Consider the following 72,089-nt stretch of genomic DNA (forward strand, 5'->3'; position numbering starts at 1 on the left):
ACTCACACATATACAAGAGAGTTGAAGTTCAAAGAATTAGTTGAGTGAGTCTTGCATAAAGACGTAAAACTTGTGTATGTAGTCTTTGCATATGAGACATTAAACAATATGCTGATTGTGAGGTGCTGCCTACAATCTTGAGTGCTAGGAGTTCTAGTTGGGTGCTGCCCTTCCGGAATGGGTTTGTACAAGTAGTTGTATAAATCAAAGTCTTCTAGTGGATCCTTCCCAAGGGGAAGAAGGGGTGACGTAGGAGTGTTGAAATCTCCGAACATCCATAAACAAATTCGTGTCTATTTGTTTATTGCATTTACTTATCATCTCCACTGTTTTTAAATATGCATTGTTGAAGCATTTTTTTTTTTGTGTTCTTCAATTACCAAAATATTGTATACCAAGTGTTTGATAAAATGCTTCAACTGAAATACTTTTACTCATTCAACTTGCATATATTTTAAATGCTTTACAAAATATTTAATCGATTTCTACGAAGGATTATTTCGAGTATCTTCCGCTTGGTTTTTTAACCAAACTTGATTTAATTCATCGGTGTTAAATATTTCAAGAACCGAGCTATTGTAGCTCAACGATTACCCCCCTAGCCGATCCTATCACTTCGACATCATTATCAACTCCTTGGTGGAAGATGTTCGCCCACTCTCAAAGGAAGACTGAAGCTCCTGGATCTTAGTCCAGGTGGAAAGTGTCTTTTCCAGCACTTTGTCTTCGATCACTTGTTTCCGTGCAGCGATTGCCTCCTTCATGAACTCCTCGGCCAGATCAGAACTTTTTTCTTTTGACATTTTGTTTTGTGACTATTTGGCTTAACCCGTTGCTCTTATTTATAGATGTCAAAAAGCACCAAAAATCGAGATAATCATACCTGTCGTAAAGGATACTGAAACGTCATATGTCTGGCTATTGACAGTTCATTTATCAAAATTATCATTAATTTAGAAAAAACATTTTTCTGATTATATGAGATTTCTGTCAGATGCAGAAAGTAATTTGTTTCATTAACAAAACAGGGCTTTTCTTATCTTCCAGTAGAAGCTATCAAGACGACCTCTCTTCTTCTGAGTTTAATTCATTATTCATCAGTTATTTATCTTATTTAGCCAACAGTAAGTTATTTGCAGGAAAGCAGAAGGGAATATCAAGTACTTAAACTGAAACTTTATTAGAAACCATTTCAGTACATTAAACGATGCAGAAGTAAAAGCAGTAGATCAACAAATGCTTTTTTAACCAGAAGCTTTACATTAAACTTTTTGCATTCAGTAATATTAGCAGATCGTAGTATCTTCAGCAGGAAAAGGATGGTCTTCTTCAAAGTGATTCCAGCAAGCTTGGGTCTAGTAAGAATCTAGCAAGCTTGGGTCTTGTTAGCACTAATGTATAATCAGATACTTTACATGGCATCATCATCATCGATCAACCAGCACTCTCTTATTGCATTAGAAAGCCTCTGGAAAAGATCGATGCTACATCTCAGACTAAATAGAAGCAACAGATCTTTTTGATTGTTGACATTACAACTCCATGAGTTTGATCCAAGGATCATTACGTAAAGAATGACATCTTCAAACTTCCTTCTGAACATTTTTGCTTCGGATCCTGGATCAGACTCTAACTCTTCTTTAACTTGAGCTTTCATTTTAGATTATAAATGTTTAACTTCGCTTAAGTTGTGCAGGCATTTATAGTAATCCTCGGAAGAAACAAAGACTCTTGCGACTGTTCATTTTCAACGGTTCAGATTGAGAGATTGCCAAGAGTCGCTTGGTGTTTAATATCCACTTATTAGTTGCATTTACCGAGGGGGAACAGTATCTTAGTCAGACTAAGATTTTTATACCTTTTTCAGAAAACAGATAGAGTATTTGTCTTTTCGATAAAACAACAAGTCTGCTGGTTTTGTCAAAGTGCTCAAATACTTCAGCACTCTGAAACTTCCAGCAGACGTTATCATAAAAAGACAAATCTTCTTCTGATTATTCTTAGTAACCGTCTGGATAGCCCGCCTATTTCAAATTTTTAAAATCTTTCGCGTCTCTGACAAACTCTGCAAGTCTTTTCAAACATTCAACCATAAACATACTGACACGTGTCCTTATGTTTACTTGACGGCTGTACATTCATTTTAAAATATCACCTTCTCACTTTTCACTTTTACCGTTTCAAAACTGTTGTTACTCAGCTACTGCTTTCTCTTAATCATTTTCTATCTACTGCAAATTTTATTTGATCCTTTCATCGTACAGAAATGGCCGGAGCATACACTCTTAATGCATATCAAGTCAACTTTGCTTCAGTTCTCAATGTCAAAGATGAGAACCTTGTTAAAATGTTTCAAGTCCTTGAGAAATCAAGACTTCGAAAATTCTTGGAAGCACCAGCTGTGATATACAAAAATGTTCTTCTGGATTTCTACGCTAAGGCAACTGTGCATGAAGGAAATATCGTTCACTCTCAAGGAGATGCATCCATCTCCATTGATGCCGCACTATTGGGAGCAACCTTCCTCCTCCCACTTTCAGGTACTTCTGAACTATCTGATATTTCCAAGCTAGAAATGTCTATTGCTCTCAGCACTTTCTCAGCCACTGGAGAAGAATTGTCTCCTTTTTGCCACAAAAAGTTACTCAAAATGGAATATCAAATTCTGGCTGATATTGTGGCGAAAGCTATATTAGTCAAAGCTGGCACGTTCGACAAGTTAACAAAGGAGAAAGTTCAAGTGATGGCTGCTATCACTAAGGCAACTAAAGTGGATTGGAGTCATTTCATATTCAGAATCATGAAAGACATGGTCATCAAGAAAAGTTCTGGATTTGCTGTTCAGATCAGCACAATGCTAAAGGATGCTGGTTTCGCTTTTACAAGTGAACATGATGATGTTTCGGTAACAATGATTGATGCTGAGAATGTACTCGCTTTGAGGCCCAAGCCAACCGTGGCTGAATTTGTTGCCTTGAAAAAAGGAGATTGGAGAGACTCTTTCTGAGGCTCAGAAACCTCAACGAAAGATTAAAAGGAAAAGAGTGATCGTCTCTACTGATTCTGATAAAACAGTATCAGAAGAGTCTGCTGCTGATGTTCAACCATCCCTACCAACTCCAATCAAAAAGAAAGCACAGACTGTTCTTAAAATCAAGAAGACAGCAGCAATTTCTGAAATTGAGAAAGTGCCAATCAGACAGGTGTTTCCAGAAGTGGTTCCATCTGCACGATCCACTGCTCCTACTTCAGTGCAAGCTGCTGCATCTGTTCCAGCAACATCTACCGCTTCTACTTTCAGATCGACGTCTGGAATAGTGATTCGAGAACCAACAAGGGGGTCTTCTGCATTTCGACCCATTTTGCCTATTTCATCAACCGATAAAGGCAAAGAAAAGATGATTGAAGAACCACAACTTTTTGGACTCAGAACAACTGTGACCACAGGTGTTGATCTTCATTTGGCAGAAATAGAAAGATCTGCCAATGATGACATGAATTTCTTTGACGAGTGGCACAAGGTCCGAATTTTTCATTCTTTTGCTTACTTCAAGAAGAAAGGATCATATGGGAAAATAATGAACGCTGAGAGGATGGTCTTTCAGCTTGCCAAAACAGAAAATGTAATCGAGGCCTTGCGTAGAAGAAGCTACATCCTCGAACAGCTGAAATGTCAGAAGTTGGAATCAGTTCTGAAAATTCTTAAATCAAATTTTGATCCTACAAATCTTACTGCTGTTCAGGATCAAAATTTCATTCTGATTCTAAATGACAAATTGAAACAGATGAGTGAGCAACTTCTTGATCAAGAAAAGGGCTTTGGCGAGCCAATTGAATATCAAGTCGGCCTTGTTCCAGACTTTCAACAGATCCAGACAGTTGAGGAACGGACTACAGATTTACCAAAAGGTTCTGTTCTCAGTACTCCTGCATCACCAACAAGGCCTATTCAATCATCATCTCTTTTATCTGTGCATGAACTGGCTTCAGTTGAAGAAGTCATTGAGTCAATTGTTCCCAAGTCCCCTACTACTCAGGAAGCAGTTCCAGCTACTTCATTGCCACCATCACCTTCTCCAACCGCAGAACAACATATGGCAGAATCAAATGCTATATCTCTTTTGCCAAATCTAGAGAACTTTTCTGCTGCTCATCAAGCAGAAATGAAAGTTCTTTTGGATCAGCAATCTGAACCTATAACTGCAGAACAATCAGCATCACCTACTGCCATTGTTCCACCAGAAGAGAACTTGGTCTCCAACTTGGTTGCTCCTGATGAAGAGATTGTTCCTACAATAATTGCTGTCGAACCAACTGTCTCTGTTATTCCAGATGAAAGCTCTGCTGACCCTGGCCCTTCTACTACTGTGATGGATACCATTTCCCTCAACACCAATCAAGTCTCTACTGCGATGATTGTCACTGATCCTGTTCAAACTCACACGAACACTCGCGTTGCTGAAATGAGGCAACGCTTGCTTGAGCGAACCCCCTCACCTGAATCAGAAACATTCAATTTGGAGTTTCAGATTGACGTTCTGCATAGGGAACTCAATAACCTGTCTGATTTAGTCAAGCGGATGTCCTGTGAGAGCATATCAGAATTTAGTGGTGCTCAGTTCTTCAGAGAACGAATGAGCAAAGAAATATATAAAACGGCGGAATCCATGGAGAGAATGCATGCTGAAACCATTGTTTTCAGACAAGCTGTATCAAGGAATTATAGTCACATCGTGCTTGCTCAAACTGATATACTAAATCGACTCACTGAGCATGATGATCTCATTCGATCATTTTCCACCTCCATGGAAGTAACGGATGCCAATGATTGATTCTCAAACTCAATCTCTCACTACTCTCAATGATCGTATCTCTACTCAAGCTCCGTATCTGGAGATATTAACCAATGACATTCAAAACTTGTCTGGAAGAATTAATGATCTTATGGCCCATGTGATTGCCGCTGATGCCAAAAAGGGGGAAGAAAAATGAAGAGATTCATCTGAAGCAGAACTAAGGCAATCAGAAGCTGAACCTTCAGATAGAAGATTTCAGGATCCTCAAGATGAAGAAGTCATTTACAGGGACATTGGAACTGATTGACAATTTACTGTGTTAATTTAATTGATATTATCTTTTGCTAACTGATTATCTGTTATTTAACGATTTCCTACTGTTTAGGGTTTGGCATCACCACAAAGGGGGAAATTGATAGACATGAATTAATTGTGGCGATGAAAATAAAAACCAGCAGACCAACAACACTCTTTAAGAAAACAGTAGACAAAAAGAAAATCAGGAGATACTGGTCTAGTAAAACAAAAGCAGTAGAAAGGATAGAAAAACACAATCAGTAGAAGATGTTGCCTAACGTGACTACTTTAAATGTTATCGTTAAAGTTACCAAGTACTAGTATTAATTGCATCATTAAATACTATACGGAGTCATTTAATTCACTTTACCGAGTTTAGTATAAAACATGACTGATTGTTTTATAGCTTTTCTGCAGGAACCTTTTTTTGGTAATAAAGCTGACTCTATCAGAAATCTGAAGACATCTTCTGATCATAAACGTTGAACTCAGGTCGCTTATACATACATGGAACAAACCCTGACAAAAAGATAACTCTACGCATAATATCTTTTCAAGGATCAATGCCATTTTCACTCAACGATACAACCTCGAAATTCCTTGATAACTTTGAGTTCAACACAAAGAAAAGTAGCACACGCTTCATAGCAAATATCTGATCTTTTGAAGATCATCTAGTGCTACTGATTCTTACACTCTTCACAATTTTTTACAACACTTATACTTTATCAGGAAGAGCTTGTAATCTGAAAAGAGTCTTTTCAGAACTTTTTGTATCACGTTCTTTTTGAGTCAAGTAACTAAGATTTTCAGTAGGCAAAGGTGTAAGTCCTTCTGAAGTGGGTGTGTACAAGAGTTGTACTATAATATCCAAAGTCTTTTAGTTATACCTTCTGGAAACAGGAGAAGGGGAGACGTAGAAGATTTCATCTTCGAACTTCCATAAACAACTACTGCCTACTGTTATTATTGTCTTTCACTTACTTCATCAGATTGTTTCCGCACCTATAATTGTAATCTAGGTGAAGGTATACGCAACAAGATAAACTACTATCTGTAACAGGATTTTAGTACCTCATCAAAAGAAAGGAAAAACGAGTAGAGTTTATTCACCCTCCCTTCTAAACTCAACTTCGATCCTCAACATAAACTAATAAGAGAAAATATTAAAATTTATTTTCGAAAGAAAATAAAGAGGTTGAATGATGCCTTCATCTTTTTTTTTTTGCCTTGGTATTTATAGAAGTCTCGTTGGATTTGAAATCCTGACTTCAAATCTTGTGAATTATTCTGTCAGTTGTGGACGACATCATCTTGTGAGTGGTGGTCCCTTCAACCACTAGTTGGTGGCTTTTCTTTAATGGGTGATTGAGTGGTCTATCTTTCCTACTAGTTAGTGGAATCGTCTTTTAGTGGTGGTTCATCATCCACCAATAGACTGCTTGGATCACATGTCTACTTTTTTTTGTCGAGGAATCTTTTGTTTTTGTACTGTCCCTGAAGAAATTGTTTTTTGTGTTGTCCTTCACCACTTGGTCTTGTTTCTGCAAGATGCTTTCGATCCGATCTGGATCTAAAGCTGTGAGACCCCGAGACTAAAATAGCTTTGATGACATTTTGGTAAATAAGTTGAAAAATATTCAATTTATTTTGATGGCATTTTCGTAAATAAGTTGAAAAATAATGAATTAATTTTAAGGGCAAAATGGTAAATAGTGACATATCTTTTTCATATGAAGTCCAAATGATTTGAGATTTGGATATGCCATAGAAAACTCAAAGATAGAGAAGTTTCATGTTTTGAGTTTTGTAAAAATTTGATCGCTTGACTGGTCCAAAGCGATATACCGATGTTAAAATGTTAAATATTATATATTATATTATTTTATTAATATAATATAATATAATATTAAAAATAAAAAAAGTTAAATTAAGAAAAAGAAGATAAAGTTTAAACTCACTTCACGTGAGTTTCATCCTTCATTTCGACGGTAGCGAGGAGAGGAGAGGAGAGGAGAGTGAAAATATTTTTGATTTTTATTTTCGACCGTACGACTTATCGGTTTATCCAATCGACGAATCGACTTCAGTTCTAGAATCGTTGACACGAGGTCTTCGATCTGAGGTATAAATTTTATATTTTTGGTGATGTTTGAAATTCGTCGATTTTTGGAATAAATCCGATAAATTGTTAAATCATACTGGAATTGAAGATTGTTGAATAATGTATGATTTTAACAAAGAAGAGATGATTATAGTGATGTTATTTTGAATTATTCTCAATTTATTATAATTAGAGAATTTTTATCGATGGATTGATATTGAAAAATTATGTGTCGGTTATATATGTAGTAGAATAACCGACAAGAAACTAAGTTTTGAAGTCGGAATTGAATTATGATATGATTTGGATTTGATATAAATTTTTGAAGTTTCAAATGATATTTGAAACTCATATTAATGATTTTGGAGTATGTTATTGATTGAAATGAATATGTTATTGATGTAGATAAAGTGTAATATCAATATCTTCAAGCTACATCAATTGGAAACGAAGAAATTGAGGTATGTTGCGATCGGATAACATACGACAGGTAACTGTATTATATGATATATGTCGGTTTGATTGGATTGATTGGAATGAAATTATGTGTCTATATGCCCTATGTGTTGATTTATGTGGCATACATGACATTGAGATTTGAATATCGATGTATGAAATGAACGTTTTGTTAACACACATCATTTTATGCATACATCGATACATGACATGCACGTTGAGCTATGATTCTTGGATACCTTGATATGATTGGATTGGATTCCGGGGTTTGTGAACACAATTGCTATGTTGGTATTATATGACCCGTAAAACATAGACATTTGTGGCCCCATATGATTGGATATGAGATGTGGGATTTGATGGCGCTTTGCCGACGCTATCATACGTGTATTCCCATATTGGCCGGTGTGCCAGCTCGAGCATTGATTTGATAGCGATTCGTTTGATTCTGACATGTGCTCAGTGGATGGGCATTTGATCAGATACCTCCACGACATACATACATTGCATACCATATATCATTGTTTAGATATCTGTGGTATATATGATTGGTTGTTCCATACGGAGCTTTGCTCACCCCCAAGGGGGGCTGTTGTTGTCTTTGTGTGTGGACAATGGCAGGTACTACCAGGATATCAGGAGACCGGAGATGGTACTTCTGGAGGGAGCCACAGCTTGGGCTGAGGTTTTATGTTTATGTCTTGTTCCCAGTATATATGTATATGTATCTATATATCGGGGCATGTCCCGATGATATGAGTTGTTTGTATGTGATTTGTTTTGATTACGTGTGGGCGTGTTTATGACGTGAGATTAAATACTATTTTTAGTATTCAAATGAAATGATTCGGGCTCACCTGTAAAGAAATTTTAAACTCGTTTTCCGCTGTGATTAATTAACCCTAATCAGATTGCATTGTAATAACGATTAGGAGCTAAGGGCCCCACAAAAGCCCTCGCCAAACTCTGCTCCTTTTGGTTCAGGCTCTGGGCAGATGTTTTCTGATCATCTTTCCACGTGAGCCATGTTACAAAATTTCGACAAGTTTCTTTTCTCCCCGGCTGTTTGCTATTCCACATAAGATTTCTTTTCATTTCAAATAAGTCTTCTGCAAAACTTGTTGTTTTTATTGTCATAGTATTTAACATGAACGATCTGTTTACAGAATTATGATAAACTTAAATGGAGACTTGACTATGTACATCTCGGTTAGACAAACATATAGACCTCATGTTCTTCTGGTAGAGATGTCATCTTCAGTTATTGAAGCAACAAGGGTGTTTCTTCTGTTGGAGGATCATTGATAAATTTTTGAAAATTTGTGTTTGGCCTCCTTAGCTTGATAAAATAAAGGCTTTGTGATAGCCTTTTCCTACTGGTTCTGGTGCTGTACTGAAAAAGCATAACTCCAAAATTTCTTCTATGGACAAATAGTCGTTGTTAGCCATGTTTCACGAACAAATTCTTGGATCCATTTAGGTAAACCTGAGATTTCTGGGAAGCTGGGTGATGTAGTATAAATCGATGCAAGAGCCCGGGAATTCATACCATGCTTTTACCTCCTTTGGATATGAATTTGGTTTCATCCATACTCTGAAATATTTTTCTGATACATCAACCCTGATTGTGGCTGGGTTAATGCCTTCATTTTTGGGTTCAGAAGTTTTCCTTCATGACCACGCTTGCTACGAAACTGGATTGACAATTTTCTGTAAAATGCTTCTCTTAGTCTCTGGACTATGACTTTGTGATCACATGGTGTTGTCAACATTAATCTTCTAGTCTCATTTTCTTGTGTATATGACTTAAACAATTTTAGTAAATTGTTTCTTAATAGAATGTCAGCTCCTGTATAACGAAAATAAATCAGTTGTGTCTTTACCTTATACCAAGATGTTTGTCTAGCACCTCCGATTAATTTTTATGTCATCTTTATCCCTTTACATAATATTAAAATCCTCTTAGAGAAATCTCGTCCAACAATCTGAGGCAATTCTTCTTCCAATTCTTTTGGAAAAACTCCTCTGTTTGCTATATAGATTTCTGCTCCTGAATCAATATAAGCAACAAAATATTCTGCTTTATATTGTTCATATAACATCTCAACTGTGATGCATATCGAGAATGAGCTTATGTACATTCGATTTTCTACATCCTTTCCTCAGCCATAAACTTCATTCTATTTTCTACTCGTTTCCAAGGTTTATGTTTATCGAGAAACTCTAGCCCAAAACCCAATTGATCTGGCTCTTTTCCTAGGATTCCTTTGATATGAACTTCCAATTCTCCGATATTAATCATTCCTTGGTAAGTTCCTATAATAGATTGTTCTAAATAGTATATTATATTACAAGGAAATTGATTCATTTGTTTTGTAATATCAAATACTTTTTCAACTTCTTTCTAACCTTCTGGACATCTAAGTTTTCCTATTGTCGAAAAGAGTTTTAGTACCTATTGGATTTCTTGGACATGTGTTTTTCCTCACCTGTAGCTCGTAATTCTATCTCCTGTGAAAAGATAGTCTTCTTGGTTCCGGTTTAAGACTTTGATTCATTTGTAGAATCAGTTTGTCTTGGATCTGAATATATGTTTCCTGTATTAATGGAAACTAAACTCTTTCTGGATAAATTGCCTGAGCAAATTTTCTAAATATCTCAGGTATTTCAATAAACTCATTTTTAAGAAATAATTCTAAATGAAATGTATTAGATAAACCATATGAAATTTGATAGCTAATAGAATATGGTCTTTTACCTTCTTTCATCAGCCTTTTTTCTTCGAAGTTCTGATGCAACGTCAAAGCTCGGCTAAAATCTCGATCTGTTAGGTCGTAGGAAATTCTTGGATAAATTACTCCTACAATTTTCCCCGCACAGAGATTTCCTGAGATAGTTCCCAGTACTGAATCTTGAAGGTTACACATTCTTTTATCGCATATAGTAATATCAATAGGTGAATCTATTCCTTATTTGAAAGTTGCTTTTATCATAATCTGGATTGCTCTGATATGAATCCAGGACATGGTTCGTGCTACTTCTATCTTTAGTTTTGTAATTTCTCCTTAATTTCTTCAGAAGTAATTAAGTATACCTCCACTCTATTTCCCGTAAGTTCAATTTGAATCGTCATTTCCCTGCTGGAAACTTTATAGATTAGATGATTCATTCTGTTTTTTTGGCCAAGATTTCCTAAGAAATTTTTTACCTACCTTACAGAGAATCCTTGATATATCTGAAGACTATGATTTTCTCTTATGATCTTTTGGACCATGTTATGGGATATTGATGTCTGACTAAAGAAACCAAAAAAATCTTCATGTGTTTCGTGACGAAACACCTCGCCTTCAGTCAGACTCTGATTCTGTTCCATCGGATTCTTCTTGACTCAAGACTTATTCTTCTTCATATATACTTTTGTCTGAGACAATATCCTTAAACTAGTACACTTGAATAAGATCTTGATAATAAACTGTTTCTTCAATATCCGGGGTCTGATCGAAACATTTAGTTCCTTTTTTTTCATTAGCTCCATTTGTGGCCTAATAAAATCAATCATTAAAATTAACATATATAAGGGTATTTTTGTCCATTTAATCATTTTAAGGAGTTTAAACAAATTTTTTAGGTGTAGGGAGTTAGGATAAATTCATGTCTGGGTTTGAGAATTTATCTCCAATTTACCCTTTTTACTAAATCATTGTTATATTTACTAATTTAATTAAACTATTTTTTATAAACTTATTTGAATTAATTATTTATTAGATTTAATTAAGTTATATTACCGTTTCTAAGTATAACATTATTTTTTTTGTAAATTTATAAATAATAAATAATTTATGAATATTTTAAGAATTTTTTTTTTTAGAATTGATGTGTTGGAGAAGAGCTTTATATTTTGTGTCATTTGAAGTTAAAACTGCGAAAAAATAGTATAATGAATTGGAGATGACCTAATATACAAACCAAAATTTAATAGAACTATTCTTGGGAAATGAATGATGAACACACACATTCTCTAATTGTTTCATTTTTGAATTATAAGCCATAAAGACATAATCGGATCCTTAGACGTGATTCAATAACAACACCACATTGTATTGGGCCTGTTTGATGTATAGTGTTAGGATGTTTAAAGAGGAAATGAATAAATTATTTTGCTTTAAACATACAACATGTCACTTTATCATATGTAAAATGCTAAAGTTTATTCTTGAGAAGCTAAATGCTGCAAACCACTAAAAATGATATTTTAAAGTGCAGAAAAAGGTTAGCTGAACTCAGTGAACTAAAGAACAGAGATAGATGACAGAGACCAAACTAGAGTTACAACAATAATATAATCTAAACAACTTGAAATGAGGAACACAAAGATTTTTATGGAGTTCCAAAAAAATCTTTCCATGTCTCTCCTTCTTCCTTTATGAAGAAGGATTTCGTTAAAAAAACTTTTATCAATATAACAACTTGTAAGGACACACTTCAACGAGATAATACTAACGGCTGAAACTCTTAGTACAACTCAACTGTTTATATAAGAACATTCAGACAAACAAGTTACATATACTCGTTCAGAATGCTTAATGGATACTCACGAGTGAATGTAATAACATGACTGGTCCTTAATGATTAGAGTACTTTAAATTGTTAAGCGTGCGATAAAATAGCAACTTTATATTTTTCAATGAAGTGTGCTTGAGAACTCAAGAATGCAAGCCAATATTTTGCAGATTCGGAAGGAGAGAGATTCAATGTCGAGGATGAACCTTATATAGTCAAAGTTCCAACGTTAATAACTCTTACAAAACATTTGAATTTGTATGCATCAGCCCAAAAAAGGGTAGGAATGCTAGGTGTCTTTTTCCTTCATATTTCTCATAGTACGCCGCAATTAATGAATCTTTGACTCTATCCAAATAAGGTAAATAACATCTTTATGATCTTGATTCATCAGAGAGAAAGACTGAAATAATATTTGTCTTAGACGAGGCAGAGCTATCAAACTCTAAAGAAGATGTCTGGTTGAACCCTGGCTAGATAAGATCAGCTTGATGTAAGAGCAGTCAGCCAAATCCGAAAAAAAAATGAAGACAACTTGAGAGAGGCATCTTGAGGTAAGATCATCAAACACAATATCGTGTTGAAACAAATAAGAACAGGTTGGATATCCAGATAGCCAGAAACTGTTTGTTATCACCAAATCTAAGGTAATTTTAATTCTTAAATTTTTGTTCCTCATTTTGACGATGACAAAACTTACGAAATAAGCCGAGAGTAAAACACTTTGCGTACAAAAATAATTATTTCATTGATATAATGAAAGTACATTATCACAACAACTTATAAGTAACAAAAATCCACCTCCCATAAGGATTAAACTTTGAATGAGAAGAGTGATGACCACTAATATTATTTTCCGTACAGCCACCATTGGGCTTTTGAGAAGGATCCAACTTCATAAGGATCGACTAATTTCTTTTCTAGCTTATCTCTCCTCTTTTTTACATCACCGCATTGTATGAATTCCATGATTTGAAGCATCTGACCCCCAAGAGTAGTCTGAAAAAGATCAATGCAGGTTATTGAGTTCAGTTTTTTATCTTCGTGACTTGGCCACAAAGGTCAACAACTACGGAGGATTGGCCCTTCTTCTGGCTTTCAAGCAACTTTAACTGTGCTTAGAGATTACTGGATAGGGTGTCCGAATTCTTGATCATATGGTCTTTGAAGTTTTCAATTGTAGAATCCGAAGCCAACTGATGAGCTTGAATATTCTTAACTTCATTGAGAATCGAGGACGACCGAATTTCCAAAGCGTAGAACGAATTATCAGTTGTGTGAGGCTGGAGAAACTTTGTTCGTTGGAGGGGTTGAAGATGGACCAACTTGATCTATTTGTTCAGCAGTTAGTACCTCCGGGCTGAACACAACAAGTTAATTCTGTGGAATAATTTGGATCTACAGAAGGTGATTGTTATGATCGGTGCCTGAATCAAAGGAAGAGATCCCAAAACTTCTGAATTAATGGCATGATGAGCAAAAGGCACAACATCCACCTGGACTCCAAATACTTCCAAAGCTTTGAGAGCTGGATAAGGATGAAGAGAAGGAACTTCAGCTCAACTAGTACATCCAAATTTTTAACAGAGGTATTTTATTTTTTAAACTCGGTCAACTCTTCTTTTGAAAAAATGACTTCCTCAAGTGTATGTATTTGAAATACACTTGAAGAGGTGATTTTTTAAAAGAAAAAGTTGACCGAGGTTATTTAACAATCTCTATTTTTTCAATGATAAGATCATCAGAAGACCTGAATTCTGGAGGAGTATAAGGAGCTTAAAAAAAATAATGAAATTCAGAAAGGGATTTAACCACATCATCCACTATGGTTAATGAAACCTCAGGTACATAATACTCTCGACTGGCTGGATTAATCGGAGAAGGAGGAGCAACAACAATAACTTGAGCAGTATAAGTGGTACTAGAATTGATATGAACTCCATACATGATTTTGGAGATGGGAAAAGAAGGAATGGGAGTCGGAATGGGTGGCTCGTTGAAATACTTGATAATCTTGATTTTCTTGGGTTTGGGAGAAAGAAACAAACATGTGTTGTTCGGTGAAAAGAGCCACATTCATTTAATGGTGTCGGAAGAATACGAATTGAATTTGCCAACAATGTCACAATTGTCAAATTTGATTGCCGGTGGCTAGAAGCTGATTGGCTATTTCATGCACGGGATATAGCTCCCTCCATCACAGTTTATGCATCCCAAAATCTATAGTTTCCAAGCTTAATATAATAGAGAGAGAGTACTTGAGGGTTGAGTGTTCTCTTGTGTGAGTTGGAGAAATTATTTTTTCTCGGTTACACTCAGGTTGGGAGTGTGAGATATTTAGTGTATTATTGTATACACTTGTTGTAACATTTCACCTGTTATAAAAGATTTGCAGTAGCTCTGTAGACATAGCCTATCTTGGGTGAACCACGTAAATTCTTGTGTTCTTACTGATTATTTTATTCCGCATTTTTATCATCACGCTCGTTATCGCTTCGGTATAATTACCTAACAAATGGTATCAGAGCCTTGTTGTAAAATTTTTAAAATTCTGAGTATGCTCTATGGTTGAAGCTTTGTCTGATCTTTTACATCAGAAAATATTTTTTAGATTTTTTGCTAAGGCTATATAAGCGATGGCCGGAGATAATGGATCGGGACCAAAAATCAGCAATTTTGACGGAACATATTTTTTCGTTTTGGCGGTTACAGATTAGAGATTATCTATACAGTAAGAAGCTGCATCAACCTCTATCAGGAAATAAACCGGAAAAGATAGAGGATGATGAGTGGGAGCCACTACAAGTAAGAAGCTGCATCAACCTCTATGTTTTGTGTGAGATTATAATTATCTCGAGTTAGCCATTTATTGATTTAGATAGTATATTTTGGTTGAGAATATATATTACATGCATAATCGGTGTTTTATTATTTATTGTTTGACATGATATAATGATTTAATATTTAACATTATAATCCTACACAAAAAACTCAAGGTTGTGTATACATATTTTGCATCTCTCTAGTTATAATGTGTTTGCTTAGGCCTGATGGAAGATTAGTCCAATCTTTACGCTTTTAACCTCCACAAAAAACTCAAAGTTGTGTATACACATTATAATGCTCGTACTCTTGGAGCTTTTGATGAGGGACTGAAATTTCATGGTTACTTGATTCGAAGTGGGCTATGGAGCTCAACATCGGTACAGAATTCTCAATTGATTTGTTTGTAGGGAACACGCTTGTTGACTTTTATTACAACTGCACAGATGTTGGTTCCGCCATTAGAGTGTTTAGTGAGATGTGCCATAAGAACCTAGTGACATGGAATTCCCTTCTATGTGGATTTGTTCATAATGAGATGCATCCAGATGTTGGTTTTCCTTTTGTTTATTTTGATATTATTTATTATTTGATGTGGCATAATGAGTTGAAGTTTGCTTTTTTGTAAGCTATATTTTGTGAGCTTATAATTATCTCGAGTTAGTCATTTATTGATTTAGATAGTATATTTTGGTTGAGAATATATATTACATGTATATTTGCTGTTATGAGTTAACTAATTTGAATGATGTTTCTTTATGCTTTTTTGTTTTCTGGCTAGCTGGACATACTCATTAGCATAATGGTTGTTGATGATTGTATTTTATAATTGTTTTTATCAAAACCTTCTCTTTTGCTCTTTCACGTAGATTGGATGTTCTGTCTCAATAAAAAGTCTATTTGATTCGACGAAAATTGTGGCAAAAGGAGTAGTTCGTAGCATGGATCCAAATACTGAAGTAGGAAGACAGACGTTGGGACCAAATTGGTGTGAAATACAAGTTCTAGTTGTCCTAGAACGGGAATAGAGTTTGATTAGGCCGTATGATCTTTTACAAAAAGTTGGGGATACACTTGGAGGAATGATAGCTTAGCCTTGTCATTTGGTATGATATTCAACTTTTTAATTAACTAGTATTTATTGTTATGTCCGTCATGTTAGTATCTTTTTAAACCAATATAAATTATATTTGCAGTTGACAGTTAATGAGGAAGATTTCTACTAGGTGCATTTGGAGAAATAATAATTTTTCAGTTTATCATTTGGTATGATATTCACTAGTTTGAATTAGATTTTAATCTCTTTATTTTTTGCTTCTTTAATTTTATTTCATTCATACAAATATATGAATTTTTATTGTAGGTGACAAGAATATTGGATTTTGATTAAGACGAGATGGTTGAAGAATGAAGATGCGTCACAAGTTTGCTTATGTTTTGCTTTAGAAAACTTAATTGTTTGCTAGTTCTTAAACTAAATACATTTGGTACATTTGTTGGGGTATAGATGTTTTTCGAGGTAACAAATTTATCAGTATTATATATTAATGATTGCAAAATTAGTGACAATTATTGATTAGCAATTTAATTTCTATTTAAAAATTTTGTATTTGAATTTATGTTAATTTGTTATATAATTGAATATTATATCATGAAAATATTGAAAATCGATGACATTTCATAAAAAAATGACATTTTTTATATTACAATAGAACATTAAATCATGTACATAAAAAATGTCATTATAAAACTCATATGGAGACAATTCAAAAGTTCATTATAAACAACTATTAATGACAATTTTCCATGTTCTTATATACTAATATAGAAGACATTTGTAAGTGTCATTACAGATTACATAATGAGACATTTTAAATTAACCTTATAACCTATCATTAATGACATTTTTTTGTCACTTTAAATAATATACACGACACTTTTGATGTCATTATAAATGATTTTAACTGACATATAAATTTGTCATTATTGCTATAATAACAAGGCATATATAGATGTCTTTAAAACATGAGTTTTCCTGACATTTAAAATTGTCATTATATGAATAATTAGTAACACTTATGAAGTTGTCATTAACATCTTATAATGACATTAAAAAGTGTCAGGAAGGTTAAGACGACATTGAAATAGAGGACATTTGTTGAAGGTGTCACTAAAACTTAAATGTCACTAAATATTGAATATGATGACATTTATGAATGTCACCATAAGCATTTATTCTTGTAGTGGAGCTCGTTGACCGACATGTGTTAGGTGTGATACGATTGACTCTAACGAAGAATGTAGCACATAACGTGGTGGAGGCATAAACCACAGAAGAGATGATTTCCATTTTATCAGACATGTACGAGAAGCCATCAGCAAACAACAAAGTACATCTCATGAAAAAGTTATTCAACTTGAAAATGAGAGAAGGTGCTTATGTGGCTAAACACATCAATAAGTTCAATACGATTGTTTCTCAGCTAACATCAGTTGAAATTAATTTTGATGATAAGATTTTTGCACTTATTCTTTTGGCATCTTTACCAAATGTTTGGGAACCAATGAGGGAAGCGGTTAGCAATTATGTTGGAAAAAGAAAGCTACAATTCAATGACGTCAGAGATCAAATTCTTGCTGAAGAAGTTCGTAGGATGGATTCAGTTGAAAGAACATCATCGAGATCTGCTCTAAACTCGAAAATAGAGGAATGGGTAGGAGTGGCAAAAAGAGTTCAAAGCGATGGCACGGTAGGTCCAAGCAAGAAATGAAAAAGTCAAAAACAATTTGGAAAAGAATTTGAAATGCTGAAGCTGTGGTGAAACTGGTCACTTAAAAAAGAATTGCAAATCAACAAAGAATAATGCAAATGATGTTACTGAGGAGGCACATGATGCTTTATTACTATCGATGGAAAGCCCAGTTGATTGTTGGGTTATGGACTGAGAAGCTTCATTTCATACAACTGGTAATCGTGATGCATTCGATAATTACATCGCTGGCAATTACGAAATTGTTTTCTTCGCTGATGGAAAGCTTTTGGAAATAGTTGGTATGAGTGATGTCCGTATGAAGATGTCAGATGGATCTATCTGGAAAATCAACAAAGTCAGACATGTACCAAAATTGATACACAATTTGATCTCAGTGGGACAGCTCGATGACGAAGGCCATAATGTGACCTTTGGTGATGGTTCCTGGAAAGTAAACAAAGGGGCCATGATTGTTGTTCGAGGAAATAAAACTGGAGCACTTTATATGACTTCCAGTTGTATAGATACATTAGCAGACATGGATGCTGCAGCAAATTCAAGTCTATGGTATTATAAGCTTGGGCATATGAGTGAGAAGGGAATGAAGATGCTTGTATCAAACGGGAATCTACCGGAATTAAAGACCGTTGAACACAAGCTATGTGAAAGCTGTGTCTTTGGAAAGCAGAAAAATGTGAGCTTTTCAAAAGACCGTGGAGAACCAAAAGCAACAAAGTTGGATATGCTTCGTATTGATGTATGCTCCTGAGAAATCCCTTGGAGGTTCAAGATATTATGTCACATTTATCAACGATTCGACCTGGAAAGTTTGGTTTTATTTTCTGAAAAATAAATATGATGTTTAGGAGACCTTTAAAAGGTGGAAATCCATGGTTGATAATGAGACCAACTTGAAGTGCTTACGGTCTGATAACGGTGGTGAATATGAAGATGAAGAGTTCAAGAATATTGTTCACAAAACGGGATCAAGATGGAGAAAACCATTCCTGGTACACCTCAACAGAATGGTGTAGCCGAAAGGATGAACATGACCTTGAATGAATGTGCTAGGAGCATGAGACTGCATTATGGATTACCAAAATCATTTTGGGATCATATCTGATCAACAGAGGACCTTCGATATCGCTTGACTGCAGAATACCCGAAGAGGTATGGAGTGACAAAGAAGTAAACCTTTCATTCTTGAAAATGTTTGGATGTTTATCATATGTTCATATTGACTCAGCTAGCAGAAAAAAGCTTGATCCGAAATCAAAGAAGTGTCTCTTTATTGGTTATAGAGATAATGAGTTTTGTCATCGTTTCTGGGATGACCAAAACCGGAAAATCATTCGGAGCAGAGATGTAATCTTCAATTAGCAAGTTCTTTACAAGGACAAGTCAGACTTGGAATTGAAGATGAAAGTTTTGAAGTCAAGAATAAAGATGAAGTGCCATTGAAAGATATTCATGTGAATGAATCAAAAAGCAATAACCAGGAAGATGAAGAATCAACTGCACAAGATGATGACCCACAAACTCCGGTGATTGAATTCAGGAGATCTATGAGAACAATTAGATGTCCTGAGAGATACTCACCTGCACTTCACTATATTTTACTGACAGACCAAGGTGAACCGGAGACCTATGAAGAGGCTATGAAAAACGACGATTCAATCAAGTGGGAGTTATCTATGGAAGATGAGATAGATTCACTGCCATCCAACCAGACGTGGGAGTTAACAGAACTTCCACAAGGTAAAAAGGCATTACATAACAAGTGGGTGTATCGGTTAAAAGAAAAACATGATGGTAGCAAGAAGTACAAGGCAAGAATTGTTGTAAAATGTTTTCAACAAAAGGAAGACATTCATTATATTGAGATTTTCTCTCCAGTGGTTAATTTAACCACAATCAGGACTATACTCGAATTAATGGCAAAAGAAAATTTACATATGGAGCAGTTATATGTAAAGACGACATTTCTTCATGGTGACCTAGATGAAGAAATTTATATAAAGCAGTCACAGGGCTTTAAAGTACAGGGAAAAGAGAGAATGGTGTGCAAATTTAAGAAGAGCTTGTATGGTCTCAAACAAGCTCCAATACAGTGGCACAAGAAGTTTGAAGAATTCATGAGTAATAATGGTTTCCTGAGGTGTCAGGCTGATCATCGTTGTTATGTGAAGAAGTTTGATAGTTCTTATATCATTCTACTGTTATATGTAGATAATACGTTGATAGCAGGAGCTTGTCTAGAGGAAATTGATAAAATAAAGAAAGAGTTATCAAAAGAATTTTCTATGAAAAATTTGCGTGCTGAAAAACAAATCCTTAGAATGAGGATCTTTAGAGATCGGGTGAATGAAATCTTGAAGTTGTCTCAAGAAGAGTACATGAAAAAGGTGGTTAGCAGATTTAACATGGATGAAGCTAATATGTGAGTACTCCTTTGGCTAGTCATTTTAAACTAACCAAAGAACAATCACCATCGATGGAGCAGGCTTATATGAACAAAGTTCCTTATGCTTCTGTTGTTGGAAGCCTCATGTATGCAATGGTCTGCACTAGACCAGATACAGCCCATGCAATGGGAGTTGTGAGTAGGTTAATGAGCAATCCAGCAAAACAGCATTGGGAAGCAGTCAAATGAATTCTGAGGTATTTGAAATGTACTGATATTTTATCTTTGTGCTTCAGAAGTTCAAATTTGGGCTTACAAGGTTTTGTCGATGCAAACATGGGTGGTGACCTGGATGGCAGGAAAAGTACTACTGGGTATGTGTTCACATTAGGTGGTACGACAGTAAACTGTGTATCTAAGCTACAAAAGATAGTTGCGCTTTCGACTACTGAAGCTGAGTACTAGCAGTTACAGAAGTTTGCAAGGAGATGATATGGTTGAGATTTTTTTTTGAAAGAATTGGATCAGAAGCTTGAAGGTAGCATGTTACACTGTGACAGTCAGAGTGCTATTCATTTCACAAAAAATCATGTTTATCATGCTAGGACAAAGCATATACATGTTCGGTACCATTTCATCATATCAGTACTAGAAGATGGATTCTTGATACTTGAAAAGATTTCTGGAAGTAAGAGTCCAGCCGATATGCTGACGAAAAATATAACCTTTGACAAACTGAAGTTGTGTTCAACTTCAGTCGGACTGAAAGTATGAAAAGGAAGATATGAGTTGCAGCACTGATGGTGTGAAAACATGATTGAAATCAAGTTTTAAAGTGGGAGAAATGTTAGGTGAAAAGAGCCACATTCATTTAATGGTGTCGGAAGAATACAAATTAAATTTGCCAATAATGTCACAATTGTCAAATTTGATTGGCGGTGGCTAGAAGCTGATTGGCTATTTCATGTATGGGGAGCTTTATAAATAGAGCTCCCGCCATCTCAGTTTATGCAACTCAAAATTAAGAGCTTTAAAAGCTTAATATAATAGAGAGAGCATTTGAGTGTTGAATGTTCTCTAATGTGAGTTGGTAAAATTATTTTTTCTCGGTTATACTCGGGTTGGGAGGGTGAGATATTTATTGTATAAACTTGTTGTAATATTTCTCCTGTTATAAAATATTTGCAGTATCTCCGTAGATGTAGCCTATCTTAAGTGAACCACGTAAATTCTTGTGTTTTTACTGATTATTTTATTTCGCATTTTTATCATCACGGTCGTTATCGCTTCAATGTAATTGCCCAACATGTATTAAGGGAAAAAGGTGGTTAGCAGATTTAACATGGATGAAGCTAAACATGTGAGTACTTCTTTGGCTAGTCATTTTAAAATAACCAAATAACAATCACCATCGACGGAGCATGCTTATATGAACAAAGTTCCTTATGCTTCTGCTGTCGGAAGCCTCATGTATGCAATGGTGTGCACTAGACCAGACACAGCCCGTGCAGTGGGAGTTGTGAGTAGGTTTATGAGCAATCCGGCAAAATAGCATTGGGAAGCAGTCAAATGAACTCTGAGGTATTTGAAAGGTACTGCTAGTTTATCTTTGTGCTTCAGAAGGTCAAATTTGGGCTTACAGGGTTTTGTCGATGCAAACATGGGTGGTGACCTGGATGGCAGGAAAAGTACTACTGGGTATGTGTTCACATTAGGTGGTACGACAGTAAACTGGGTATCTAAGTTACAAAATATAGTTGCGCTTTCGACTACTGAAGCTGAGTACGTAGCAGTTATAGAAGCTAGCAAAGAGATGATATGGTTGAGATTTTTTTTTGAAAGAATTGGATCAGAATCTTGAAGGTAGCATGTTACATTATGAAAGTCAGAGTGCTATTCATTTCACAAAAAATCAAGTTTATCATGCTAGGACAAAGCATATACATGTTCGGTACCATTTCATCATATCAGTACTAGAAGATGGATTCTTGATACTGGAAAAGATTTCTGGAAGTAAGAGTCCAGACGATATGCTGACGAAAACTATAACCATTGACAAATTGAAGTTGTGTTCAACTTCAGTCGGACTGCAAGTATGAAAAGGAAGATATGAGTTGCTGCACTGATGGTGTGAAAACATGATTGAAATCAAGTCTTCAAGTGGGAGAAATGTTAGGTGAAAAGGGCCACATTCATTTAATGGTGTCAGAAGAATACAAATTAAATTTCCAACAATGTCACAATTGTCAAATTTGATTGGCGGTGGCTAGAAACTGATTGGATATTTCATGTATGGGGAGCTTTATAAATAGAGCTCCCTCCATCTCAGTTTATGCATCCCAAAATCAAGAGCTTTCAAAGCTTAATATAATAGAGAGAGCATTTGAGTGTTGAGTGTACTCTTGTGTGAGTTGGAGAAATTATTTTTCTCGGTTATACTCGGGTTGGGAGTGTGAGATATTTAGTATATTATTTTATACACTTGTTGTAATATTTCTCCTGTTATAAAAGATTTGCATTATCGCCGTGGACATAGCATGTCACGCCCCGAAACGGGGGTTGGTTGACACCGGCGTTGCTCTCAAATTTACATTCGAAAACAACAAGCCTCAGAAGTACAGAATTTCAGAAACCAATCTTTTATTCATAATATGAAATATTCATGGTCTGATACAACTCGAATTACTAATGTTTTACAGCGGAAATGTAAAACAGACACAACATTACTACAGATGCAGCGGAAATACATCATAAATAAAACTGAAAATTAACAATCTTCTTCACCAGCCCCAGAACTGGATCTGCTCCTCTTCTTCCAGCCTTTCCTCATCGTTCTTATCTGATATATTTCGGTGGGTGAGTGATATGATTGTCACTCAGTAAGCGGGGGCGGGAATAACTCCCAGTTTTCGAAATCATTTTAATACAGGACAGTAATTCAAGAATATACAGAACTTTTACTTTCAGAACAGGAATCAGTATTCAGAAATCAGTAATCAGTAATCAGTATTCGGTATTCAGTAATCAGTAATCAGAAATTTATCAAGTAAGCACTGAGCACGTTCGTGAATTTCATGGCTAAACTGATATCAGTCCCCTATATGTTCTCTCCTCTAAGGGGTGAGGCCAGTAATCAGTAATCAGTAATGTTCAGAATATATATTCCTACCATTAGTTCACTAAGTTTCAGTGCTTCAAAATCAGGTATCAGAAATCAAGAATATACTTTGCTTTAAAACAGAAATCATCAAACGGTTTTCAAGATATTTATACATAAGCCCACTACTGTAGTTTGCTAAAAGTGTTTCGGTTGAATTCTGAAATCTGCTTGCCTTGCTTCTGGATTTTACAGCTTCGAAAATGTACTCTCTTAGCTCTAATTTTCAAATGATAATCTCAAGATTTGTGTAACCCATTTCAGGGGTTTGAGAGTGTTATATATAGGCAAAAATTCTGACTGTTAGCCTCCCAATTAATGGCCATAATCTGCCATTAACAATCTTTATTCCGTGCTAAATGCTTCAGTTACAAGTCATGGCTGAATTAGTAACTGTCTGCTGGAATTTCGTGCTGCTGCTGCTGCTGGATTTTATCTGCTGGATTCTTTCTGCTGGATTTTGTCATCTTCTGAAATATGAGTTGCTGCTGGAATTGTTAGCTTCTGCTGAAATTGGCCAGCTGCTGCTACTGCTGGAATTTCAGGTTCTCACATCCCTCCCACCTTATGAGAAGTTTCGTCCTCGAAACTTGGCTATGCATGATCTTCAAAGAGGTAAGGGTATTGTGCTCGTATCTTTTCTTCCAACTCCCAAGTAGCTTCTCTTTCGGTGTGGTTGGACCATTGTACTTTGACATATGGAATAGTTCTTCGCCTCAGTACTTGGTCTTTGAAATCCACAATCCGAATCGGAGTTTCTTCATACTTTAACCCTTCATTCAGATTACTCTCAACCAAAAGTGGTCCAGCTTCCAGAATGTGACTTGGATCAGAAATATATCTCCTCAGCTGCGAGACGTGGAAAACATTATGGATCCTTGACATATCAGGGGGAAGTGCTAATCTGTAAGCAAGTGTTCCTACTTTCTCAAGGATTTCAAATGGTCCGATGTATCTGGGATTCAGTTTCCCAGCCTTATTGAATCGGATTACACCCTTCATGGGTGACACTTTCACATACGCCTTCTCTCCAATTTCAAATTCCACGGGTCTTCTTTTCAAGTCAGCCCAGCTTTTCTGTCGATCTTGAGCAGCTTTTAGTCGATCTTTGATCATAGCAACTTTATCCACTGTTTCTTGGATCAGTTCGGGTCCCACAATGGCTTTTTCCCCAACTTCATCCCAATATAGTGGTGATCGACATTTTCGTCCATACAAAGCTTCGTATGGTGCCATTCCAATACTACTATGGTAACTGTTATTGTAGGCGAACTCGATTAAGGGTAGATGTTCGCTCCCATTACCACTGAAGTCTAGAGCACATGCTCTCAACATATCTTCTAGAGTTTGAATGGTCCTCTCAGTTTGGCCGTCGGTTTGAGGGTGATAAGCCGTACTAAGAGTAACCTTAGTCCCCATAGCTTGCTGAAAGCTCTTCCAAAATCGAGATGTAAATCTAGAATCTCTGTCTGATAGTATGCTAGCCGGTACTCCATGTAATCGCACGATCTCATTCATGTACAAGGTTGCTAGCTTGTCCAAATTGTAGTTCATGCGGACAGGTAAGAAATGCGCAGATTGTGTGAGTCTATCTACGATCACCCAGATTCCGTCATGACTTTGTCTAGACTTTGGTAACCCGACAACAAAGTCCATGGAGATATGTTCCCATTTCCATTCTGGGATTTCTAAAGGTTGCAGAAGTCCTCCAGGTCTTTGGTGCTCTGCCTTGACTTGCTGGCACACGTGACACTTGGAAACATACATTGCCACGTCTTTCTTCATTCCATTCCACCAAAAGTTTTTCTTCAAATCTCTGTACATCTTGGTACTGCCAGGATGGACTGAAAATTTCGACTTATGTGCCTCTGACATTACTTCTTGTCGAAGGTCATCAATGTCTGGTACGCATAATCGTCCTCTCATCCACAAGATTCCTTTGCTATCCGTCCCGAATTCTGGTGCTTTTTCTTCTTTAACTTGCTCTTTCAGCTTTACTAAAGCGGGATCTTTATCTTGTCTCATCTTGATTGTCTCTCGAAGACAAGGTTGTGCTGAAAGTGACGCTAGGATTACTTTGCTCATATCATTCCGACTCAAAGCATCGGCTACCTTGTTTGCTTTGCCTGGGTGGTAGCTTATTGTCAAGTCGTAGTCCTTCAAAAGTTCGATCCATCGTCTCTGCCTCATGTTTAACTCCTTCTGAGTGAGCAAGTACTTGAGGCTTTGGTGATCAGTGAAAATCTCACACTTAGCACCATATAAGTAGTGTCTCCAAATCTTTAATGCGAACACTACTGCAGCTAATTCAAGGTCATGCGTTGGGTAATTCTGTTCATACGGCTTCAACTGTCTTGACGCGTATGCAATCACCCTTCCCTCTTGCATGAGTACACATCCTAAACCTCCTTTAGATGCATCACTGTAGATGGTGAAGTCTTTGCCTTCAGTTGGAAATACCAACACCGGAGTGGATGTAAGCTTCTTCTTCAAAGTCTCGAAGCTTTGCTCACATTTTTCACTCCATTGAAACTTGGAGTTCTTCTGAGTAAGCTTGGTGAGAGGTATGGCTATTGAGGAAAATCCTTCAACAAATTTTCGGTAATAGCCTGCTAGTCCCAAGAAGCTTTGAATTTCTGCAGCATTCTTCGGTCTAGGCCAATCTGAGATCGCCTCTACTTTCTTAGGGTCCACTGATACTCCTGCTGCTGATATTATGTGTCCCAAGAATGTGACGCTTTCTAGCCAAAATTCGCATTTCTTGAACTTGGCGTACAATTCTTTTTCTCTCAGCGTCTGGAGGGTGAGACGAAGATGTTCTTTGTGGTCTTCCTCACTTGACGAATATACCAGAATATCGTCAATGAATACCACAACAAACTTGTCAAGAAATGGCTTGAACACCCTGTTCATGAGATCCATGTATACTGCCGGTGCGTTTGTTAACCCGAACGGCATCACCATGAACTCATAGTGTCCATATCTTGTTCTGAAGGCTGTCTTCGGAATATTGTCTGTCTTGACCTTGAGTTGGTGGTAGCCTGACCTTAAGTCGAGCTTGGAAAAGACCGTAGCTCCCTTGAGTTGGTCAAACAAATCATCTATCCTTGGAAGCGGATACTTGTTTTTTATTGTGATCTTGTTCAGTTCTCTGTAATCGATACACATCCTCATACTTCCGTCCTTCTTCTTTACAAATAGGACAGGAGCTCCCCACGGAGATGCGCTTGGTCGGATCTGCTTCTTGTCCAACAACTCTTGAAGTTGCTCTTTGAGTTCTTTCAATTCTGCTGGAGCCATTCGATACGGTGCTTTTGAGATTGGTGCAGCATTGGGCACTAAATTAATCTCAAATTCCACTTCGCGGTCGGGAAGTTTGCCGGGGAGTTCTTCCGGAAAGACATCTGGAAAATCTTGTACTACTGGAATCTCTTCAAGCGTGAGTGTGGTTTCTTTCTTTACCTCGCTTAGCATAGCTAGGTAAACTTCTTCTCCACTTTTCATGGCTTTCCAAGTTTGAGAAGCAGAAAGAAGAGTCTTTCGTTCTTTGGTCTTGCCACGAAATAATAGTTTCTCTTGGTGTGGAGCTTGGATAGTTACCGTCTTTCCATGACAGTTTACTAAAGCATGATTCTTGGCTAACCAATCCATTCCAAGAATTACGTCGAACTCCATCATGTTTAGTTGAATCAGGTTTGCCTTGAAATTCTGATCTTCTATGAGAACACTAATATCCCGATATAGAGTGCGAGTTTCTAAAATTCGATTTGCAGGAGTGGCTACTCCATATGGTTCTTCTAAGTTATCAGGCTTAGCTCCTAGCTTCTTGGCAAATCTCTTAGACATGAATGAATGCGTAGCACCACAATCAAATAACACATAAGTAGGTATATTATCGATTAGAATGGTACCAGCTACGGCATCATTCGAGTTGTCCGCCTCTTCTGGAGTGATAGCATAGACTCGAGCATTGGGCTTGTTCTCCTTAGGTTTATTTGGAGTTGTTCCACCTGCTGGACCATTCCTTGGATCTGGCATAGGACATTGAGCAATGCGATGGTCCATCTTCCCACAACGGAAACAAGCTCCAGAATTCCTACGACATTCACCAGGTGTGTGAATCCGCAAGTTTGGCACTTGACTCCTTCTTTGTTTGATTGAGAAGAAGTGGTTCCCTTGGATGGAGCACTGGTAAATTGGTTGTTTGCAAACCTAGGCCTCTTGAATCTTCCTATTCCTCTCTTCTGCTTCATGCAGATAGTGAGCATAACGTTGAACATCACCCTCTAAGTGCTTTGCTCGACGCTCTAACTCATCTTTGTCCAACTTTAGACAATAGTTATTCCCCTTGAGCTTTTCTAGTTTCCTTTCTAAGCTCTTAATGTAGCTACTTTGGTCCGCCATATCCTACATCCAAAAGCATAAGGGTAAAGGTTCAGAAATGATCTCAAGAATATAGGTCGAGTTATAGACAAATACTGGAATGAACAAAATCAGTACTGCCTATACAATTAACAGAAGAAATAGCTCAAAAATTTTCGGTCTCAGAATGGTGTGAAAATTTTACTAAAAATCCTTCACATCAAGAACATGAATGGTACCAAGTTTGGTGCAAAAATACTAAGTCAATTGAAAATGAAAATTCCTCAAAGTTTAAAAATTTTGGAAAATTTTACGGAAATGATGATATCACTATCTAAACGATGGATTTTGGGCTTCGTCGGTGGTGCTAGAACGATGAATGTTCTAGATTAGGTTCTCCTCGTCGAGAGCTTTCCAACGCCTACTTTTAATGGAAAAAATTCCTCCTGGATCAAAAGTTATGGCCGTTTGAAGTTTGTGCGAAAAACACCTCAACTTCCATGCCATTAGCAAGGCCTACTGCATTTCTGATGCTACTGCAATCAGTCTGCTGCTTTTCCAGCATTGTCTGCTGCTTTCCGGAACTATTAGGACCAGTCTGCTGCATTCCGAGTCTACTGACCCAGTCTTCTGCATCCAGTTCTACTGGTTTCCTTCTGCTGGTTCTGGTTTCATCCTACTGCTTTTCGTCTACTGGTGTTGGGTCTACTGATTTTCTGTTATGTGCTGGATTTGATATACGGGAATTTTTTTTTTTTCCTACTCATTTCAGACATGCTGCTGAAATACTTAGAGCTCTACTGTATTCTGATTTGTTTTCCTACTGATTTTCCTAACTGTACGTAGTTAGTCTATCACTTCAGTAGTCTATTACAGTAGTTAATTTTCAGTAGTTTATTACAGTAACTTTCAGAACTTATTCTCAGAAGTCTATAAGAACTCATTATTTCTAGTTCCTCCTCCCCAGATTATGAAACCTGGTTTGCTCTGATACCACTTCAATGTCACGCCCCGAAACGGGGGTTGGTTGACACCGGCGTTACTCTCAAATTTACATTCGAAAACAACAAGCCTCAGAAGTACAGAATTTCAGAAACCAATCTTTTATTCATAAAATGAAATATTCATGGTCTGATACAACTCGAATTACTAATGTTTTACAGCGGAAATGTAAAACAGACACAACATTACTACAGATGCAGCGGAAATACATCATAAATAAAACTGAAAATTAACAATCTTCTTCACCAGCCCCAGAACTGGATCTGCTCCTCTTCTTCCAGCCTTTCCTCATCGTTCTTATCTGATATATTTCGGTGGGTGAGTGATATGATTGTCACTCAGTAAGCGGGGGCGGGAATAACTCTCAGTTTTCGAAATCATTTTAATACAGGACAGTAATTCAAGAATATACAGAACTTTTACTTTCAGAACAGGAATCAGTATTCAGAAATCAGTAATCAGTAATCAGTATTCGGTATTCAGTAATCAGTAATCAGAAATTTATCAAGTAAGCACTGAGCACGTTCGTGAATTTCATGGCTAAACTGATATCAGTCCCCTATATGTTCTCTCCTCTAAGGAGTGAGGCCAGTAATCAGTAATCAGTAATCAGTAATGTTCAGAATATATATTCCTACCATTAGTTCACTAAGTTTCAGTGCTTCAAAATCAGGTATTAGAAATCAAGAATATACTTTGCTTTAAAACAGAAATCATCAAACGGTTTTCAAGATATTTATACATAAGCCCACTTACTGTAGTTTGCTAAAAGTGTTTCGGTTGAATTCTGAAATCTGCTTGCCTTGCTTCTGGATTTTACAGCTTCGAAAATATACTCTCTTAGCTCTAATTTTCAAATGATAATCTCAAGATTTGTGTAACCCATTTCAGGGGTTTGAGAGTGTTATATATAGGCAAAAATTCTGACTGTTAGCCTCCCAATTAATGGCCATAATCTGCCATTAACAATCTTTATTCCGTGCTAAATGCTTCAGTTACAAGTCATGGCTGAATTAGTAACTGTCTGCTGGAATTTCGTGCTGCTGCTGCTGCTGGATTTTATCTGCTGGATTCTGTCTGCTGGATTTTGTCATCTTCTGAAATATGAGTTGCTGTTGGAATTGTTAGCTTCTGCTGAAATTGGCCAGCTGCTGCTACTGCTGGAATTTCAGGTTCTCACATAGCATATCTTAAGTGAACCACGTAAATTCTTGTGTTCTTACTGATTATTTTATTTCGTATTTTTATCATCACGGTTGTTATCGCTTCGGTTTAATTACCCAACATGTATTAAAGGGAAATCTTCTTGTAAGTCAGAGATGTTGGGTTCAGACTTAGAAGAATATAGCACAAGCTTCCTATTTGGTTGTCCTCGATCAGGAGTGCGAGTCTGCCACATGTCATTATCTTCTTTTGAAACTCATCATTCTGAGCTTCAGCAGCCTCAACCCCTTATTGAAGCTTCAAAGCTGCAAGATCAGATGCAGATATAGTTTTCTTGGAAATAAACACCTTAACAGACTTTGTTTTCAACAACTTCAACGAATGTAGAGGACTAGCACTAGCTTCTCCTAGCTGCAAAGATCCTCTCTCAAGTACCCAGCTGATGGTTCATCAAAACTAGGAGATTTCTTCTCATTCATGATCATGGCAGTTAGAATCTTGTAGAGAATATTGGACCAGTTGATTTTTATCCCTGAGGTAATATCCACCACGACCTCAAATTTCTCGATGGTGACTGCATAAAAAGATCCAGCCTTGGCAGGCAACTGCCACAATAAGTAAAATTTCATCTCTTTATTCTTGAACAACGATTTTAAAGGTGCTCCGGAGATATAGAACCGGCTCTTCATCTATTGAAGATTTCCGGCTGGAAGATTTGAGAAAGTATCAAGACAGTTATGGCAAGATCAAAGGTATCAACGAATATTTCATGTCAAAGTTAAGAACCGGCCGCCAATAGTTTACAGAATGGCACCATTTTCAACAGAGGCAGTAGCAAAGAACTCTTTGATGGCATTCTCAAAGACCAAAGAACTGTCGAAGACCAGATATTTCAAGGGTTTGAAACATTCGAACCATGGCTTGATCTTCCAGCTTCAGAACTCATTCGAAAATGACCGATGCCACTACAATACTTTGAGCTTTAAATTTTAGTTGAGTAAGTCTTTACACAAAGACATTAAAAATTGTATGGGTTTGTACAAGGTGTTGTATAAATCAAAGTCCTCCAGTGGATCCTTTCCAAGGAAAAGAAGAGGTGATGCAAGAGTTGTTAATCTCCGAACATCTATAAACAAATTTGAATCTATTTATTTATTGCATTTACTTATCATTTTTATTGTTTTTAAATATACATTGTTGAAGCATTTTGTGTGTTCTTCAAATTCGAAAATATTGTATACCAAGTGTTTGATAAAATGTTTCAACAAAAATATTTTTACTCATCCAACTTGCATATGTTTTTCAACGCTTTACAAAATGTTTAATCGATTTCTACGAATGATTATTTTGACCTTCTTCCGCTTGGTTTGAAAACCAAACTCGATTTAATTCTTCGGTGTTCAATATTTCAAGAACCGAGCTATTGTAGTTCAATGATGATCCCACTAATCGATCCTAACAAGTGGTATCAGACTGGGTTCTTGAAAGAACATTGAAACTGATTTTGATGTTTAAAATTCGAAAATTTTAGATTTATTAAACATATATATGCAAAACTGAATTTTCGTGCAGCTTGCAGCAACTGTGGAAAAAAAGACATATATCCATGCTCGAGTGTCCAAATAATGAACCGATTTTTGTGTTGCAAACTAGACTCGTAGAGAATTACAGCGATATAAAATTTGTAGCCTATTTATGGACGATAAAATGCATTTTATTCATTGAAGACAGAGCATATGTGTTGCAGCAGAAATGAGCCAAAGAGAAAATTGGTTAATCACTCCTCTAGTTTTATAAATTTCAAACTTCCAAAAATATTGGGAGATAACTCATTATGATTTTAATGGAGAGATTACTTTTCGGGGGACAAAATTTTGTGCTTGAATATTTTTCAAAAAAAGACTTTTTGATTCATGCAAAAAGATGGAGAAATATGTTAGTTGAATCGATTGTCTATCCAAGTTTTGTTATCATCAAAATCAAGATTGCAAACATGAAATGTTCCAACATTAATATCTCTTTTCATCCATTACATATTTAGGGTTTTGATTGATATTAGTTTTGACGAGAAGATCCATGTAATTTTTTAGTATACAATATAATAAAATAATCATACTTATAACATATACATTTGATATAAATAATTTTTTATTCAAATTTTCATATGTTTTTTGAATTTTTATTATCTTTTAATATCAAAATCAAAATTATATATGTAATATTACCTTATAAATTTTAATGATATTTTGATAGGATTGGTTATAGGATAAGGAGTGTTTAGAAAAGGGGGTTGAATAAACACTCAAGGTTTTTAACTCTTTCTCGAAGGTTCGAATCAGTTTGGTGAGAAACTGATCCTCAAAATCTTGTCGGTCAATCACAGTCAATTAACACTTAAATGCGGAATATAACTGACTGAAAGATAAAAGATAGTAACTGAAAAGCTTGTAAAATTATGCACAAAGTTTGTTTCTGGATGTTCGGAGATTTCAATTACTCCTACGTCACTCTTTTTATCATGAAGATAGAATTTTCACGAAAAGACTTTGATCAATACAAGATTTGTATAGACTCACTTCAGTTTGGACTTAACAATGTCAAAACTGAAACTCTTAGTTTACAAATCAATTTTCTTGATTGAAAAACTTAGCACAACTGATCTCTAGAATCAAGTTTCACAGTAATAAAAATGTGCTAAAATGCTCGAAAGATAGCCTAACAGCTATGAATGTATATGATAAGCATGTGCGTGAATTTCAGCAGAGTAACAGTAAAGAAGATTGCTAGTTCACTCTTCGCAACTGATTGTAAAGTTTCGTTCTTTTCTTTAGCTGCTTCTATCTGTTATTTATAGGCTTCCCTCCAACGGTAATATTGAATGTGGTTTAAACTTTCTATCTGTTGATATGCCACGTCAAAAATTCCTCTGCCAATAGTACAGTACGCCTTTTCTGAAATGCAGCGTTCCCACTAACAGTTGCAGACTGTTGAACTGTTTGTAGGTTGTCGTTTTCAACTTATGACGTGTCCAGCTGAAAGGTAGAAGCTGATAGAATTCACAACTGCAGTCAGTTGGTTGCGCGTCCAGTTACGTAGATCAGTTGGTTAGATAGTTCAGTTGCTGGATTCAGTTGGGGCGTCCGATTATGTTAAGTTTATTCGAACTTTTTAGCCTTTAAGTTTGTCAAACATCCGAAACTTAGTTTCCAACAATCTCCTCTTTTTTTATGATCACAAAACTTAGATAAACAATCAACTTAACTAACATATTTCTCCCCCTTTTGTGTGAATCAAAAAGTCATATTTTCAAAACATTTTAAACAAAATTTTCTCCCTCTCAATATTTAAAAATAATCTACTCATTAAAATTATAATGAGTTCTCCCCCTATATTTTTGAAAATTTGAAAATTATAAAAGAAGAGGGATAACTAACCAATTTTCTTCATGGCTCATTTTCTACTGCATTACATATGCTCTGTTTTCAACAAATAAACTTATTCTCTCATGCATAATTAGGCTGCAAATTTTATACCGTTGTAATCCTCTACAATTCTAGTTTGCAACGCAAAAAGCGGTTCGTAATTTGGACACTCGAGCAAGGAGATATGTCATTTTTCCCACGGTCGCTGCAAGCTGCGCGAAAATTCAGTTTTGCATATATATGTTTAAAAAATCTGAAATTTTTGAATTTTGAACATCAAAATCAGTTACAATGTTCTTTCAAGAACAACCCTCTCTGATACCAATTGTTAGGATCGGTTAGGGGGGTCACCGTTGAACTACAATAGGTCGCTTCTTGAAATATTGAACATCGATGAATTAAATCGAGTTTGGTGTTCAAACCAAGCGGAAAATACTCGAAATAATCATTCATAGAAAGCGATTAAATATTTTGTAAACCATTTAAAATATATGCAAGTTGAATGAGTAAAAATATTTTAGTTGAAGTATTGTATCAAACACCTGGTATGCAATATTTTTGTATTTGAAGAACACATAAAATGCTTCAACAATATTTCTTTAAAACTATGAAAATGATAAGTAAATGCAATAAACAAATAGACACGAATTTGTTTCTGGATGTTCGGAGACTTCAAATGATCCTACGTCATCCCTTCTTCCCCTTAGAAAGGATTCACTAGAAGACTTTGATTTATACAACTTTTTATACAAACCCACTCAGCTAGGAATTACCCACTGTCTAAACTGAACTCCTAGCACTCAAGATTGTAGGCAACACCTCACAATCAGCATATTGTTTAATCTCTCATATGCAAAGACTACAAACACAATGTTTTACGTCTTTGTGTAAAGACTCACTCAACTAATCTTTGAAGTTCAACTCTCTTGTATTTGTGTGAGTGATTGTGTGTGAGGAATTTATCCTTTACAGTGTAGATCTCAAATGTATCCTCACACAAGGGCTTGTGCTCTCAACTAGCTGACTTCTTCATGCTAACTGCCCCTGTTTTGAATCCACTTCAAAAGCTCTTGTTTGATCTTCAAGATGTTGTTTATATGCCCCAACAATGATATATATTTTAGACACAAGAATATGACCATTTGAAAAGTTTCTGTACTGTTTCTGAAATTGCAACGATCAAATTCATCTTGCTGGGCATTTTCTTGACTGGTCAACTCTGATCAACTCAACTGGTCGTTCAGTTCAACTGGTCAGCAGCTGGTTCAGTTCAGTTCAGTTGGTCAGCTGCTGGTTCGGTTCAGTTGGTCTGGTTCAATTCAACTGGTTTGGTTCAGTTCAGCTGGTCTGGTTCAATTGGTCTTCAGCTAGTCTGGTTCAGTCTAGTTAGTTCAGTTCAACTGATCTAGTTCAACTAGTATTCAGCTGGTCTGGTTCAGTTCAATTGGTTCAGTTCAATTTCAGCTGGTGTGCTGAAATCAGCCTAGCTGATTTCCGTTTGTGGTGGAACCAGTAACTTCATCGTCATTATCAGCATCTTAAGTTTCGATTAAGACTTTGACTTTTGAAGATGATTTGTAGATCATCGTCTTATCTTTCCAACGCATACTAAATCGCTTCATTTCTATAACCGAGCTGAGATATAAGATCAAAATACCGCAACTGCTCCTACCCAACTGATTGCTGTTTTCGTGCAATCTGTTCGGTACTTTAGAGATCAGTTAGACCATGATAACATCCGAATTTGCCCAAATGGCGTGAAATACGACTTGTTCCAAATTGAGTTTCTGATCCAAAAAATTGGCAGATTGTCATTTGGATCATCCAGCTGGGAGATATCATTAAAACAACGAAACTCGCCAGAAATTTTTGTGCAGAATTCGCTTTCAATTTGCTGCTTGTGTTAACAACTTCACACTTGAGTAAATATGTTAGAAACACAATAACAAGTTTTGTTAACATCAAAATCAAGATTGCAAATTTGAAATGTTCCAACATATTTATTATCTCGCTTGAAAGAAAAAATAGATGCGAAATATATAATTTTTTACCATCAACTAATTTTCATATGCATTAGTTAATGATTTTTTAAAAAATATATATGTATATATATAATTTATATTTTTCATCAAGCCTTCATAAGCAAATCATTTTTTTTTTCATTTTATATTTTATGTGTGCTTAGTTTCTTATATACAATGTACATTGGACATTTCAAATTATTTTCTTTTATTTTTTATTTTTTAATATCAAAGAAGTCGTAGTATTAAACGTTTGAAATAATTTTCTTTTTAAATTCTAGAGTTGTAGCATAGTAAAATTATATGTAATATTTATATCACTTTCTTGACTGTGAAATTTTTTATTTTCTTACTAATTTTTTTTTTTAATTTTCTTAAAATTTCCTAAATAATTAAAAATATATACATAAATTGAATATTATAAATCAAAAAGATCTCTTACTACCAAATTTTGATAATGAATTTATAAATTTGCTTAATACAAATATATTTTTTAAAAAGTGCTATTATGATCTATTTTTTAATGTCAAATAAAAATGATAAACAACATGTGACGCAATGAAATTGGCTGTTTAATAATTATACCGTAAAATTTATATATTATGAGAGCTGATTTTAGAACTGAAACCAAGAAAAGATTTTCGTTCTAATTTTGATTCTACTGTTTTTGACAACCATGGCCGAGTTATTTTTTAGACCCTTTATGTCTAAATCTTAAACAATCTTAGTAGATGTTTCAAATATCGCCAATTTATTTTATAAATGTGTCATATATATAATTTTTTTTAAAAGTGCTACTAAAATATTTAAATTTCTTATTATAGCTAAACTCTTCATCTAAGATATTCATATTTTATGAGATTATTAATAAATTAACATTCCAATTGTTGATATAACCAAAATAATTTATTAAACTTTTTACTTTCAATTATTTATCAAAAACATAAAATATGTTAATATTAAACTCTATATTATCATATTATTATATGTTTATCATGTTATTCTACTATTGAATATATAATTTATTCTTTTCGTATATCTTATAACAATATAGTTTATTACTTAATTATAAATTGCAATAAAAATATAATTACGAATTATATTAAAATCATAAAAAACATGTATAGAGAAAATTAAAAGAATAAAACATTTAAAAATAGTATAAAAATGGATTATTTGATATAGAGAAAATTAAAAGAATAAAACATTTAAAAGTAGTATCAAAATGGATTATTTGATAAAATTAATACAAGAATTGTATTTTATTCTTGAAGTGATATAAATTACTAAAATAAAAGTATATTGTAGTGATAATTCATTAACTTTTGTTAGAATTTTACATATACATCCTTATTGAGTTTTTTATTTGTATTGATAAAGATGTCATTTTAAGATTTTTCACAATTGAAAAACAAAACTCGTGATCCATATTTTTATCGGTTTATAGATTATAGATTGTCTTATCAGCTTGACTTTATTTTATCTAAATTTATACATTAATTTAAATCTACTAAACTAAGAATATTTATAAAATAAGAAAACATAGCATTCAGTAAAGAATTAATAAAGATATCAGTTGTTTGCTGATCTTTTGAAATGTATTCAAGCCGGATGTCTTACTTCATCACTTGATCTCAAAATAAAATGATGTTTAATATAAATATACTTAGTCTAGGAGTATAGAACTAGATTGTATGTGTTTACATGAAGAAATTAGTATTTCTCATTGAGCAAATTCGAGAAGAGTACGTACGAAAATATATATAAAGCCCTACATCTAATCTGACAAGATACCAATCTATTTAATTTATCTATTCTTAAGAAATTCAAAAAAAAAAGATAAAGGATAATGTGAGAACCCGAATTTCCAGCATTTTAGCAGGAATTTCCAGCATTTCAGCAGCTATGCAAAACTCCAGCAGAAGTTAATATTTCCAGCAGGTACCAATATCCAGTAGCAAAAGAAAATTCCAGCATTTCAGCAGCTATGCAAAACTCCAGCAGAAGTTAATATTTCCAGCAGCTAGCAATATTTAGTAACAAAAGAAAATTCTAGCAGAAGCTAACAATTCCAGCATCAGCTAATATTCAGAAGTTGATATTTTCCGGCAGATAGAATTCCAGCAGATATAATCCAACAGCAGAAGAACGAGATTTCAGCAGACAATTACTAATCCAACTCATTACTTGTAACTGAAGCATTTAAAATGGAATCAAGGGTGTTAAATGCAGATTATGGCCATTAATAGGGAGCCTAACAGTCATATTTCAGCCTATAAATAACACCCTCAAGTCTCTGAATTGGTGTTACACAAATCTTGAGAGTTTTACTTAAATGTTAGAGCTAATAGAGTGCCTTGTTCGAGCTGTAAAATCCAGTAGCGAGAGCAACCAGACTTCAACCGAAACTCTAGCAAATTACTGTAAGTGGGCTTATATATAAATATCTTGATATCAGTTCGATAATTCTGTTTTAAAGCACAGTTTCTGTATGTTTAATTCTGATATGTGATTTTGAAACACTGAAAATCCCTAGTGAACTAATGGTAGGAATATATATTCTGAATATTTCTGAATTCTGATTCTGATTCTGGCCTCACCCATTATAGGAAAGAACATATAGGGGACTGATATCAGTTTAGCCATGAAATTCACTAACGTGCTCAGTGCATACTAATTTGGATTTCTATTCTGAAACCTGTGATTTCTGAATTCTGATTTCTGTTCCGAAAACAAGAGTTTTCTGTATATCATTGTAATACTGTTTCTGTTGAAAATGATTTAGAAAACTGGGAGTTATTCCCGACCCTTGCTTACTGAGTGACAATCATATCATTCACCCACCAAACACATCTCAGATAAGAACGAGGAAGAAATACTAGAAGAAGAAGAGCAGATCCAGTTCTGGGGCTGGTGAAGAAGACTATTGTTCTCAGTTTATGTTCATCTTAATTCTGCTACATTTGTTAAGACACTGTTATGTATGGTTTTACATTTCCGCTGTAAAACATTAGTATTCAAGTTGTAACATACAATTGATTTTATTCTGTATTATGAATAAAAAGACTGGTTTCTGAATTTTGTACTTCTGAGGCTTCTTGTTTTCGAATGTAAATTTGAGAGCAACGCCGGTGTCAACCAACCCCCGTCCCGGGGCGTGACAGATAATATATTATCTAACTACTTGATAATAGCCTAATCTTCAATACCTAACTACCCCTTTTTTTTTAAATGTATCATCAATGACCCTTTAATTAAATGGTATCCTGCCATTTGTTGATTTTTGCAGTCGGAGTCCATGTATTGATGTGACAAGTTTTTGCTTATTGTTCTATGAAAACTTTAACGCAATGCCATCATGGTATTCGGTCATTACAAATGGTTGCGGACACAGGTGAATTTTTTGAATTTCTACCGAAAAAAGCATGTTGTGAAGCAAATCGGTTTGTATCATGGAAAAAGTTCTCCTATATGATAGATATATATAAATCCTTGACGGATTTGTTAACTTTTAGAGCCAGAGAGCATACGCCAAAAGAAAGGAAAGGAAGAGTTCACAGCTGCACTTGGAAGGGAAAAATGTACTCTATTCGTGGTGATTAAAAACTACCAGATTACATAGCTTTTATACTCAAAAAACTTAACAGAAAGAACATAAAAATAGGAAACCAAATCATAAAGATATGCTAAACAAACTAGAAGAATAACAAGAAACAGAGAGAAAATAGTGTAGGTTGTTTCCGCCTTTCACTCGATCGGGATTTGGACTATCTTTGCTTGATCTTATCTGGATTATCTGCTCACATTACTCCCCCTTATCCTGACTTGGCTCCAAATCACGAACTCCGAGTAGTTGACGCATGGTAGCTAACTTCACTCCAAACAATGCTTTTGTCAATGAATCAGCCCGCTGTTCTCCAGTGTTAACAAACTCCACCACAATCTGCCCCTTCTCAACACATTCTCTGAAAATGAAACCTTGTATCTATGTGCTTGCTGTGTAGTAACCCGATTCCTAATTTGAGTTAATTATCGGATTAATTATATTTTCGGTGGGATCGGAAGGACCGAACAAGTGCGGATCGTCCGATGAGTTCGGATCGTCCGATGAGTTCGGATCGTCCGAGCCAGTGTCGGACCGTCCGGGACAGGTGGCTGGACACGTGGAAGGGTTCTGGACACGTGGTAAGGTTCGGATCATCCGATTGGGGTTCGGATCGTCCGAGACAGGTGGCTGTACTCGTGGAAGTCATGCAAGGATCGGATCGTCCGATCAGAGTTCGGACCGTCCGAAGTGTGCCGGATCGGAGCTTCCGAAATGGTTCGGATCGTCCGAACATTAGCTATAAATAGAGGCGCGAGGCTTCATTTGTGACTCGCCAATTCAGAGAGTTCCATAGCATTTCAGTCGTTTCTGTGAGATTCTAGTCTTTTTCCGAGGTTCGGGCACTAGCGGGGAGCTGCTGGTCTTGTAGCGGAGCTGTGCTCTAGTTGGGAGCTAGCGGCATCAGTGGGCTAGCGACGGACGAAGGTTTGGAATTGTATCAGTATTATCTCAGGATTATCTAGTTAAGTCTGGTAGATAAGTTTTAGTGATGGTTTTCACTTGATGAATAGGCTTGGACTAGACCTGTTGTCTGGTTATTCCAGTGGATTAGGATTGCTGTGATAGAGGTACGAAAGTACTATCCGAGATATCCTGGTCGAGTATACATCCTTATATGTGTTGCATGATTATGTGGTGCATTGATATATGTCATATGATGCATGCTATTATGTCACGTTTTATGATGCATGTTGCATTTCATGTTGAGCCGTATCTCCTTCGAGATAGCCTTTACTGTTGAGCTGTATCTCTTTCGAGATAAGCTATATCTTGTGGGGCCGCTCAGCCCTGTCTTGTCTTGTGGACGCATGGACACCGAGAGTACACAGTGGCCGACGGGTCCGGAGGGCTTCGGTGATCCGGGACATTTTAGGTCCACGTCTGTTCTTGCAGTGGATGCAGTGACCCAGAGGTAGGACCGCGCGGCACTATCCACTTGGCGCCTCTAGACTGAGCATTTTGAGATCTTTTGTGATTCCTGTTTCTTGACTACCCTGGTATCATATCATAGCATGTGCATTTCATATAGGTTTGTATACTCATGCTTTTGTACTGGGCGTTCTTATCGCTCACGTCCTCGGTTTTGTTTATCTTGGACACCCCATTTCCACGGGGCAGGCCTCAGGTTGGATGGCTCAGGAGGAGGAGGAGGACGTTGAGTAGCCGGTGGAGTTATTTATTCAGTACTCTTTGATTCGATATGGTTGTACCGTATACTTTCTTTTCATTCTGAGTTGTTATGGATTTTCGATGGGGTTGTATAACTATCTTTTGTTGACCTTTTCCGCTATTATCTCTGATTGTTATTAATTAAGTTAAGTTGCATGCTTAGTTCTTGATTAGTAGGTGATTCTGGAACGGGTCACTACATTTATGGTATCAGAGCATGCTTACGATTTTGGGATATAGACTCTGTTTTGGGATTTTCGTTGACCATTTTACCATTTTTCCCTATTCTATCTTGTAGCGATGGCTGACCATTTTGGTGATGAGAGTAGTCAGGGAAGTGTAGGTCGTTGGGGTGACCAGGACGATCGTAGGCGTCATCGTGAACATCGTCATCGTCGGGATGGTCCTAGGCGTTTTGATTTGCACCGTTTCATTCAGATGGGGCCTAAGCCTTTAGTTGGCGGGGAGACTCCCGATGATGCTGAGGATTGGTTAGAGCGCATGGAGAGTTGTTTCCGAGCATTCCAGTGCACCGAGGAGCAGAAGATGGAGACCCTTAGTTTTCTTCTCGAGGGCCGTGCGCGCAAGTGGTGGCGATCGACTTCTGCGCCGATAGTCCAGTCCCAGGGTAGGGTGACTTGGGCCGATTTCCGTGCAGCTTTCATGCAGCTGTGTTTTCCTCCAGCCCTTCGCCAGGCGAAGACGATTGAGCTCCTGAATCTTAAGCAGGGGAGTATGTCTGTTGATGAATATCAGCAGAAGTTCTTCGAGTTGTTACCCTTTGCCCCTCATATCAGTGGCAGTTCTGAGGCCAAGTATGACCATTTCCTCCAGGGTCTTAACCAGGAGATCTTTGACCGAGTCACTGTCTGTGATAATCCTACTTCTTATGATGGGTTAGTGAACCGGTGTCGCCAGGCAGAGATCAGTCTCCAGCGTGGTAGGGCTATTCTTTCTTCTAGACCTCCGAGTACTTTGAGGCCTCGATCTCAGTCGTTCAAGAAATCTGGTTCGTCTTCTTCTGGATCTGGATCTCGATCTAGCGGTGTTTTCCGTTTTGGTAAGAAGAAGGAATCTTGTGCGCATTGTGGGAAGAACCATCCATCGGAGCAATGCCGAGCAGCCGCAGGAGCTTGTTATCAGTGCGGAGAGATGGGGCATATTAAGAAGAATTGTCCTCAGTTGCGAGGTGGAGCAGGATCCAGTTCTGGATCTCAGACGACTGTTCAGCAGAGGAGGCAGGGTCAGGCAGTGGGTAGTTCGAATCTTCGACCCCGTGCCCAAGGTCAGGTGTTTGCGCTGAACCAGGATCAGGCTGCAGATGAGACCGGGAGAGTCATAGCAGGTACTTTTTGTTTATGCGGTATTCCTGCTTTTGTTCTTATAGATATCGGAGCATCTCATTCATTCATTTCTGCACGATTTGTTAAGCGTCATAAGTTACCGTATGTTTCTCTAGACGTTATTCTTTCTGTTTCTACCCCGATGGGTCATTCGGTTTTAGCCAAGCGTCTAGTGATGGGTTGTCCTTTAGATTTCGAGGGTAACAAATTGACTGCGAATCTTATGATTCTGGAGATGGAAGACTTTGATTGTATTTTGGGTATAGACATTTTGACTACCTACCGAGCTACTGTGGATTGTTACCAGAAGCTTGTTCAGTTCCGTACGACTGAGAGCTCTAGTTGGTTTTTCTATGGTGAGGGAGCGCGACCTCCGATGCCAGTGGTATCTGCTCTGAAAGCCTGTCGTGCTTTAGAGGCGAGCGGGGAAGGCTACCTCATCTATGCGATTGATACATCCACAGGTAGTGTTGGTATAGAGGATATTCCAGTGGTTTGTGAATTTCCTGATGTTTTTCCAGATGAGATTCCTGGTTTTCCTCCGGTTAGAGAGGTGGAATTTGGCATTGAGTTAATGCCAGGGACTGCACCGATTTCTCGTGCCCCCTATCGTCTTGCTCCGTCAGAGATGAGGGAATTGAAGCAGCAATTACAGGATCTTCTTGATAAAGGTTATATTCGTCCGAGTGTTTCACCTTGGGGAGCTCCAGTCTTGTTTGTCAAGAAGAAAGATGGATCTATGCGATTGTGCATTGATTATCGCCAGCTGAATCGTGTGACGATCAAAAACAAGTATCCATTACCTCGTATCGATGATTTGTTCGATCAGCTTCAGGGTACCTCTGTTTACTCCAAGATTGACTTGCGATCGGGTTATCATCAGATGAGAGTTAGAGATGATGATATTTCCAAGACTGCATTTCGTACTCGATATGGGCATTACGAGTTTCTAGTTATGCCATTTGGATTGACGAATGCGCCAGCAGTGTTCATGGATCTGATGAATCGAGTCTTTCGGGATTTTCTAGATCAGTTTGTTGTGGTTTTCATCGACGATATCTTGATTTATTCTCACAGTGTGGAAGAGCATATCCAGCACTTGAGGATTGTGTTGCAGATTCTTCGCGAGAAACAATTGTATGCTAAGCTGAGTAAGTGCGAGTTCTGGATTGATCGTGTAGTATTCCTTGGTCATGTGATTTCCAAGGAAGGAATTTCTGTGGATCCCAGCAAGATTGAGGCAGTGCTGAATTGGTCACGTCCTACGACGGTGGCTGAGATCCGTAGTTTTCTAGGTCTGGCAGGGTATTATCGTCGCTTCATCGTGAATTTCTCTCAGGTAGCTAGACCCTTGACGCAACTTACTCGGAAGGATGTTCCATTTGAGTGGTCATCTGAGTGCGAAGATAGTTTCAGAGAACTTCGTCGACTTCTGACTTCTGCACCTGTTTTGGCGTTACCGTCAGGATCTGATGGTTTCAGTGTTTACACCGATGCCTCTTTCCAAGGCTTAGGGTATGTGTTGACACAGAATGGTCATGTGATCGCTTACGCTTCCAGGCAGCTGAAATCTCACGAGGAAAAGTACCCTATTCATGATCTAGAGTTGGCAGCTATAGTGTTCGCACTGAAGATCTGGCGTCATTACTTGTACGGGGTTAAGTTTGAAATCTTTACTGATCACAAGAGTCTGAAGTATCTGTTCACTCAGGCTGAGTTGAACATGAGACAACGTCGTTGGATGGATCTACTGAAAGATTATGATTGCGAGATCAAATACCATCCAGGCTCTGCGAATCTCACAGCCGATGCTCTTAGTCGTAAGGTGAGAGCCTCTGCACTTCAGACCAGTGCTATGATTAGTACTATTCAAGATTGTTGTTCGTTGGGATTTAACTTCAAACATCGGAAAGGTATGGAGAGCATTCGTGTTGCTACCATTTTATCTGAGCCAGTTTTGTTCGCTCAGATTCGAGATGCTCAGATGTCTGATCTGAAGACTCAGAGATTAGCTCGGTTAGCGGGTGGAGATAGCGGTTTCCATTATCAGTCTAATGGTCTTCTATGTTTGTCTAATCGGGTTGTAGTACCAGAGGATGATAATTTGAGGGAAAAGATCTTGTCTCAGGCTCATCGAAGCAAGTTGAGTGTCCATCCAGGAAGCAATAAGATGTATAAAGACTTGAGGACACGATTTTGGTGGAAAGGGATGAAGCGCAGTGTTTATCAGTTTGTTTCCAAGTGTCTTGTTTGTCAGCAGGTTAAGGCAGAGCACCGTCGACCTGGAGGATTATTGTTGAATCTACCTATTCCTGAATGGAAGTGGGAGCATATCACGATGGATTTCATTACTCACTTGCCATTGTCTTCGAGGAATAGTGATGCTATTTGGGTAGTGGTGGATCGACTCACCAAGTCTGCTCATTTTCTGCCTTATAACCGTGACTTCACTTTCGATCGGATGGTTCGCTTGTACATTCAAGAGATTGTACGTTTGCATGGAGTGCCAGTCAGTATTGTTAGTGACAGGGATCCTCGTTTTACCTCACGATTTTGGGGTAGTTTCCAGTCAGCATTGGGCACTTCACTAAGTTTGAGTACGGCTTATCATCCAGAGACCGACGGTCAAACAGAGAGGACTATCCGTACACTTGAGGATATGTTGCGAGCTTGTGTTATGGATTTCGGACCCGCTTGGCAGGATCATTTGCCTTTGATTGAGTTCGCGTACAACAACAGCTATCATCGTAGTATTGGTATGGCACCATTTGAGGCGTTGTATGGGCGACGTTGTCGTACTCCATTATTCTGGGACGAAGTTGGGGAACGACATGTTGAGGGACCGGAGTTAGTCCAGCAGGCTATTGATATAGTTGCAGTAATCAAGAAACGGATTAAGATCGCTCAGGATCGACAGGCTAGTTATGCGAACACCAAGCGGCGACCTCTTTATTTTCAGCCAGGTGAGAAAGTGTTTCTCCGAGTTTCGCCTTTTCGCAGGATTTTGAGATTTGGTCTCAAGGGTAAGCTATCTCCGAGATTTATTGGTCCTTTTGAGATTCTGGAATGTGTGGGAGATTTGGCTTATAGGTTAGCATTACCTCCGTATCTGTCTGGGATTCATGACGTGTTTCACGTATCCCTTTTGCGACGATATGTGGCAGATGAATCACATATTTTACATCCATCTGAAGTTCAACTTGAATCGGATTTGTCTTACGTGGAGCGACCAGTTCAGATTCTCGATCGCAAAGATAAAGTGTTGCGGAATAAGATCATTCCTCTTGTCTTAGTTCAGTGGCAGCGTAGAGGCACTGAAGAAGCCACTTGGGAGCTAGAGAGTCGTATGCGTTCGGAGCATCCAGAGCTCTTTTGAGTTGTACTGTAGTTGTACTATGGATGTAAGCATGTTTTCCGTTGTAATCCAATTATCAGTTGTGTTTGGCAACAATTGAGATGTAATAACAATGTTGTTATTTCAGTTTTGTTCATCCTATAAACTTGATTTCGAGGACGAAATCTTTTAAGGGGGGGAGAATGTAGTAACCCGATTCCTAATTTGAGTTAATTATCGGATTAATTATATTTCCGGTGGGATCGGAAGGACCGAACAAGTGCGGATCGTCCGATGAGTTCGGATCGTCCGATGAGTTCGGATCGTCCGAGCCAGTGTCGGACCGTCCGGGACAGGTGGCTGGACACGTGGAAGGGTTCTGGACACGTGGTAAGGTTCGGATCATCCGATTGGGGTTCGGATCGTCCGAGACAGGTGGCTGTACTCGTGGAAGTCATGCAAGGATCGGATCGTCCGATCAGAGTTCGGACCGTCCGAAGTGTGCCGGATCGGAGCTTCCGAAATGGTTCGGATCGTCCGAACATTAGCTATAAATAGAGGCGCGAGGCTTCATTTGTGACTCGCCAATTCAGAGAGTTCCATAGCATTTCAGTCGTTTCTGTGAGATTCTAGTCTTTTTCCGAGGTTCGGGCACTAGCGGGGAGCTGCTGGTCTTGTAGCGGAGCTGTGCTCTAGTTGGGAGCTAGCGGCATCAGTGGGCTAGCGACGGACGAAGGTTTGGAATTGTATCAGTATTATCTCAGGATTATCTAGTTAAGTCTGGTAGATAAGTTTTAGTGATGGTTTTCACTTGATGAATAGGCTTGGACTAGACCTGTTGTCTGGTTATTCCAGTGGATTAGGATTGCTGTGATAGAGGTACGAAAGTACTATCCGAGATATCCTGGTCGAGTATACATCCTTATATGTGTTGCATGATTATGTGGTGCATTGATATATGTCATATGATGCATGCTATTATGTCACGTTTTATGATGCATGTTGCATTTCATGTTGAGCCGTATCTCCTTCGAGATAGCCTTTACTGTTGAGCTGTATCTCTTTCGAGATAAGCTATATCTTGTGGGGCCGCTCAGCCCTGTCTTGTCTTGTGGACGCATGGACACCGAGAGTACACAGTGGCCGACGGGTCCGGAGGGCTTCGGTGATCCGGGACATTTTAGGTCCACGTCTGTTCTTGCAGTGGATGCAGTGACCCAGAGGTAGGACCGCGCGGCACTATCCACTTGGCGCCTCTAGACTGAGCATTTTGAGATCTTTTGTGATTCCTGTTTCTTGACTACCCTGGTATCATATCATAGCATGTGCATTTCATATAGGTTTGTATACTCATGCTTTTGTACTGGGCGTTCTTATCGCTCACGTCCTCGGTTTTGTTTATCTTGGACACCCCATTTCCACGGGGCAGGCCTCAGGTTGGATGGCTCAGGAGGAGGAGGAGGACGTTGAGTAGCCGGTGGAGTTATTTATTCAGTACTCTTTGATTCGATATGGTTGTACCGTATACTTTCTTTTCATTCTGAGTTGTTATGGATTTTCGATGGGGTTGTATAACTATCTTTTGTTGACCTTTTCCGCTATTATCTCTGATTGTTATTAATTAAGTTAAGTTGCATGCTTAGTTCTTGATTAGTAGGTGATTCTGGAACGGGTCACTACATTTATGGTATCAGAGCATGCTTACGATTTTGGGATATAGACTCTGTTTTGGGATTTTCGTTGACCATTTTACCATTTTTCCCTATTCTATCTTGTAGCGATGGCTGACCATTTTGGTGATGAGAGTAGTCAGGGAAGTGTAGGTCGTTGGGGTGACCAGGACGATCGTAGGCGTCATCGTGAACATCGTCATCGTCGGGATGGTCCTAGGCGTTTTGATTTGCACCGTTTCATTCAGATGGGGCCTAAGCCTTTAGTTGGCGGGGAGACTCCCGATGATGCTGAGGATTGGTTAGAGCGCATGGAGAGTTGTTTCCGAGCATTCCAGTGCACCGAGGAGCAGAAGATGGAGACCCTTAGTTTTCTTCTCGAGGGCCGTGCGCGCAAGTGGTGGCGATCGACTTCTGCGCCGATAGTCCAGTCCCAGGGTAGGGTGACTTGGGCCGATTTCCGTGCAGCTTTCATGCAGCTGTGTTTTCCTCCAGCCCTTCGCCAGGCGAAGACGATTGAGCTCCTGAATCTTAAGCAGGGGAGTATGTCTGTTGATGAATATCAGCAGAAGTTCTTCGAGTTGTTACCCTTTGCCCCTCATATCAGTGGCAGTTCTGAGGCCAAGTATGACCATTTCCTCCAGGGTCTTAACCAGGAGATCTTTGACCGAGTCACTGTCTGTGATAATCCTACTTCTTATGATGGGTTAGTGAACCGGTGTCGCCAGGCAGAGATCAGTCTCCAGCGTGGTAGGGCTATTCTTTCTTCTAGACCTCCGAGTACTTTGAGGCCTCGATCTCAGTCGTTCAAGAAATCTGGTTCGTCTTCTTCTGGATCTGGATCTCGATCTAGCGGTGTTTTCCGTTTTGGTAAGAAGAAGGAATCTTGTGCGCATTGTGGGAAGAACCATCCATCGGAGCAATGCCGAGCAGCCGCAGGAGCTTGTTATCAGTGCGGAGAGATGGGGCATATTAAGAAGAATTGTCCTCAGTTGCGAGGTGGAGCAGGATCCAGTTCTGGATCTCAGACGACTGTTCAGCAGAGGAGGCAGGGTCAGGCAGTGGGTAGTTCGAATCTTCAGCAGAGGAGGCAGGGCACCAAATTTTCATTAAAGTAGAAAGCCATTCCACTTGTGCTTTTTCTCCCATCGCGATCACCGGCTATGTCACTGTCCGAATAGCCGTATATACTAAATTCCTGAGGTCCATTCACATAAGCAAGTCCAAAATGGATTGTGCCTCTCAAATACTTGAGAATCTGCTTAACCACCTTGTGATGCATTATTGTAGGCTTGTCCATGTATCTGCTTGCCATTCCTACTGCGTATGAGATGTCTGGTCGTGTGTGTAACAAGTATCTGAGACAGCCAATGGTACGTCTAAACTCTGTGGCATCAACTGGAGTTCCTTCCAAATCTTTGTGGAGCCGCGTCTTGGGTTCCATTGGATACTTTGTGGCATTGCAATCTGCCATTTTGAACTCAGACAAGATTTTCCTTGCATAAGCTGATTGTTTAAGTAATATTCGACCCTTCTATTGCTCCACCTCGAACCCTAAGTAATAAGAAAGAAGACTCAAGTCACTCATTTCAAATTATGTCATCATTTGCTGCTTGAAACTATAGATTTCTTCGACGCTTCTTCCTGTTACAATTAGGTCATCAACATATACTCCAACAATCACTCTTGATTCTCCTTTACTTTTTATGTACACTGCCTGTTCTTGGGTACATTTTCTGAAGCCTAGTTCTTTTAGAATCCTATCCAAACGAATGTTCCGCTCGTGGAGCTTGTCGTAATCCATAGAGGGCCTTTGATAGCATATACACCTTATGCTTCTGGTTTTGTACCTCAAATCCTTCTGGTTGGGTGACATATACTTCTTCTTCTAACTCCCCATTGAGAAATGCTGACTTCACATCTAGATGGTGTACCTCCTAGCTTTGATTTGCAGCAAGTGCAAGAATGACTCGAATAGTGTCAAGTCTAGCTACATGTGCAAATACCTCTTCGAAGTCGATGCCTTGCTTTTGTACGTAGCCTATAGCCACCAATCTTGCTTTGTGGCCTGATGGGAACTCAGTTAGGGTCCAGGTGTTGTTTTTTTTCAATGCATTTCAACTCTTCCTTCATTGCTTCGTACCAGCAGGTTTCGATTACAGCTTCTTGGTAATAGGTTGGTTCTTCAGACACCACCATCATCACTTCATTCTCTTCTTCATCGATAGCAATCACTTCCTCAGTATTGGCGTAGATCTCATCAAGTGACCTAAAACAGACAGATCTGTTTCTGGACTCAGGGGTGATTGTCACCAGGGGTGGTGTAGCCTCGTGGGCATTTGACTGGAGTATAGGTGAACATAACATTTCTGTCCCTGGTGATGTGACATCTTCAGTGTTTGTATCATCAATTGATTCATCAGAATAGAATGCATCCAACATGATAAACTCTGACGATGGCCCTTCATTACTAGCACCTGCATTCCATGGCCATTTGAGATTTTCTTGAAAAATGACATCTCTACTTACTTGTTGCTTGCTATGGCTTGGGTCAAATAGACGATGAGCTTTGCATCCTTCCTCAACACCCAAATATACCATGGGCGAACTTCTGTCATCAAGTTTCTTGTGATTAAGAACTGTGTTTTTCGCATATGCCACACAGCCGAACACTCTCAAGTGTGCGAGGTGTGGCTTTCTTCCCGTCCAAGCTTCAAATGGGGTGCGCTCTTCCAGTGCCTTAGTTGGGAGACGATTCAGCAAATAGACTGTATGTCTAACCGCCTCTCCCCAGAATATTGCAGGCACATGCATGCTTTTGAGTAGAGATCTTGTCATGGCCATCACTGTGCGGTTACGGTGTTCCACAACACCATTCTTTTGCGGTGTGTAGGGAGCTGTGAGGTAACTCTCAATCCCTTCGTCTTCACAGAAACGGGTGAACTCATTGGATATGAACTCGCCACCGCGATCCATCCGGAGTGTTTTGATTTTGTACTCAGTTTTGTTCTCTATCAGAGACTTGAACTTCTTGAATGTCATGAAAGCATCCTTCTTTGCTGCCAATACATACACCCACATCCATCTAGTGAAATCATCAAAAATTAAAAGAAAATACTTATTTCCATCGAGTATACATGGTGAGATTGGCCCACAAATATCAGCATGGAGGAGTTCCAGTGGCTTCTCTGCTCTGTATTTTGTTTGGTATGGGAACGTCAACCTTGAATGCTTGGCTATCACACACGCCTCACATAATTTGTTTGGCTGGGTTAACGTTGGGACACCTACTGCCATTTTCTTCTCCCCCAAGAGCTTCAAGTCATGGAAGTTGACATGGCCGAGTCTCGCATGCCATAACCATGCTGGGTCATCTAGGCTTGCTAGGAGGCAAACCTTGTGGGGCCCTTAGCTCCTAATCGTTATTATAATGCAATCTGATTAAGGTTAATTAATCACAGCGGAAAACGAGTTTAAAATTTTTTTACGATGAGCCCAAATCATTTTTTTTTTTGAATACTAAAAATAATATTTTATCTCATATCATAATACATGCCCACACATAATCCAAACAAATTACATACAAACATTTCATATCCTCGGGACATGCCCCGATATATAGATACATATACATATACTGGGAACAAGACATAAACATAAACCTCAGCCCAAGCTGTGGCTCCCTCCAGAAGTACCCTCTCCGGTCTCCTGATATCCTGGAGTATCTGCCATTGTCCACACACAAAGACAACAACAGCCCCCCTTGGGGGTGAGCAAAGCTCCGTATGGAACAACCAATCATATATACCACATATATCTAAACAATGATATATGGTATGTAATGCATGTATGTCGTGGAGGTATCAGGTCAAATGCCCATCCACTGAGCACATGTCAGAATCAAACGAATCGCTATCAAATCAATGCTCGAGCTGGCACACCGGCCAATATGGGATACACATATGATAGCGTCGGCAAAGCGCCATCAAATCCCACATATCATATCCAATCATATGGGGCCACAATTGTCTATGCTTTACGGGTCATATAATACCGGTATACCGATTGTGTTCACAAACCCCAGAATCCAATCAAATCATATCAGGGTATCCAAGGATCATAGCTCAACGTGCATGTCATGTATCGATGTATGCATCAAATGATGTGTGTTAACAAAACATTTATTTTATACATCGATATCTCAATTCCAATGTCATGTATGCCACATCAAATCAACAAATAGACATATAGACACATATTCTCAATCCAATCAATCAAATCAATCCAACATATATCATATAATACAGATACATGTCGTATGTTATCCGGTTGCAACATATCTCAATTCCTCGTTCCAGTTGATGTAGCTTGAAGATACCAATATAATAATCTATCTACATCAATAACATACTCATTCCAATCAATAACATGTTCCAAAATCATTAATATGAGTTTCAAATATCATTTGAAATTCAAAAATTCATATCATCCAAATCATATCATAATTCAATTCCGACTTCGAATACGAGTTTCTTGTCGGTTATTCTATCGCATATATTTATCAGAATTAATAACAACTGACAAACAATTCTCCGATCTCAATCCAACTATTAAAATTCTCTAATTATAATAAATTAGGAATAATTCAAAATAACATCACTATAATCATCTCTTCTTCATTAAAATCATACACTATTTAACAATCTTCAATTCCAGTATGATTTAACAATTTATCGGATTTATTCCAAAAATCGACGAATTTCAAACATCACCAAAAATATGAAATTTATACCTCAAATCGAAGACCTCGTGTCAACGATCTTAGATCTGAAGTCGGTTCCTCGATTGGATAAACCGATAAATCGCACGATCAAAAAGAAAATTGAAATCTCTCACATCTCCTCCTCTCACCTCTGTCGCACGAAAGCTTGTACGGTGGAATTGAAAAGTTTCAATTCCACCGTCTCAATTTTTTTATTATTTTTTAATATTATATTAATAATAATATAATATAACATATACTATGTAACATTTTAACTTCGGTATATCTCTTCGGATCAGTCAAACAATCAAATTTTCCAAAACTCAAAACATGAAACTTCTATATCTTTGAGTTTTCTACGTCATATCCAAATCTCAAATTATTTGGACTTCATATGACCCAGATATGTTTTTTTTCCATAAAAATTTATTCATTATTTTTCAACTTATCTACGAAAATGTCATCAAAATAAATTGAATATTTTAGTCTCGGGGTCTCACAAACCTGCTTGAATGTCTTCAACTTTATCTTGTACAAGCGATTTTGTGTTCGTTTCACCAACATCAAGAGTTTCCCACTCCTGTCAAACACCTTCATGGTATCTCCTCCCATGTTTACCTCGTTCCCGTCTTCTGTCATTTGTCCAAGACTTATAATATTACTACAAAGTTTGGGAATGTAGTATACCTCTTGGAGGACTTTTTGATCGCCGTTCTTGCAACTAAACACAACTGTCCCCTTTCCCATGATTTGGATAGTTGATCCATCGCCAAACTTCACACTCCCGATGATAGCCTCATCCAATTCTTGGAACTTCTCGTGATGCCCGGTCATGTGATTGCTTGCACCATTGTCAAGGTACCAGACATCTTCATTTTCTCCGTTCTTGTCACCACGGTACATTTCTGGCAATAACCTCTCTTCGCTGAGTAGTATAGCATCCTGCTGCTCATGCCTAGTGTGCGACACCTCCTCGGATACGGCCATCAACAGTGCTGGTTCTTCATCAGTGGTGCGAGTGAGATGAGCTTCATCTTCACGACGCTTGCTGCGGCATTCAGACGCATAGTGTCCCATTTTCTCACAATTGAAACTCTTTATGTGACTCTTGTCACGAGTACCACTGCTGGTGTTGTTAGTACCTCTTGTATTTTCTTTGTGCAGCCCACCACGGCCACGACCGCGCCCTCGTCCACGCCATTTGCCGCGATCAGAGCCGCTGGACCCACGTCCCTTTCCTCCTGACGAGGTGTCACCGTTGCTCCCCTTCTGTCGCGCTTGCCACTCGGTATGAGTGAATAAGAGTTGACCTTCGGTACTGTTGATGTTGCCACGTAATCGCATTGTTCGTTCCTCATATGCCTTTAATCGCCCTATAGCTTCCTCAAATGGCATGGTCTCGAGATCATAGAACTGTTCGATCCCGGCGACGATGGGGAAAAATTTCTCAGGAACAGAGTCAAGCAGCTTCTTGACCAGAGAAGAGTCTTCAAGTGTATCACCAAGGGTGGAAAACTTGCTGGTTATTGCACTGAGTTTTCCAGCGAATTCATCAATTGTCTCGGTCTCCTTCATCCGAAGGGCATCAAATTCGCTCTTTAGTGTCTGTACACGTGCCTTCTTGACTCGATCACCACCTAGGTACCTCGTCTTGAGGCTATCCCAGGTCTCCTTTGCTGTCTTCTTCTGTGCGATCTGGAGAAGGATGTCTTCTGGAAGGCACTGCAAGATGTATGCCCGCGCTGCCTTATCCTTCTTTCCATCCACTCGTGCTCCTTCTGTCGGCTCCACCGCCTCCCAAACTCCTTGAGCATCAAGAATCGCCTATGTCTTTATTGCCCATGTTGCGTAATTGTGGGGGGTCAGCATTGGATAGTGAAACGACACTCCGCCGTTCTCTTTAGCTGTATTGTGGTGGATAATCGACATTTTAGTGAAGCTGTGAATACTTGGATGTTCTACACCTGAAGCTCTGATACCAGATGCTAACTTTTAGAGCCAGAGAGCATACATCAAAAGAAAGGAAAGGAAGAGTTCACAGCTGCACTTGGAAGGGAAAAATGAACTCTATTCGTGGTGATTAAAAACTACCAGATTACATAGCTATTATACTAAAAAAACTTAACAGAAAGAACATAAAAATAGGAAACCAAATCATAAAGATACGCTAAACAAAGCAGAAGATAACAAGAAACAGAGAGAAAATATTGTGGGTTGTTTCCGCCTTTCACTCGATCGGGATTTGGACTATCTTTGCTTGATCTTATCTGGATTATCTGCTCACAGGATTAACGTTTGCTGTTGTTTCTTGATACTGATACTGCATGTACTGACGATAATAGCATCCATCAATGCACGATGGCTAAGTTCTTCTGTGCCCCATCACTTTGGATTTCAGGGATTCAGAAGAATATTCAATGTCTCCGGAGGTATTCATGAATATGCTGTGAAGCCAATCTGTCGGTTCCAACCTACTAATTTTATATTTTCCTTTTTCTCGTTTCCCTTGTGTTGTATCGTCCCCCTTGGAAGAATCATCCCATTGTTTGTAGAACATAGAGATTTTTGGTCAAGTAAAGTAGAGAAACTTATTGCTCGAAGGTTTATGTTCGGGGAAGTCGAGGCACTGTGCAAGAATTGCCAGAATATCTCAATGGCTTTGCTCAAGAACTGTCGAATAAGATGATAGAAATGCGACTGATTCAGAATGGATTCCACTAACGCATCTACAATTGTTCCATTAATGTAGGTATGGTGTGTCTCGAGATACTAGCTAGTACTATCATTCTATATGAAGAACATGTTCGTACTTGGAAAATTCTTCTGAATAGTTTCGTGATAGCTTGATTAATTCAGCGATACCAGGATATATGTCATTGCTTCAAGTTACATGATATGGTTAATATTGACTCAAAACGATGATGCACATCATTTCTCCCACAAAATAGATGTCCATTCTTAGAAAAGGCAGCCTATGGTCAGAGTATGTCAACCAGCCAACCCAAACAAACGCCTGAAATTTCTCCCCGCCGTTCTAGTCTGAGATAATTTATTTTTTCTTCATTCAAATGCATTTTGTCCTAAAAAGAATTACCGAAATATCTTCCTTCATTCATTCTCATCTCCCTTCAATCTCTCACAACCCATAGTCCTTCTCTCTTCCAACTCTGCATGCACGCATGCCAGTTCTCTTTCAAAAACAATCTCATCTCTCTCACATACCCAAAAAAAAAATAAAAATTCTCTTTTGCTCTTCATCCAGGCTTCGGCCACCATCCCACGGCCGTAGCCACTTCGTCTGCCACATTTCCCCCTCCTCTTCTAACCTCTCTTCCATATAAATAATTGAAATCAAATAACTAATTCATTAACAAAATGGGCAGCTGCTGCTCCCGGAGCGCCACCGAGGATGCTCCGTCGGATGAAGCAGGGAAGGTTGAGACCTCAGTCGCAGGGCCATCCACCCATAACCCTTCCACCACTCCTCCAAAAATGCCTCCACCAGCCTCCCCAAACCGTTCCCCCAAGCGTTCCAAGCCCACCCCAATAGGCCCTGTTCTTGGTCGGCCCATGGAAGACGTACGTGCCACCTACACCATAGGCAAAGAGCTTGGTCGTGGGCAATTTGGGGTAACTCATCTCTGTACCAATAAACATACAGGTGAACAGTTGGCCTGCAAGACAATAGCAAAGAGAAAGCTGGCTAATAAGGAAGACATTGAGGATGTAAGAAGGGAGGTACAAATCATGCACCATTTGACAGGACAACCCAACATTGTGGAGCTTAAGGGTGCATATGAGGATAAGCATTCGGTGCATTTGGTGATGGAATTATGCGCCGGAGGAGAGCTTTTTGATCGGATCATTGCTAAGGGGCATTACACGGAACGTGCTGCCGCATCATTGCTCAGAACCATCGTGCAGATTGTGCACACCTGCCATTCCATGGGGGTTATTCATAGGGATCTCAAGCCTGAGAATTTCTTGCTCTTGAATAAGGATGAGAATGCGCCGCTCAAGGCCACAGATTTTGGGCTTTCTGTATTCTACAAAGAGGGTAATAAATGGGTTTTGCAGAATTCATAATTTCTTGGTTCTGTGCGTACAATCTGCAGCATGCATGGTATTCAAAACTATTAAACATCACAAATTTTGCACAAGAATGATTAGACAAACAAAGGGTTATAAATTCTACAAGAACTTAATAAAAAATGACATGTCAAAGGAAAAAGGAAGCACGATTAGGGCCACACGTTTGCGATGATTCAGGCATATTCATCTTTGATCTTTAAAAATAACTCAGAGAAAGCAACAGGAAAGATAGTATATTCAAACAAAATCGTGAGACACAGTAACTAAGTCGATCATAGTATCAAGTATAGTTTAAGTAATCTTAGGGATGACCAAGAGTTTAACTTGAGGAAAGTACATTAATGGAGAAGAACTATGCATGTAAACGAGAGCTAAGGCTTGGATGGTGATTATGCTTATGCTTTATCTTACAAAAGATACAAGTTGCTAATCTTCTAGTAGAAATACATCGAAAAAAGCATGAATAAATCTCATTCTATAATTTTCAGGAGAACAATTCAAAGACATTGTGGGAAGTGCATATTACATTGCTCCAGAAGTGTTGAAGAGAAAATATGGGCCAGAGGCTGATATTTGGAGTGTTGGAGTCATGTTGTACATACTTCTATGTGGAGTTCCTCCTTTCTGGGCTGGTAATTTACAATATTCATAATATTGGTTTTCTTAAATAAAACAGCTTTCAACTTTTCGATTCACCAGTCACCAGAAGAGTACTTGAAGTTATAACGAGAATTTGGTTGGTACAGAATCTGAAAATGGAATTTTCAATGCCATTCTTCAAGGACATGTTGATTTCACAAGCGATCCTTGGCCATCCATTTCAAATGGTGCAAAGGATCTTGTGAGGAAGATGTTAAATTCGGATCCCAAGCAAAGGCTGACTGCATTCCAAGTGCTAAGTACGCATGGTTACATTGTTAAAGATACTTTGATCACTATACTCTACCGTCAAGTCTTGGACAAAATGATTCAACACCTTTTAAATTATAAAGTATAATTACGGCATTATATAGTAGAAGATCATCATAAAATGTTGTTCTACTCTTTTTAGATCATCCATGGATCAAAGAGGATGGAGAGGCGCCTGATACACCACTTGATAATGCTGTTTTGAATAGGTTGAAACAATTTAGAGCCATGAATAAGTTCAAGAAAGTCGCACTTCGGGTAAATTATGCTTATCTCTTTACAAAACTTGTTACACAACAGCAGATTCAGGAAACTTAGTTGACAGGGGGCAACTTCAAGATTTTCCGGTTTAGGGGGACAACTGGTCGATCCTGTATTGGAATAATTCCATACTTTTAGATCATTTCTGTTTAAACTGTAATCTTTTAGGGAAGATGGAACTTGACATGCAGCCAGATTCTTGGATGAACAGGTTATTGCTGGCTGTTTATCAGAGGAAGAAATCATGGGATTGAAACAAATGTTCAAGAGCATGGACACAGATAACAGTGGTACAATAACTCTTGAAGAGCTAAAGCAAGGACTGTCGAAGCAAGGAACTAAACTATCTGAATATGAAGTCAAACAGTTGATGGAGGCTGTAAGTATTTCATAATTTTTGGACAGCTAACCGTAAGTTTTATGTTGTCATTACGCTGATGTTGTTTGCTAACGGAAATTAGGCTGATGCGGATGGGAATGGGACGATTGACTACGAAGAATTCATCACGGCAACAATGCATATGAACAGAATGGACAGAGAAGAACATCTTTACACAGCATTTCAGTATTTCGATAAAGACAATAGCGGGTACTTCTCATTTACGAAATGTTTTATTTGCATGTAAAATAATTGAACAGAGTTCTTAACATCTGTAGAATTTTATCATGATCAGGTGCATTACGATAGAAGAACTAGAGCAAGCTCTAAGAGAATACGGAATGGGTGATGAAAAGGATATAAAGGAAATCATTTCTGAAGTTGATGCTGATAATGTAAGCACTTGTACTCCTAATATATAACTTGGTAAATCATCATCTTCATTTTCATTTATATTTGGAAAGCCATCGCATTTCAACATAACTATTGCTAGCGACATTTAGTATATATCCAAGAAATCTTACACAGTAACAAGAGGCGTGCTCAGCTGCAAGACAAACTAGCTATTTCCTCTCCCCCAAAATGAGAACAAAGACACAAAGAATGCTTCAAATTTTATGCGTGATGAAATCTTAAACAACCATTTTCAAATTCTAGTTTCTTTCCACAATGTGCCGTAGATAAGGTTTTTTTTTTTTTAACATTCAAACGCAGGACGGAAATATTAACTATGAAGAGTTTGTGGCAATGATGAAGAAAGGTAATCCAGAAGCAGCAGCAAATCCCAAGAAGAGAAGAGACGGTGTCTTCGTTTCATAGTATTACATCATTCCAAATGTATGGAGATGATGGAAAATCTCATTATTTACTATTCAGTTTTCCTTATTTGTTCATTAAAGAGAAAATGATTGGCCTACAACTCTCAATACAAATTACCGGTACTGAAGCAAAAATGTTTGAGAGGGGGGTGGGGGGATGTTTGAGGATCTCTAGATGAGGTCCGTAATTCGGATGATCAGAGAATTGTAACATTACTCCCCATTAGTAAGTATTACATTCAGGTTATGGATGTTTTTCATCTAGTAGGGGCCCTCAAAAATGCATTGCAAATTGTGGTGTTGCGAAATGTGACAGAAGATGATTTTCTTTCCTTTCAAGAATATTGTTTCTTGGTCCTACGTATGATATTTGTCCTACCAGATTGATAATAAAACATAAACAATACTCCCGGTCAATCGTTTATGTATGGAAAATTATGGTTCCTAAGGAAATATTCGGGATGACAGAAAAGACTTAAGGCTAGGAGCAGTACAGCAAGATAAACTCAGCATCTCAAGAATGTGTGGGCGATTCCATTTAGATACATCAGCTTCAAATCAATGCAATCACGAACGTGTTTCTGTTTCTAGTTCACTGATGCCGCTATGCTCCGGACAATTTTCATCAGCTGGGAAAGAAAATAGAAAAAATTTCCCAGTAAGTAAACAATCTCTGTCCATATTGGAGAGCCTTTTTGTCACGCCCCGGGACGGGGGTTGGTTGACACCGGCGTTGCTCTCAAATTTACATTCGAAAACAACAAGTGTCACGCCCCGGGACGGGGGTTGGTTGACACCGGCGTTGCTCTCAAATATTCATTCGAAAACAACAAGCCTCAGAAGTACAGAATTTCAGAAACCCGTCTTTTATTCATAATAATCATTGTCTGTTACAACTCAATGAAAAATGTTTTACAGCGGAAATGTAAAACCATAAAATTACATTGTCTGAACATATGCAGCGGAAAATAAAACATAAATCAGAACTAAGAACAACGATCTTCATCACCAGCCCCAAAACTGGCGTTGCTCCTCTTCTTCTATCAACTCTTCCTCGTTCTTATCTGAGATGGGTTCGGTGGGTGAGTGATATGATTGTCACTCAGTAAGCAGGGGCGGGAATAACTCCCAGTTTTCGAAATCGTTTTCAACAGAAACACAAATACAATAATATACAGGGAACTCTTGTTTTCAGAACAGTAATTAGAATTCAAGAATTACAGAACAAAATTCAGAATTAGTAAGCACGAGCACGTTAGTGAATTTCATGGCTAAACTGATATCAGTCCCCTATATGTTCTCTCCTCTAAGGGGTGAGGCCAGAATCAGAATCAGAATCAGAATTCAGAAATGTTCAGAATATATATTCCTACCATTAGTTCATTAGGGAGTTTCAGTGCTTCAAAATCATATATCAGAAATCATACAGAAACTGAACTTTAAAACAGAATTATCAAACGGATTTCAAGATATTTACATATAAGCCCACTTACAGTAATTTGCTTAAAGTTTCGGTTGAAGTCTACTGGAATTTGGCTGTTCTCGCTACTGGATTTTGCTGCTTGACAAAGGCACTCTTTCTTAACTCGAAATTTAAGTGATAATCTCAAAGATTGTGTAACCCATTTCAGAGACTTGAGGGTGTTATTTATAGGCCACAATCTGACTGATACGTTTCCAATTAATGGCCATAATCTGACATTAACAGCCTTTATTCCATGTTAATGCTTCAGTTACAAGTCTGAGCTGAATCAGTAACTGACTGCTGCTTCTTTCTCGCTCTTCTGCTGCTGCTGATTTTTCCTTCTTCTACTGCTGCTGTTGGAAAATACATGTCTGCTGGAAAAATACCAGCTTCTGAATATTATCTTCTGCTGGAAATTTTGCATTGCTTACTGAAATGTTTTTGCTGGAAATTCGGGTTCTCACATCCCTCCCTCCTTATGAAAAGTTTCGTCCTCGAAACTTGGCTATACTTGATCTTCAAAGAGATAGGGATATTGTGTTCGCATCTTTTCTTCCAACTCCCAAGTAGCTTCTCTTTCGGTGTGGTTGGACCATTGTACCTTGACATATGGAATAGTTCGTCGCCTCAGTACTTGGTCTTTGCTATCCACAATTCGAATCGGAATTTCTTCATACTTCAGCTCTTCATTTAGATTGCTCTCAACCAGAAGTGGTCCAGCTTCCAGTATGTGACTTGGATCAGGAATATATCTCCTCAGCTGCGATACATGGAATACATTGTGAATTCTTGACATGTCGGGTGGAAGTGCTAATCTATAAGCAAGTGTTCCCACTTTCTCAATAATTTCAAATGGTCCGACGTATCTGGGATTTAGTTTCCCAGCCTTGTTGAATCGGATTACACCCTTAATGGGTGACACTTTCACATATGCCTTCTCTCCAGCTTCAAATTACACGGGCCTTCTTTTCATGTCCGCCCAGCTTTTCTGTCGATCTTGTGCAGATTTTAGTCTCTCCTTGATCACAGCAACTTTATCCACTGTTTCTTGGATTAGTTCGGGTCCGACGATGGATCTTTCCCCTACTTCATCCCAATACAGTGGTGATCGACATTTTCGTCCATACAAAGCTTCGTATGGTGCCATTCCAATGCTGCTGTGGTAACTATTGTTGTATGCGAACTCAATTAAGGGCAGATGTTCGCTCCAATTACCACTGAAGTCCAAGGCACATGCTCTCAGCATATCTTCTAGAGTTTGAATTGTCCGCTCTGTTTGGCCATCGGTCTGAGGATGATAGGCCGTGCTAAGAGTAATTTTGGTCCCCATAGCTTGTTGAAAGCTCTTCCAAAAGCGGGATGTAAACCTCGGATCTCTGTCTGACAGTATGCTAGCTGGAACTCCATGCAATCGTACGATCTCATTCATGTACAATGTGGCTAGCTTGTCCAAACTATAATTCATGCGGACAGGTAAGAAATGTGCAGATTTTGTGAGTCTATCCACGATTACCCATATTCCGTCATGACTTTGTCTCGACTTTGTTAAACCAACTACAAAATCCATGGAAATATGTTCCCATTTCCATTCCGGGATTTCTAATGGTTGAAGAAGTCCACCAGGTCTTTGGTGCTCTGCCTTGACTTGCTGGCACACGTGACACTTGGAAACAAATAGTGCCACATCTTTCTTCATTCCACTCCACCAAAAATTTTTCTTCAAATCTCTGTACATCTTGGTACTGCCCGGATGGACTGAAAATTTTGACTTATGTGCCTCAGACATTACTTCTTGTCGAAGATTATCGATGTCTGGTACGCACAATCGTCCTTTCATCCACAAGGTTCCTTTGTTATCCGTCTCGAAATCTGGTGATTTCCCTTCTTTAACTTGCTCTTTTAGTTTCACCAAAGCGGGATCTCTATCTTGACTCATCTTGATTGTCTCTCGAAGACATGGTTGTGCTGAAAGTGATGTCAGGATCACCTTACTCATATTCTTTCGACTTAAAGCATCTGCTACTTTGTTGGCTTTGCCTGGATGGTAGCTTATTGTCAAGTCGTAATCCTTCATGAGTTCGATCCATTGTCTTTGTCTCATATTTAGTTCCTTTTGAGTGAACAAATATTTGAGACTTTGATGATCGGTGAAAATCTCACACTTGGCTCCATAAAGATAGTGTCTCCAAATCTTTAGTGCGAACACCACTGCAGCTAATTCAAGGTCATGTGTTGGGTAATTCTGTTCATACGGCTTCAACTGTCTTTACGCGTATGCAATCACCCTTCCCTCTTGCATGAGTACACATCCTAAACCTTCTTTGGATGCATCACTATAGACGGTGTAGTCCTTACCTTCCATAGGTAATACTAGCACTGGTGTGGATGTAAGCTTCTTCTTCAAGGTCTCGAAGCTTTGCTCACATTTTTCACTCCATTGAAATTTAGAGTTCTTCTGTGTGAGCTTGGTGAGGGGTATGGATATTGATGAAAATCCTTCAACAAATTTACGGTAATAGCCTGCTAGTCCCAAGAAGCTTCGTACCTCTGTCACATTCTTTGGTCTAGGCCAATCCGAAATTGCCTCCACTTTCTTAGGGTCCACAGATACTCCTGCTGCTGATATTATGTGTCCCAAGAATGCGACACTCTCTAGCCAGAATTCGCATTTCTTGAACTTGGCGTATAGTTCCTTTTCTCTCAACTTCTGTAGGGTGAGATGAAGATGTTCTTTGTGGTCTTCTTCACTTGACGAATATACTAGAATATCGTCGATGAATACCACAACAAACTTGTCTAGAAATGGTTTAAACACTCTGTTCATGAGGTCCATGAATACTGCCGGAGCGTTTGTTAATCCAAACGGCATCACTGTGAACTCATAGTGTCCATACCTTGTTCTGAAGGCTGTCTTCGGAATGTCGTCTGTCTTGACCTTGAGTTGTGATAGCCTGACCTTAAGTCGAGCTTGGAAAAGACTGAAGTTCCTTTGAGTTGGTCAAACAAGTCATCTATCCTTGGAAGCGGATACTTGTTTTTTATTGTGATCTTGTTCAGCTCTCGGTAGTCGATACACATCCTCATGCTTCCGTCCTTCTTCTTTACAAATAGGACAGGAGCTCCCCACGGAGACGCGCTTGGTCGAATCTGCTTCTTATCCAACAACTCTTGAAGTTGCTCTTTGAGTTCTTTCAACTCTACTGGGGCCATTCGGTATGGTGCTTTTGAGATTGGTGTTGCATTGGGCATTAAGTTAATCTCAAATTCCACTTCGCGATCGGGAAGTTCACCCGGGAGTTCTTCAGGAAAGACATCCGGGAATTCTTGTACAACTGGAATCTCTTCTAGCGTAAGTGCGGTTTCTTTCTTTACCTCGCTTAACATAGCTAAGTAAACTTCTTCTCCACTTTTCATGGCTTTCCAAGTTTGAGAAGCAGAAAGAAGAGTCTTTCGTTCTTTGGTCTTGCCATGGAATAAAATTTTCTCTTGGTGTGGAGCTTGGATGGTTACCGTCTTTCCATGACAGTCTACTAAGGCATGATTCTTGGCTAACCAATCCATTCCAAGAATTACGTCGAATTCCACCATGTTTAGTTGAATCAGGTTTGCCTTGAATTTCTGATCTTCTATGAGAACATTAATATCCCGATATAGAGTGCGAGTTTCTAAAATTCGATTTGCAGGAGTGGCTACTCTATATGGTTCTTCTAAGTTATCAGGTTTAGCTCCTAACCTTTTGGCAAATCTTTTAGACATGAATGAATGCGTAGCACCACAATCAAATAACACATAGGCAGGTATATTATTGATCAGAATGGTACCGGCTACGACATCATTTGAGTTGTCCGCCTCTTCTTGAGTGATAGCATAGACTCGAGCATTTGGCTTGTTCTCCCTAGTCTTGTTTGGAGGTGTTCCTCCTGCTGGTCCGTTCCTTGGATCTGGAAGAGGACATTGAGCAATGCGATGGTCCATCTTTCCACAACGGAAACAAGCTCCAGAATTCCTACGACATTCACCAGTGTGTGTGAATCCGCAAGTTTGGCACTTGACTCCTTCTTTGTTTGATTGAGAAGAAGTGGTTCCTTTGGATGGAGTACTGGTAAATTGGTTGCTCGAAAACCTAGGCCTCTTGAATTGCTGGCCCGATTGGTACTGGCTTGGTTGAGGACGTTTGAGTTTGTTCTCGCCTTCACGCCTCTTAATATCATTTTCAGCCCTGATGGCGGCTCCCATCAATTCATCAAAACTATTGGGCTCGATAACGGCAAGGGCAGATTGAATACGGCTGTTCAATCCCTTCTTGAAGCGATGCATCTTCAAGGCCTCGTCTCCCATTATGGTTGGGGAGTAAGTTCCCAATGAGTGGAACTTGGATGAATACTCCACCACTGTCATGTTTGGTTCTTGAACCAAGCTTTCAAATTCTGACAGCTTTTGCACTCGAACTGCTGTCGGAAAGTACTGCCTCAGGAATGCCTCTCGGAACCTTTGCCAAGTGATAGGTCTCGTCTCTATCATAGCTGGTGAGACTCCTTCCTACCATTTGGCAGCTTTATCCAAAAGAAATGGTGTAATCACTTCTACTCTGATCCTTTGTGGAACCTCAAGTAGTCGAAGATGATTTTCCACCTCTTTCATCCAATTCTGTCCGATCTCTGGATCGGTGCTTCCATCGAAGTTAGGGACTCTTGCTCTTCGGAGAGCCTCATAATGTTGCTTAGTCCCATTCTGAGCTGGAGGTGGTGGTGGTGGCTGGTTAGCATTAGGGTTCACTAACCCTTGTAACGTGGTTGCCACAATCGTGGCTATCGCCATTAAATCCACTTGGCTGAGGCCAACTGCTGGTGGCTGTTGTTGTTGTTGTTCATTCTCATCGTTGCGGTTGTTGTTACGGTTGTTGTAGCGAGGGTTGCGGTTTTTTCTCACTGGTCTTCCGTCCATTTCCTACAATTATGAAAGTTCTAAGGTTTTGGCAGAATATGAACTAAACAAAAGAAACACAACGTTTAAGTAATTGCTCGAGGATTAAATATGAAACCAATTGATCGAAAGAAATTTTATTGATTTCCCAAGGAATTGCAATTACACGAAATATCGAAATTGTTAACAAGGAGGTAAATGGAACAAGTGTTATTACAAAGAAAACAACTACTGATAAACTAATCTATTACTTCTCCTAATCCCAAATCCATAAGATCCTCTCCAACTTCTTCTTCCTCTTCTGGTTCTTCTTCGGGTTCATCTTGATTGGCTATTACTGCTTGTAGATGTTCAATATGACCATGCAGAACTGTATTCTGGTCGCTAAGAACTTCAACAGTATCTTGCAACTCTTGAATCTGAGCATCAGTATGTTCTCTATACTGATTATGTTGGTGTACGAGTTGGTGATTCTGATCCTTGAGTATTTGGATCTTGTCAAGTAGTGTGTCACGTAACTCGATGAATTCCACCACAGTCTCTTGGGAGGTTTCAAACTTTTCTTGAGCCTTCCTACTCCTCTCTTCTGCCTCGTGCAGATAGTGAGCATAATGTTGAACATCACCCTCTAAGTGCTCTGCTCGACGCTCCAACTCATCTTTGTCCAACTTTAGGCAGTAGTTATTCTCTTTGAGCTTTTCTAGTTTCCTTTCTAAGCTCTTAATGTAGCTAATTTGGTCAGCCATATCCTACATCCAAAAACATGAGATTCAAGGTTCAGAAATGATCTCAAGAATATAGGTCGAATTATAAACAAATATTGGAATGAACAGAATCAGTACTGCCTATACAATTAACAGAAGAAATAGCTCAAAAATTTTCGGTCTCAGAATGGTGTGAAAATTTTACTAAAAATCCTTCACATCAAGAACATGAATGGTACCAAGTTTGGTGCAAAAATACTAAGTTAATTGAAAATGAAAATTCCTTAAAGTTTCAAAATTTTGGAAAATTTTACGGAAATGATGATATCACTATCTAAACGATGGATTTTGGGGTTCGTCGGTGGTGCTAGAACGATTAATGGTTCTAGGTTAGGTTATCCTCGTCGAGAGCTTTCCAACGCCTACTTTTAATGGTAAAAATTCCTCCTGGATCAAAAGTTATGGCCGTTTGAAGTTTGCGCGAAAAACACCTCAACTTCTATGCCATTTTGCGAGGTCTACTGCATTTGCTTGCTGGAATACACTGTCTACTGCAATTCTGATGCTACTGCAATCAGTCTGATGCTTTTCCAGCATTGTCTGCTGCATTCCGAGTCTACTGACCTAGTCTTCTGCATTCAGACCTACTGATTTCCTTCTACTGGTTCTGGGTTCGGCTACTGGTTTCCATCTACTGGTTCTGGTTTTGTCTACTGGTTTTGGCCTACTGAATTTTTTTTTTTTTTTTTTATAAACTCGTTTCAGTATTCTATTACAGTAGCTTATTTTCAGTAGTCTATTTCAGTAACGGAACTTATTCTCAGAAGTCTATAAGAACTTATTATTTCTAGTTCCTCCTCCCCAGATTATGAAACCCGGTTCTGCTCTGATACCACTTCAATGTCACGCCCCGGGAAGGGGGTTGGTTGACACCGGCGTTGCTCTCAAATATTCATTCGAAAACAACAAGCCTCAGAAGTACAGAATTTCAGAAACCCGTCTTTTATTCATAATAATCATTGTCTGTTACAACTCAATGACAAATGTTTTACAGCGGAAATGTAAAACCATAAAATTACATTGTCTGAACATATGCAGCGGAAAATAAAACATAAATCAGAACTAAGAACAACGATCTTCATCACCAGCCCCAAAACTGACGTTGCTCCTCTTCTTCTATCAACTCTTCCTCGTTCTTATCTGAGATGGGTTCGGTGGGTGAGTGATATGATTGTCACTCAGTAAGCAGGGGCGGGAATAACTCCCAGTTTTCAAAATCGTTTTCAACAGAAACACAAATACAATAATATACAGGGAACTCTTGTTTTCAGAACAGTAATTAGAATTCAAGAATTACAGAACAAAATTCAGAATTAGTAAGCAGTGAACACGTTAGTGAATTTCATGGCTAAACTGATATCAGTCCCCTATATGTTCTCTCTTCTAAGGGGTGAGGCCAGAATCAGAATCAGAATCAGAATTCAGAAATGTTCAGAATATATATTCCTACCATTAGTTCACTAGGGAGTTTCAGTGCTTCAAAATCATATATCAGAAATCATACAGAAACTGAACTTTAAAACAGAATTATCAAACGGATTTCAAGATATTTACATATAAGCCCACTTACAGTAATTTGCTTAAAGTTTCGGTTGAAGTCTACTGGAATTTGGCTGTTCTCGCTACTGGATTTTGCTGCTTGACAAAGGCACTCTTTCTTAACTCGAAATTTAAGTGATAATCTCAAAGCTTGTGTAACCCATTTCAGAGACTTGAGGGTGTTATTTATAGGCCACAATCTGACTGATACGTTTCCAATTAATGGCCATAATCTGACATTAACAGCCTTTATTCCATGTTAATGCTTCAGTTACAAGTCTGAGCTGAATCAGTAACTGACTGCTGCTTCTTTCTCGCTCTTCTGCTGCTGCTGATTTTTCGTTCTTCTACTGCTGCTGCTGGAAAATACATGTCTGCTGGAAAAATACCAGCTTCTGAATATTATCTTCTGCTGGAAATTTTGCATTGCTTACTGAAATGTTTTTGCTGGAAATTCGGGTTCTCACAACAAGCCTCAGAAGTACAGAATTTCAGAAAAAACCAGTCTTTTATTCATAATACTGAATATTCATTGTCTGATACAACTCCATAATAATGTTTTACAGCGGAAATGTAAAACCAATTACAACATCGTCTTAACAAATGCAGCGAAATAAACATAAATAAGAACTGATAACAACGATCTTCATCACCAGCCCCAAAACTGACGTTGCTCCTCTTCTTCTATCAACTCTTCCTCGTTTTTATCTGAGATGGGTTTGGTGGGTGAGTGATATGATTGTCACTCAGTAAGCGGGGGCGGGAATAACTCCCAGTTTCGAAATTGTTTTCAACAGAAACAGTAATACGATAATATACAGAGAACTCTTGTTTTCAGAACAGTAATCAGAATTCAGAAATTACAGAACAGAATTCAGAATTAGTAAGCACTGAGCACGTTAGTGAATTTCATGGCTAAACTGATATCAGTCCCCTATATGTTCTCTCCTCTAAGGGGTGAGGCCAGAATCAGAATCAGAATCAGAATTCAGAAATGTTCAGAATATATATTCCTACCATTAGTTCACTAGGGAGTTTCAGTGCTTCAAAATCAGAAATCAAACATACAGAAACTGAACTTTAAAACAGAATTATCAAACGAATTTCAAGACATTTACATATAAGCCGACTTACTGTAATTTGCTAAAAGTGTTTCGGTAGAAGTCTGAAATCTGCTTGTTCTTGCTACTGGTTCTACTGCTCGAAAATCAGCACTCTCTTAGCTCGAAAATTCAAGTGATACTCTAAAGATTTGTGTAACCCAATTCAGAGGTTTGAGAGTGTTATTTATAGGCCGAAATCTGACTGTTAGGCCCCCTATTAATGGTCATGATCTGCATTTAACAGCCTTGATTCCATTTAAATGCTTCAGTTACAAGTCTAAGCTGAATCAGTAACTGTCTGCTGCTTCTTCGCTCTTCTGCTGCTGCTGCTTTCTCGCTCTTCTGCTGCTGGATTCTCTCTGCTGGAAAATACATGTCTGCTGGAAAATATCAACTTCTGAAATATTAGCTTGATCCTGGAATTGCTAGCTTCTGTTGGAATTTTCATTTGCTAATGAAATTGCTAGCTGCTGAAAATCCGAGTTCTCACATCCCTCTCTCCTTATGAGAAGTTTCGTCCTCGAAACTTGGTTGCACATGCTCCTCAAAGAGATAAGGGTATTGATCTCGCATATTTTCTTCCAATTCCCAAGTAGCTTCTCTTTCGGTGTGGTTGGACCATTGTACTTCGACATATGGAATAGTTCGTCTCCTCAGTACTTGGTCTTTGTTATCCACAATCCGAATCGGGACTTCTTCATACTTCAGTTCTTCATTTAGGTTGCTCTCAACCAAAAGTGGTCCAGCTTCCAGAACATGACTTGGATCAGAAATATATCTCCTCAGCTGCGAGACGTGGAATACATTGTGAATTCTTGACATGTCGGGTGGAAGTGCTAATCTATAAGTAAGTGTTCCCACTTTCTCAAGAATTTCGAATGGTCCGACGTATCTGGGATTCAGTTTCCCAGCTTTATCGAATCGGATTACACCCTTCATGGGTGACACTTTCACATATGCCTTTTCTCCGACTTCGAATTCCACGGGTCTTCTTTTAAGGTCAGCCCAGCTTTTCTGTCGATCTTGTGCAGCTTTTAATCTCTCCTTGATCACGACAACTTTATCCACTGTTTCTTGGATCATTTCGGGTCCAACAATGGCTTTTTCCCCTACCTCATTCCAATACAGTGGTGATCGACACTTTCGTCCATACAGAGCTTCGTATGGTGCCATTCCAATGCTGCTGTGGTAACTATTATTATACGCGAACTCGATTAAGGGCAGATGTTCGCTCCAATTACCATTGAAGTCTAGAGCACATGCTCTCAGCATATCTTCTAGAGTTTGAATTGTCCTCTCTGTTTGGCCATCGGTCTGAGGATGATAGGCCGTGCTAAGAGTAATTTTGGTTCCCATAGCTTGTTGAAAACTCTTCCAAAAGCGGGATGTAAACCTCGGATCTCTGTCTGACAGTATGCTAGCTGGAACTCCATGCAATCGTACGATCTCATTCATGTACAATGTGGCTAGCTTATCCAAATTATAGTTCATGCGGACAGGTAAGAAATGTGCAGATTTTGTGAGTCTATCCACGATTACCCATATTCCGTCATGACTTTGTCTCGACTTTGGTAAATGATCGAACAAAACTTGCACAGTGAATAGTCCCAAAATTTATTTTATAATTGAAAGCTCGATTTAAATATCGCAAGTGCACGATAGTCAAGTTATAATAAACGTAAGTGAATACGAGTATCGATCCACAAGGACTGCGTTACAATATTTTTATTTTCAAGTATAATTCTTTAGCAACGATAGAATGAGTTGATGGTTAAACTACTGTATATCAAATAACTAAATTAATTAAAATGCAAAGAAAACGTTTCAAAGAAAGCAATGATTAATTTGGATTAAAATCAAATGAGAAACGAATCTGTTGGGAATTGTCAGTTCACCTACCACTCGTGTTTAAATAATTACACTCGACTTTTAATCGTGCATTCGATGGAATTCCCTAGACTAATTAATATACTCTGTCGAGCTATATTAATACTAATCATAAACATGCAGTAATCAAGTATCGTCAATTATTTAACAGTTCAAGATTGCATTACGTTCTATGGAGTCCACTAGCTTTCATCCGGGTGAATTATCGCTATCGACACGTATCCAATTCCGTATATCTACTAAAATTGTAAATCCGTGGTCTATACTATTCGATCCTATTGTTAATTATTCTATCGAAATCATTAACAACATGAAATAATCAAAGGAAGTTAGCTAGGCTTCGATTGAAACAAGAAAGAACAATAGCATAAACAAATCACTAATAAACACGTCGAGGAATAATATCAAACACCGAGTACGGGGTAGGATCCCCTCAAATCCCAACAAATCTAGAGTTTAGCTACTAAAATTCATAATAAAAACCAACAACAATCTAAGAATTAAAAACTGAATAATGAAAATACTAAAGATGACGACGGATGACGGCCACGACGCGTGGAAATCTCGAGGTCTTCGAAATCTCCTTTGCTCCTAGCCTTTTCTCCAAGAAAATATGATGAAAAAAATGATGTAAAGTCTGCTCCCGTCTGAAAAACGGCTGCTGATCTCGTGTGTTAGGTTTAGGTGTGGGATAGAGTCCCTCAAAATTTGGAAACAAATCTTTCTCAATCTTGCGGCTCGCTAGGGCGGTCAAAAGTGTCCGCCCTAGCGAGAGGTTCTCGCAGAAAATTCCTCGGCCATGTCCCTGGGTTCGCTGAGGCGGTCACTTTTGACCGCCCTAGCGAGACGCTTGCGCAACAACTCCTTGGCCAGACCAACATGCTCGCTGGGGCGGTCAATTTTGACCGCCCTAACGAGTCCTTCTCGATGCTTTGGCAAATATTCTGCCACTTTTTGGTTCAATTCCTACAAAATAACCACCAACTACACGAGATCAGTCATATGCTAAATAATGCTAGAAAAATGCTAAATTAAACTAAAACAAACTAATACGATGCATGAATGCGACTCAAAACCAACACTAAAAACACGTAAAAACGAGTCCTATCAGTAAACCAACTACAAAATCCATGGAAATATGTTCCCATTTCCATTCCGGGATTTCTAATGGTTGAAGAAGTCCACCGGGTCTTTGGTGCTCTGCCTTGACTTGCTGGCACACGTGACACTTGGAAACAAATATTGCCACGTCTTTCTTCATTCCACTCCACCAAAAATTTTTCTTCAAATCTCTGTACATCTTGGTACTGCTAGGATGGACTGAAAATTTCGACTTATGTGCCTCAGACATTACTTCTTGTCGAAGGTCATCAATGTCTGGTACGCACAATCTTCCTTTCATCCACAACATTCCTTGGTTATCCGTCTCGAATTCTGGTGATTTCCCTTTTTTAACTTGCTCTTTTAGTTTCACCAAAGCGGAATCTCTATCCTGGCTCATCTTGATTGTCTCTCGAAGACATGGTTGTGCTGAAAGTGATGTCAGGATCACCTTACTCATATTCTTTCGACTTAAAGCATCTGCTACTTTGTTGGCTTGCCTGGATGGTAGCTTATTGTCAAGTCGTAATCCTTCATGAGCTCGATCCATCGTCTTTGTCTCATATTTAGTTCCTTTTGAGTGAACAAATATTTGAGACTTTGGTGATCGGTGAAAATCTCACACTTGGCTCCATAAAGGTAATGTCTCCAAATCTTTAGTGCGAATACCACTGCAGCTAGCTCGAGGTCATGTGTTGAGTAATTTTGTTCATACGGCTTCGACTGCCTTGATGCGTATGCAATCACCCTTCCCTCCTGCATGAGTACACATCCTAACCTTCTTTGGATGCATCACTGTAGACGGTGTAGTCCTTACCATCCATAGGTAATACTAGAACTGGTGTGGACGTAAGCTTCTTCTTCAAAGTCTCGAAGCTTTGCTCACATTTTTCACTCCATTGAAATTTAGAGTTCTTCTGTGTGAGCTTGGTGAGGGGTATGGCTATTGAAGAGAATCCTTCAACAAATTTTCGATAATAGCCTGCTAATCCCAAGAAACTTCTAATTTCTGTCACCGTCTTTGGTCTAGGCCAATCTGAGATTGCCTCCACTTTCTTAGGGTCCACAGATACTCCTGCTGCTGATATTATGTGTCCCAAGAATGCGACGCTCTCTAGCCAGAATTCGCATTTCTTGAACTTG

At 38.4% G+C, this 72,089-nt stretch overlaps 1 protein-coding gene and 1 long non-coding RNA gene across 2 annotated transcripts; both read left to right on the forward strand.

The window, feature by feature from the left end:
- Window positions 1-15,707: 15,707 nt before the first annotated feature.
- On the forward strand, window positions 15,708-16,619 carry LOC140829835 (uncharacterized). Its single transcript, XR_012117556.1, has 3 exons — window positions 15,708-16,142; window positions 16,233-16,302; window positions 16,400-16,619. It is a non-coding gene; the product is annotated as an uncharacterized lncRNA (long non-coding RNA).
- Window positions 16,620-54,808: 38,189 nt separating this feature from the next.
- Window positions 54,809-58,304, forward strand: LOC140831037 (calcium-dependent protein kinase 2-like). The gene is made up of 8 exons (XM_073194729.1): window positions 54,809-55,762; window positions 56,286-56,429; window positions 56,544-56,696; window positions 56,849-56,964; window positions 57,179-57,346; window positions 57,429-57,556; window positions 57,642-57,741; window positions 58,061-58,304. Exons 1-8 carry the CDS (start codon window positions 55,081-55,083, stop codon window positions 58,163-58,165), a joined length of 1,596 nt encoding a protein of 531 aa, XP_073050830.1. The 5' UTR covers window positions 54,809-55,080; the 3' UTR covers window positions 58,166-58,304.
- Window positions 58,305-72,089: the final 13,785 nt, after the last annotated feature.

This window comes from Primulina eburnea, chromosome 4, assembly GCF_022965805.1.
Source record: "Primulina eburnea isolate SZY01 chromosome 4, ASM2296580v1, whole genome shotgun sequence".
Taxonomy (NCBI): Eukaryota; Viridiplantae; Streptophyta; class Magnoliopsida; order Lamiales; family Gesneriaceae; genus Primulina; species Primulina eburnea.

Bases quoted from the DNA above. Each gene is read 5' to 3' on its own strand.
- LOC140831037 (XM_073194729.1), top strand. From the start codon at position 55,081: ATGGGCAGCTGCTGCTCCCGGAGCGCCACCGAGGATGCTCCGTCGGAT. The intron at 55,763-56,285 runs GTAATAAATGGG...TATAATTTTCAG, and splicing joins TTCTGTATTCTACAAAGAGG to GAGAACAATTCAAAGACATT. The intron at 57,742-58,060 runs GTAAGCACTTGT...ATTCAAACGCAG, and splicing joins CTGAAGTTGATGCTGATAAT to GACGGAAATATTAACTATGA.